Source organism: Electrona antarctica, assembly GCF_951216825.1.
Source record: "Electrona antarctica genome assembly, chromosome: 10".
Classification (NCBI taxonomy): domain Eukaryota; kingdom Metazoa; phylum Chordata; class Actinopteri; order Myctophiformes; family Myctophidae; genus Electrona; species Electrona antarctica.
The window spans coordinates 45,920,590-45,992,678 of NC_136791.1; the positions used below are offsets into that span (position 1 = coordinate 45,920,590).

The 72,089-nt window shown below is 41.8% G+C and overlaps 2 protein-coding genes and 2 long non-coding RNA genes across 4 annotated transcripts; 3 read left to right on the forward strand and 1 right to left on the reverse strand.

Annotated features, from left to right (window-relative positions):
- Positions 1–32,979: 32,979 nt before the first annotated feature.
- Positions 32,980–34,382, forward strand: LOC306931162. Its single transcript, XR_013790981.1, has 4 exons — positions 32,980–33,334; positions 33,595–33,696; positions 34,013–34,245; positions 34,359–34,382. It is a non-coding gene; the product is annotated as an uncharacterized lncRNA (long non-coding RNA).
- A 24-nt stretch (positions 34,383–34,406) lies between these two features.
- Positions 34,407–34,963, forward strand: LOC306930892. The gene is made up of 3 exons (XR_013790925.1): positions 34,407–34,538; positions 34,664–34,757; positions 34,841–34,963. It is a non-coding gene; the product is annotated as an uncharacterized lncRNA (long non-coding RNA).
- Positions 34,964–35,066: 103 nt separating this feature from the next.
- LOC306930856 (uncharacterized protein) lies at positions 35,067–37,979 on the forward strand (the record flags this gene model as incomplete). Its single annotated transcript, XM_079511952.1, has 5 exons — positions 35,067–35,190; positions 35,298–35,415; positions 35,754–35,845; positions 35,940–36,054; positions 37,957–37,979. Exons 1-5 carry the CDS (start codon positions 35,137–35,139, stop codon positions 37,977–37,979), a joined length of 402 nt encoding a protein of 133 aa, XP_079368078.1. The 5' UTR covers positions 35,067–35,136.
- Positions 37,980–40,885: 2,906 nt separating this feature from the next.
- Positions 40,886–43,989, reverse strand: LOC306930914 (uncharacterized protein). Its single transcript, XM_079512012.1, has 5 exons — positions 43,909–43,989; positions 43,554–43,707; positions 43,370–43,438; positions 42,376–42,450; positions 40,886–40,975 (listed from the first exon to the last, which is right to left on the reverse strand). Exons 2-5 carry the CDS (start codon positions 43,693–43,695, stop codon positions 40,899–40,901), a joined length of 363 nt encoding a protein of 120 aa, XP_079368138.1. The 5' UTR covers positions 43,696–43,707; positions 43,909–43,989; the 3' UTR covers positions 40,886–40,898.
- Between the last annotated feature and the right edge of the window lie 28,100 nt (positions 43,990–72,089).

Genomic DNA, 72,089 nt, shown 5'->3' on the forward strand with positions numbered 1-72,089 from the left:
ACCATGGGCTATAGCCCATCGTCTCGGAGTAATTTTCGTCTTTTTTTCAAATCCTCGTTTTTCATCATTTATGACCATGGCGATGGGCTATAGCCCATGGTCTCGAACGGGATACTATAGCATGCCGTTTTGCATCATCTTTGAGGATTTGAAAAAAAGACAAAAAATCACTACGAGACCATGGGCTATAGCCCATCGTCTCGGAGTCATTTTCGTCTTTTTTTTCAAATCCTTGTTTTTCATCATTTATGACCATGGCGATGGGCTATAGCCCTTGGTCTCGAACGGCATGCTATAGTATTCCGTTTTGCATCATTTTTGAGGATTTGAAAAAAAGCCGAAAATCACTCCGAGACCATGGGCTATAGCCCATCGTCTCGGAGTAATTTTCGTCTTTTTTTCAAATCCTCGTTTTTCATCATTTATGACCATGGCGATGGGCTATAGCCCATGGTCTCGAACGGCATACTATAGCATGCCGTTTTCCATACATTTTGAAGATTTGAAAAAAAGACGAAAATCACTCCGAGTCGAGACCATGGGCTATAGCCCATGGTCTCGGAGTCATTTTCGTCTTTTTTTCAAATCCTCGTTTTTCATCATTTATGACCATGGCGATGGGCTATAGCCCATGGTCTCGAACGGCATACTATAGCATGCCGTTTTCCATCATTTTTGAGGATTTGAAAAAAAGACGAAAATCACTCCGAGACCATGGGCTATAGCCCATCGTCTCAGGAGTCATTTTCGTCTTTTTTTCAAATCCTTGTTTTTCATAATTTATGACCATGGCGATGGGCTATAGCCCATGGTCTCGAACGGCATACTATAGCATGCCGTTTTCCATCATTTTTGAGGATTTGAAAAAAAGACGAAAATCACTCCGAGACCACCATGGGCTATAGCCCATCGTCTCGGAGTCATTTTCGTCTTTTTTTTCAAATCTTAGTTTTTCATCATTTATGACCATGGCGATGGGCTATAGCCCATGGTCTCGAACGGGATACTATAGCATGCCGTTTTGCATCATCTTTGAGGATTTGAAAAAAAGACGAAAATCACTCCGAGACCATGGGCTATCGTCTCGGAGTCATTTTCGTCTTTTTTTTCAAATCCTTGTTTTTCATCATTTATGACCATGGCGATGGGCTATAGCCCATGGTCTCGAACGGCATACTATAGCATGCCGTTTTCCATAATTTTTGAGGATTTGAAAAAAAGACGAAAATCACTCCGAGTCGAGACCATGGGCTATAGCCCATGGTCTCGGAGTCATTTTCGTCTTTTTTTCAAATCCTCGTTTTTCATCATTTATGACCATGGCGATGGGCTATAGCCCATGGTCTCGAACGGCATACTATAGCATGCCGTTTTCCATCATTTTTGAGGATTTGAAAAAAAGACGAAAATCACTCCGAGACCATGGGCTATAGCCCATCGCCTCGGAGTCATTTTCGTCTTTTTTTCAAATCCTCGTTTTTCATCATTTATGACCATGGCGATGGGCTATAGCCCATGGTCTCGAACGGCATACTATAGCATGCCGTTTTCCATAATTTTTGAGGATTTGAAAAAAAGACGAAAATCACTCCGAGTCGAGACCATGGGCTATAGCCCATGGTCTCGGAGTCATTTTCGTCTTTTTTTCAAATCCTTGTTTTTCATCATTTATGACCATGGCGATGGGCTATAGCCCATGGTCTCGAACGGCATACTATAGCATGCCGTTTTCCATCATTTTTGAGGATTTGAAAAAAATACGAAAATCACTCCGAGACCATGGGCTATAGCCCATCGTCTCGGAGTCATTTTCGTCTTTTTTTTCAAATCTTAGTTTTTCATCATTTATGACCATGGCGATGGGCTATAGCCCATGGTCTCGAACGGGATACTATAGCATGCCGTTTTGCATCATCTTTGAGGATTTGAAAAAAAGACAAAAAATCACTCCGAGACCATGGGCTATCGTCTCGGAGTCATTTTCGTCTTTTTTTTTCAAATCCTTGTTTTTCATCATTTATGACCATGGCGATGGGCTATAGCCCATGGTCTCGAACGGCATGCTATAGTATTCCGTTTTGCATCATTTTTGAGGATTTGAAAAAAAGACGAAAATCACTCCGAGACCATGGGCTATAGCCCATCGTCTCGGAGTAATTTTCGTCTTTTTTTCAAATCCTCGTTTTTCATCATTTATGACCATGGCGATGGGCTATAGCCCATGGTCTCGAACGGCATACTATAGCATGCCGTTTTGCATCATCTTTGAGGATTTGAAAAAAAGACAAAAAATCACTCCGAGACCATGGGCTATCGTCTCGGAGTCATTTTCGTCTTTTTTTTCAAATCCTTGTTTTTCATCATTTATGACCATGGCGATGGGCTATAGCCCATGGTCTCGAACGGCATGCTATAGTATTCCGTTTTGCATCATTTTTGAGGATTTGAAAAAAAGACGAAAATCACTCCGAGTCGAGACCATGGGCTATAGCCCATGGTCTCGGAGTCATTTTCGTCTTTTTTTCAAATCCTTGTTTTTCATAATTTATGACCATGACGATGGGCTATAGCCCATCGTCTCGGAGTCATTTTCGTCTTTTTTTCAAATCCTTGTTTTTCATCATTTATGACCATGGCGATGGGCTATAGCCCATGGTCTCGAACGGCATACTATAGCATGCCGTTTTCCATCATTTTTGAGGATTTGAAAAAAATACGAAAATCACTCCGAGACCATGGGCTATAGCCCATCGTCTCGGAGTCATTTTCGTCTTTTTTTTCAAATCTTAGTTTTTCATCATTTATGACCATGGCGATGGGCTATAGCCCATGGTCTCGAACGGGATACTATAGCATGCCGTTTTGCATCATCTTTGAGGATTTGAAAAAAAGACAAAAAATCACTCCGAGACCATGGGCTATCGTCTCGGAGTCATTTTCGTCTTTTTTTTTCAAATCCTTGTTTTTCATCATTTATGACCATGGCGATGGGCTATAGCCCATGGTCTCGAACGGCATGCTATAGTATTCCGTTTTGCATCATTTTTGAGGATTTGAAAAAAAGACGAAAATCACTCCGAGACCATGGGCTATAGCCCATCGTCTCGGAGTAATTTTCGTCTTTTTTTCAAATCCTCGTTTTTCATCATTTATGACCATGGCGATGGGCTATAGCCCATGGTCTCGAACGGCATACTATAGCATGCCGTTTTGCATCATCTTTGAGGATTTGAAAAAAAGACAAAAAATCACTCCGAGACCATGGGCTATCGTCTCGGAGTCATTTTCGTCTTTTTTTTCAAATCCTTGTTTTTCATCATTTATGACCATGGCGATGGGCTATAGCCCATGGTCTCGAACGGCATGCTATAGTATTCCGTTTTGCATCATTTTTGAGGATTTGAAAAAAAGACGAAAATCACTCCGAGACCATGGGCTATAGCCCATCGTCTCGGAGTAATTTTCGTCTTTTTTTCAAATCCTCGTTTTTCATCATTTATGACCATGGCGATGGGCTATAGCCCATGGTCTCGAACGGCATACTAAAGCATGCCGTTTTCCATAATTTTTGAGGATTTGAAAAAAAGACGAAAATCACTCCGAGTCGAGACCATGGGCTATAGCCCATGGTCTCGGAGTCATTTTCGTCTTTTTTTCAAATCCTCGTTTTTCATCATTTATGACCATGGCGATGGGCTATAGCCCATGGTCTCGAACGGCATACTATAGCATGCCGTTTTCCATCATTTTTGAGGATTTGAAAAAAAGACGAAAATCACTCCGAGACCATGGGCTATAGCCCATCGTCTCGGAGTCATTTTCGTCTTTTTTTTCAAATCTTAGTTTTTCATCATTTATGACCATGGCGATGGGCTATAGCCCATGGTCTCGAACGGGATACTATAGCATGCCGTTTTGCATCATCTTTGAGGATTTGAAAAAAAGACAAAAAATCACTCCGAGACCATGGGCTATCGTCTCGGAGTCATTTTCGTCTTTTTTTTCAAATCCTTGTTTTTCATCATTTATGACCATGGCGATGGGCTATAGCCCATGGTCTCGAACGGCATGCTATAGTATTCCGTTTTGCATCATTTTTGAGGATTTGAAAAAAAGACGAAAATCACTCCGAGACCATGGGCTATAGCCCATCGTCTCGGAGTAATTTTCGTCTTTTTTTCAAATCCTCGTTTTTCATCATTTATGACCATGGCGATGGGCTATAGCCCATGGTCTCGAACGGCATACTATAGCATGCCGTTTTGCATCATCTTTGAGGATTTGAAAAAAAGACAAAAAATCACTCCGAGACCATGGGCTATCGTCTCGGAGTCATTTTCGTCTTTTTTTTCAAATCCTTGTTTTTCATCATTTATGACCATGGCGATGGGCTATAGCCCATGGTCTCGAACGGCATGCTATAGTATTCCGTTTTGCATCATTTTTGAGGATTTGAAAAAAAGACGAAAATCACTCCGAGACCATGGGCTATAGCCCATCGTCTCGGAGTAATTTTCGTCTTTTTTTCAAATCCTCGTTTTTCATCATTTATGACCATGGCGATGGGCTATAGCCCATGGTCTCGAACGGCATACTAAAGCATGCCGTTTTCCATAATTTTTGAGGATTTGAAAAAAAGACGAAAATCACTCCGAGTCGAGACCATGGGCTATAGCCCATGGTCTCGGAGTCATTTTCGTCTTTTTTTCAAATCCTCGTTTTTCATCATTTATGACCATGGCGATGGGCTATAGCCCATGGTCTCGAACGGCATACTATAGCATGCCGTTTTCCATCATTTTTGAGGATTTGAAAAAAAGACGAAAATCACTCCGAGACCATGGGCTATAGCCCATCGTCTCAGGAGTCATTTTCGTCTTTTTTTCAAATCCTTGTTTTTCATAATTTATGACCATGGCGATGGGCTATAGCCCATGGTCTCGAACGGCATACTAAAGCATGCCGTTTTGCATCATCTTTGAGGATTTGAAAAAAAGACAAAAAATCACTCCGAGACCATGGGCTATAGCCCATCGTCTCGGAGTCATTTTCGTCTTTTTTTTCAAATCCTTGTTTTTCATAATTTATGACCATGGCGATGGGCTATAGCCCATGGTCTCGAACGGCATACTATAGCATGCCGTTTTCCATCATTTTTGAGGATTTGAAAAAAAGACGAAAATCACTCCGAGACCATGGGCTATAGCCCATCGTCTCGGAGTCATTTTCGTCTTTTTTTCAAATCCTTGTTTTTCATAATTTATGACCATGGCGATGGGCTATAGCCCATGGTCTCGAACGGCATACTATAGCATGCCGTTTTGCATCATCTTTGAGGATTTGAAAAAAGACAAAAAATCACTCCGAGACCATGGGCTATAGCCCATCGTCTCGGAGTCATTTTCGTCTTTTTTTCAAATCCTTGTTTTTCATCATTTATGACCATGGCGATGGGCTATAGCCCATGGTCTCGAACGGGATACTATAGCATGCCGTTTTGCATCATCTTTGAGGATTTGAAAAAAAGACGAAAATCACTCCGAGACCATGGGCTATCGTCTCGGAGTCATTTTCGTCTTTTTTTCAAATCCTCGTTTTTCATCATTTATGACCATGGCGATGGGCTATAGCCCATGGTCTCGAACGGCATACTATAGCATGCCGTTTTCCATCATTTTTGAGGATTTGAAAAAAAGACGAAAATCACTCCGAGACCACCATGGGCTATAGCCCATCGTCTCGGAGTCATTTTCGTCTTTTTTTTCAAATCTTAGTTTTTCATCATTTATGACCATGGCGATGGGCTATAGCCCATGGTCTCGAACGGGATACTATAGCATGCCGTTTTGCATCATCTTTGAGGATTTGAAAAAAAGACGAAAATCACTCCGAGACCATGGGCTATCGTCTCGGAGTCATTTTCGTCTTTTTTTTCAAATCCTTGTTTTTCATCATTTATGACCATGGCGATGGGCTATAGCCCATGGTCTCGAACGGCATGCTATAGTATTCCGTTTTGCATCATTTTTGAGGATTTGAAAAAAAGACGAAAATCACTCCGAGACCATGGGCTATAGCCCATCGTCTCGGAGTAATTTTCGTCTTTTTTTCAAATCCTCGTTTTTCATCATTTATGACCATGGCGATGGGCTATAGCCCATGGTCTCGAACGGCATACTATAGCATGCCGTTTTCCATAATTTTTGAGGATTTGAAAAAAAGACGAAAATCACTCCGAGTCGAGACCATGGGCTATAGCCCATGGTCTCGGAGTCATTTTCGTCTTTTTTTCAAATCCTCGTTTTTCATCATTTATGACCATGGCGATGGGCTATAGCCCATGGTCTCGAACGGCATACTATAGCATGCCGTTTTCCATCATTTTTGAGGATTTGAAAAAAAGACGAAAATCACTCCGAGACCATGGGCTATAGCCCATCGTCTCGGAGTCATTTTCGTCTTTTTTTCAAATCCTTGTTTTTCATCATTTATGACCATGGCGATGGGCTATAGCCCATGGTCTCGAACGGCATACTATAGCATGCCGTTTTCCATCATTTTTGAGGATTTGAAAAAAATACGAAAATCACTCCGAGACCATGGGCTATAGCCCATCGTCTCGGAGTCATTTTCGTCTTTTTTTCAAATCCTTGTTTTTCATAATTTATGACCATGGCGATGGGCTATAGCCCATGGTCTCGAACGGCATACTATAGCATGCCGTTTTGCATCATCTTTGAGGATTTGAAAAAAGACAAAAAATCACTCCGAGACCATGGGCTATAGCCCATCGTCTCGGAGTCATTTTCGTCTTTTTTTCAAATCCTTGTTTTTCATCATTTATGACCATGGCGATGGGCTATAGCCCATGGTCTCGAACGGCATACTATAGCATGCCGTTTTCCATCATTTTTGAGGATTTGAAAAAAAGACGAAAATGACTCCGAGACCATGGGCTATAGCCCATGGTCTCGGAGTCATTTTCGTCTTTTTTTTCAAATCCTTGTTTTTCATCATTTATGACCATGGCGATGGTCTCGAACGGCATACTATAGCATGCCGTTTTCCATCATTTTTGAGGATTTGAAAAAAAGACGAAAATGACTCCGAGACCATGGGCTATAGCCCATCGTCTCGGAGTCATTTTCGTCTTTTTTTCAAATCCTCGTTTTTCATCATTTATGACCATGGCGATGGGCTATAGCCCATGGTCTCGAACGGCATACTATCGCATGCCGTTTTCCATCATTTTTGAGGATTTGAAAAAAAGACGAAAATCACTCCGAGACCATGGGCTATAGCCCATCGTCTCGGAGTCATTTTCGTCTTTTTTTCAAATCCTTGTTTTTCATCATTTATGGCCATGGCGATGGGCTATAGCCCATGGTCTCGAACGGCATACTATAGCATGCCGTTTTCCAAAATTGAAAAAAGACAAAAAAAATTGAAAAAAAGACGAAAATCACTCCGAGTCGAGACCATGGGCTATAGCCCATGGTCTCGGAGTCATTTTCGTCTTTTTTTCAAATCCTCGTTTTTCATAATTTATGACCATGGCGATGGGCTATAGCCCATGGTCTCGAACGGCATACTAAAGCATGCCGTTTTGCATCATCTTTGAGGATTTGAAAAAAAGACAAAAAATCACTCCGAGACCATGGGCTATAGCCCATCGTCTCGGAGTCATTTTCGTCTTTTTTTTCAAATCCTTGTTTTTCATAATTTATGACCATGGCGATGGGCTATAGCCCATGGTCTCGAACGGCATACTATAGCATGCCGTTTTGCATCATTTTTGAGGATTTGAAAAAAATACGAAAATCACTCCGAGACCATGGGCTAAAGCCCATCGTCTCGGAGTAATTTTCGTCTTTTTTTCAAATCCTCGTTTTTCATCATTTATGACCATGGCGATGGGCTATAGCCCATGGTCTCGAACGGCATACTATAGCATGCCGTTTTCCATCATTTTTGAGGATTTGAAAAAAAGACGAAAATCACTCCGAGTCGAGACCATGGGCTATAGCCCATCGTCTCGGAGTCATTTTCGTCTTTTTTTCAAATCCTTGTTTTTCATCATTTATGACCATGGCGATGGGCTATAGCCCATGGTCTCGAACGGCATACTATAGCATGCCGTTTTCCATCATTTTTGAGGATTTGAAAAAAAGACGAAAATGACTCCGAGACCATGGGCTATAGCCTATGGTCTCGGAGTCATTTTCGTATTTTTTTTCAAATCCTCGTTTTTCATTATGACCATGGCGATGGGCTATAGCCCATGGTCTCGAACGGCATACTATAGCATGCCGTTTTCCATCATTTTTGAGGATTTGAAAAAAAGACGAAAATTACTCCGAGACCATGGGCTATAGCCCATCGTCTCGGAGTCATTTTCGTCTTTTTTTTCAAATCTTAGTTTTTCATCATTTATGACCATGGCGATGGGCTATAGCCCATGGTCTCGAACGGGATACTATAGCATGCCGTTTTGCATCATCTATGAGGATTTGAAAAAAAGACAAAAAATCACTCCGAGACCATGGGCTATAGCCCATCGTCTCGGAGTCATTTTCGTCTTTTTTTCAAATCCTTGTTTTTCATCATTTATGACCATGGCGATGGGCTATAGCCCATGGTCTCGAACGGCATACTATAGCATGCCGTTTTCCATCATTTTTGAGGATTTGAAAAAAAGACGAAAATCACTCCGAGTCGAGACCATGGGCTATAGCCCATCGTCTCGGAGTCATTTTCGTCTTTTTTTCAAATCCTTGTTTTTCATCATTTATGACCATGGCGATGGGCTATAGCCCATGGTCTCGAACGGCATACTATAGCATGCCGTTTTCCATCATTTTTGAGGATTTGAAAAAAAGACGAAAATTACTCCGAGACCATGGGCTATAGCCCATCGTCTCGGAGTCATTTTCGTCTTTTTTTTCAAATCTTAGTTTTTCATCATTTATGACCATGGCGATGGGCTATATCCCATGGTCTCGAACGGGATACTATAGCATGCCGTTTTGCATCATCTTTGAGGATTTGAAAAAAAGACGAAAATGACTCCGAGACCATGGGCTATAGCCCATGGTCTCGGAGTCATTTTCGTCTTTTTTTTCAAATCCTTGTTTTTCATCATTTATGACCATGGTGATGGGCTATAGCCCATGGTCTCGAACGGCATGCTTTAGTATTCCGTTTTGCATAATTTTTGAGGATTTGAAAAAAATACGAAAATCACTCCGAGACCATGGGCTAAAGCCCATCGTCTCGGAGTAATTTTCGTCTTTTTTTCAAATCCTCGTTTTTCATCATTTATGACCATGGCGATGGGCTATAGCCCATGGTCTCGAACGGCATACTATAGCATGCCGTTTTCCATCATTTTTGAGGATTTGAAAAAAAGACGAAAATCACTCCGAGTCGAGACCATGGGCTATAGCCCATCGTCTCGGAGTCATTTTCGTCTTTTTTTCAAATCCTTGTTTTTCATCATTTATGACCATGGCGATGGGCTATAGCCCATGGTCTCGAACGGCATACTATAGCATGCCGTTTTCCATCATTTTTGAGGATTTGAAAAAAAGACGAAAATGACTCCGAGACCATGGGCTATAGCCTATGGTCTCGGAGTCATTTTCGTCTTTTTTTTCAAATCCTCGTTTTTCATTATGACCATGGCGATGGGCTATAGCCCATGGTCTCGAACGGCATACTATAGCATGCCGTTTTCCATCATTTTTGAGGATTTGAAAAAAAGACGAAAATCACTCCGAGTCGAGACCATGGGCTATAGCCCATCGTCTCGGAGTCATTTTCGTCTTTTTTTCAAATCCTTGTTTTTCATCATTTATGACCATGGCGATGGGCTATAGCCCATGGTCTCGAACGGCATACTATAGCATGCCGTTTTCCATCATTTTTGAGGATTTGAAAAAAAGACGAAAATTACTCCGAGACCATGGGCTATAGCCCATCGTCTCGGAGTCATTTTCGTCTTTTTTTTTCAAATCTTAGTTTTTCATCATTTATGACCATGGCGATGGGCTATAGCCCATGGTCTCGAACGGGATACTATAGCATGCCGTTTTGCATCATCTATGAGGATTTGAAAAAAAGACAAAAAATCACTCCGAGACCATGGGCTATAGCCCATCGTCTCGGAGTCATTTTCGTCTTTTTTTCAAATCCTTGTTTTTCATCATTTATGACCATGGCGATGGGCTATAGCCCATGGTCTCGAACGGCATACTATAGCATGCCGTTTTCCATCATTTTTGAGGATTTGAAAAAAAGACGAAAATCACTCCGAGTCGAGACCATGGGCTATAGCCCATCGTCTCGGAGTCATTTTCGTCTTTTTTTCAAATCCTTGTTTTTCATCATTTATGACCATGGCGATGGGCTATAGCCCATGGTCTCGAACGGCATACTATAGCATGCCGTTTTCCATCATTTTTGAGGATTTGAAAAAAAGACGAAAATTACTCCGAGACCATGGGCTATAGCCCATCGTCTCGGAGTCATTTTCGTCTTTTTTTTCAAATCTTAGTTTTTCATCATTTATGACCATGGCGATGGGCTATAGCCCATGGTCTCGAACGGGATACTATAGCATGCCGTTTTGCATCATCTTTGAGGATTTGAAAAAAAGACAAAAAATTACTCCGAGACCATGGGCTATAGCCCATCGTCTCGGAGTCATTTTCGTCTTTTTTTCAAATCCTTGTTTTTCATCATTTATGACCATGGCGATGGGCTATAGCCCATGGTCTCGAACGGCATACTATAGCATGCCGTTTTCCATCATTTTTGAGGATTTGAAAAAAAGACGAAAATGACTCCGAGACCATGGGCTATAGCCCATCGTCTCGGAGTCATTTTCGTCTTTTTTTCAAATCCTTGTTTTTCATCATTTATGACCATGGCGATGGGCTATAGCCCATGGTCTCGAACGGCATACTATAGCATGCCGTTTTCCATCATTTTTGAGGATTTGAAAAAAAGACGAAAATTACTCCGAGACCATGGGCTATAGCCCATCGTCTCGGAGTCATTTTCGTCTTTTTTTTCAAATCTTAGTTTTTCATCATTTATGACCATGGCGATGGGCTATAGCCCATGGTCTCGAACGGGATACTATAGCATGCCGTTTTCCATCATTTTTGAGGATTTGAAAAAAAGACGAAAATCACTCCGAGTCGAGACCATGGGCTATAGCCCATCGTCTCGGAGTCATTTTCGTCTTTTTTTCAAATCCTTGTTTTTCATCATTTATGACCATGGCGATGGGCTATAGCCCATGGTCTCGAACGGCATACTATAGCATGCCGTTTTCCATCATTTTTGAGGATTTGAAAAAAAGACGAAAATTACTCCGAGACCATGGGCTATAGCCCATCGTCTCGGAGTCATTTTCGTCTTTTTTTTCAAATCTTAGTTTTTCATCATTTATGACCATGGCGATGGGCTATAGCCCATGGTCTCGAACGGGATACTATAGCATGCCGTTTTGCATCATCTTTGAGGATTTGAAAAAAAGACAAAAAATCACTCCGAGACCATGGGCTATAGCCCATCATCTCGGAGTCATTTTCGTCTTTTTTTCAAATCCTTGTTTTTCATCATTTATGACCATGGCGATGGGCTATAGCCCATGGTCTCGAACGGCATACTATAGCATGCCGTTTTCCATCATTTTTGAGGATTTGAAAAAAAGACGAAAATGACTCCGAGACCATGGGCTATAGCCCATGGTCTCGGAGTCATTTTCGTCTTTTTTTTCAAATCCTTGTTTTTCATCATTTATGACCATGGCGATGGGCTATAGCCCATGGTCTCGAACGGCATGCTTTAGTATTCCGTTTTGCATAATTTTTGAGGATTTGAAAAAAATACGAAAATCACTCTGAGACCATGGGCTATAGCCCATCGTCTCGGAGTAATTTTCGTCTTTTTTTCAAATCCTCGTTTTTCATCATTTATGACCATGGCGATGGGCTATAGCCCATGGTCTCGAACGGCATACTATAGCATGCCGTTTTCCATCATTTTTGAGGATTTGAAAAAAAGACGAAAATCACTCCGAGTCGAGACCATGGGCTATAGCCCATCGTCGAGGAGTCATTTTCGACTTTTTTTTTAAATCTTAGTTTTTCATCATTTATGACCATGGCGATGGGCTATAGCCCATGGTCTCGAACGGGATACTATAGCATGCCGTTTTGCATCATCTTTGAGGATTTGAAAAAAAGACAAAAAATCACTACGAGACCATGGGCTATAGCCCATCGTCTCGGAGTCATTTTCGTCTTTTTTTTCAAATCCTTGTTTTTCATCATTTATGACCATGGCGATGGGCTATAGCCCTTGGTCTCGAACGGCATGCTATAGTATTCCGTTTTGCATCATTTTTGAGGATTTGAAAAAAAGCCGAAAATCACTCCGAGACCATGGGCTATAGCCCATCGTCTCGGAGTAATTTTCGTCTTTTTTTCAAATCCTCGTTTTTCATCATTTATGACCATGGCGATGGGCTATAGCCCATGGTCTCGAACGGCATACTATAGCATGCCGTTTTCCATAATTTTTGAAGATTTGAAAAAAAGACGAAAATCACTCCGAGTCGAGACCATGGGCTATAGCCCATGGTCTCGGAGTCATTTTCGTCTTTTTTTCAAATCCTCGTTTTTCATCATTTATGACCATGGCGATGGGCTATAGCCCATGGTCTCGAACGGCATACTATAGCATGCCGTTTTCCATCATTTTTGAGGATTTGAAAAAAAGACGAAAATCACTCCGAGACCATGGGCTATAGCCCATCGTCTCAGGAGTCATTTTCGTCTTTTTTTCAAATCCTTGTTTTTCATAATTTATGACCATGGCGATGGGCTATAGCCCATGGTCTCGAACGGCATACTATAGCATGCCGTTTTCCATCATTTTTGAGGATTTGAAAAAAAGACGAAAATCACTCCGAGACCATGGGCTATAGCCCATCGTCTCGGAGTCATTTTCGTCTTTTTTTTCAAATCTTAGTTTTTCATCATTTATGACCATGGCGATGGGCTATAGCCCATGGTCTCGAACGGGATACTATAGCATGCCGTTTTGCATCATCTTTGAGGATTTGAAAAAAAGACGAAAATCACTCCGAGACCATGGGCTATCGTCTCGGAGTCATTTTCGTCTTTTTTTTCAAATCCTTGTTTTTCATCATTTATGACCATGGCGATGGGCTATAGCCCATGGTCTCGAACGGCATGCTATAGTATTCCGTTTTGCATCATTTTTGAGGATTTGAAAAAAAGACGAAAATCACTCCGAGACCATGGGCTATAGCCCATCGTCTCGGAGTAATTTTCGTCTTTTTTTCAAATCCTCGTTTTTCATCATTTATGACCATGGCGATGGGCTATAGCCCATGGTCTCGAACGGCATACTATAGCATGCCGTTTTCCATAATTTTTGAGGATTTGAAAAAAAGACGAAAATCACTCCGAGTCGAGACCATGGGCTATAGCCCATGGTCTCGGAGTCATTTTCGTCTTTTTTTCAAATCCTCGTTTTTCATCATTTATGACCATGGCGATGGGCTATAGCCCATGGTCTCGAACGGCATACTATAGCATGCCGTTTTCCATCATTTTTGAGGATTTGAAAAAAAGACGAAAATCACTCCGAGACCATGGGCTATAGCCCATCGTCTCGGAGTCATTTTCGTCTTTTTTTCAAATCCTTGTTTTTCATCATTTATGACCATGGCGATGGGCTATAGCCCATGGTCTCGAACGGCATACTATAGCATGCCGTTTTCCATCATTTTTGAGGATTTGAAAAAAATACGAAAATCACTCCGAGACCATGGGCTATAGCCCATCGTCTCGGAGTCATTTTCGTCTTTTTTTTCAAATCTTAGTTTTTCATCATTTATGACCATGGCGATGGGCTATAGCCCATGGTCTCGAACGGGATACTATAGCATGCCGTTTTGCATCATCTTTGAGGATTTGAAAAAAAGACAAAAAATCACTCCGAGACCATGGGCTATCGTCTCGGAGTCATTTTCGTCTTTTTTTTCAAATCCTTGTTTTTCATCATTTATGACCATGGCGATGGGCTATAGCCCATGGTCTCGAACGGCATGCTATAGTATTCCGTTTTGCATCATTTTTGAGGATTTGAAAAAAAGACGAAAATCACTCCGAGACCATGGGCTATAGCCCATCGTCTCGGAGTAATTTTCGTCTTTTTTTCAAATCCTCGTTTTTCATCATTTATGACCATGGCGATGGGTTATAGCCCATGGTCTCGAACGGCATACTATAGCATGCCGTTTTCCATCATTTTTGAGGATTTGAAAAAAAGACGAAAATCACTCCGAGACCATGGGCTATAGCCCATCGTCTCGGAGTCATTTTCGTCTTTTTTTTCAAATCTTAGTTTTTCATCATTTATGACCATGGCGATGGGCTATAGCCCATGGTCTCGAACGGGATACTATAGCATGCCGTTTTGCATCATCTATGAGGATTTGAAAAAAAGACAAAAAATCACTCCGAGACCATGGGCTATAGCCCATCGTCTCGGAGTCATTTTCGTCTTTTTTTCAAATCCTTGTTTTTCATCATTTATGACCATGGCGATGGGCTATAGCCCATGGTCTCGAACGGCATACTATAGCATGCCGTTTTCCATCATTTTTGAGGATTTGAAAAAAAGACGAAAATCACTCCGAGTCGAGACCATGGGCTATAGCCCATCGTCTCGGAGTCATTTTCGTCTTTTTTTCAAATCCTTGTTTTTCATCATTTATGACCATGGCGATGGGCTATAGCCCATGGTCTCGAACGGCATACTATAGCATGCCGTTTTCCATCATTTTTGAGGATTTGAAAAAAAGACGAAAATTACTCCGAGACCATGTGCTATAGCCCATCGCCTCGGAGTCATTTTCGTCTTTTTTTTCAAATCTTAGTTTTTCATCATTTATGACCATGGCGATGGGCTATAGCCCATGGTCTCGAACGGGATACTATAGCATGCCGTTTTGCATCATCTTTGAGGATTTGAAAAAAAGACAAAAAATTACTCCGAGACCATGGGCTATAGCCCATCGTCTCGGAGTCATTTTCGTCTTTTTTTCAAATCCTTGTTTTTCATCATTTATGACCATGGCGATGGGCTATAGCCCATGGTCTCGAACGGCATACTATAGCATGCCGTTTTCCATCATTTTTGAGGATTTGAAAAAAAGACGAAAATGACTCCGAGACCATGGGCTATAGCCCATCGTCTCGGAGTCATTTTCGTCTTTTTTTCAAATCCTTGTTTTTCATCATTTATGACCATGGCGATGGGCTATAGCCCATGGTCTCGAACGGCATACTATAGCATGCCGTTTTCCATCATTTTTGAGGATTTGAAAAAAAGACGAAAATTACTCCGAGACCATGGGCTATAGCCCATCGTCTCGGAGTCATTTTCGTCTTTTTTTTCAAATCTTAGTTTTTCATCATTTATGACCATGGCGATGGGCTATAGCCCATGGTCTCGAACGGGATACTATAGCATGCCGTTTTCCATCATTTTTGAGGATTTGAAAAAAAGACGAAAATCACTCCGAGTCGAGACCATGGGCTATAGCCCATCGTCTCGGAGTCATTTTCGTCTTTTTTTCAAATCCTTGTTTTTCATCATTTATGACCATGGCGATGGGCTATAGCCCATGGTCTCGAACGGCATACTATAGCATGCCGTTTTCCATCATTTTTGAGGATTTGAAAAAAAGACGAAAATTACTCCGAGACCATGGGCTATAGCCCATCGTCTCGGAGTCATTTTCGTCTTTTTTTTCAAATCTTAGTTTTTCATCATTTATGACCATGGCGATGGGCTATAGCCCATGGTCTCGAACGGGATACTATAGCATGCCGTTTTGCATCATCTTTGAGGATTTGAAAAAAAGACAAAAAATCACTCCGAGACCATGGGCTATAGCCCATCATCTCGGAGTCATTTTCGTCTTTTTTTCAAATCCTTGTTTTTCATCATTTATGACCATGGCGATGGGCTATAGCCCATGGTCTCGAACGGCATACTATAGCATGCCGTTTTCCATCATTTTTGAGGATTTGAAAAAAAGACGAAAATGACTCCGAGACCATGGGCTATAGCCCATGGTCTCGGAGTCATTTTCGTCTTTTTTTTCAAATCCTTGTTTTTCATCATTTATGACCATGGCGATGGGCTATAGCCCATGGTCTCGAACGGCATGCTTTAGTATTCCGTTTTGCATAATTTTTGAGGATTTGAAAAAAATACGAAAATCACTCCGAGACCATGGGCTATAGCCCATCGTCTCGGAGTAATTTTCGTCTTTTTTTCAAATCCTCGTTTTTCATCATTTATGACCATGGCGATGGGCTATAGCCCATGGTCTCGAACGGCATACTATAGCATGCCGTTTTCCATCATTTTTGAGGATTTGAAAAAAAGACGAAAATCACTCCGAGTCGAGACCATGGGCTATAGCCCATCGTCGAGGAGTCATTTTCGACTTTTTTTTTAAATCTTAGTTTTTCATCATTTATGACCATGGCGATGGGCTATAGCCCATGGTCTCGAACGGGATACTATAGCATGCCGTTTTGCATCATCTTTGAGGATTTGAAAAAAAGACAAAAAATCACTACGAGACCATGGGCTATAGCCCATCGTCTCGGAGTCATTTTCGTCTTTTTTTTCAAATCCTTGTTTTTCATCATTTATGACCATGGCGATGGGCTATAGCCCTTGGTCTCGAACGGCATGCTATAGTATTCCGTTTTGCATCATTTTTGAGGATTTGAAAAAAAGCCGAAAATCACTCCGAGACCATGGGCTATAGCCCATCGTCTCGGAGTAATTTTCGTCTTTTTTTCAAATCCTCGTTTTTCATCATTTATGACCATGGCGATGGGCTATAGCCCATGGTCTCGAACGGCATACTATAGCATGCCGTTTTCCATAATTTTTGAAGATTTGAAAAAAAGACGAAAATCACTCCGAGTCGAGACCATGGGCTATAGCCCATGGTCTCGGAGTCATTTTCGTCTTTTTTTCAAATCCTCGTTTTTCATCATTTATGACCATGGCGATGGGCTATAGCCCATGGTCTCGAACGGCATACTATAGCATGCCGTTTTCCATCATTTTTGAGGATTTGAAAAAAAGACGAAAATCACTCCGAGACCATGGGCTATAGCCCATCGTCTCAGGAGTCATTTTCGTCTTTTTTTCAAATCCTTGTTTTTCATAATTTATGACCATGGCGATGGGCTATAGCCCATGGTCTCGAACGGCATACTATAGCATGCCGTTTTCCATCATTTTTGAGGATTTGAAAAAAAGACGAAAATCACTCCGAGACCATGGGCTATAGCCCATCGTCTCGGAGTCATTTTCGTCTTTTTTTTCAAATCTTAGTTTTTCATCATTTATGACCATGGCGATGGGCTATAGCCCATGGTCTCGAACGGGATACTATAGCATGCCGTTTTGCATCATCTTTGAGGATTTGAAAAAAAGACGAAAATCACTCCGAGACCATGGGCTATCGTCTCGGAGTCATTTTCGTCTTTTTTTTCAAATCCTTGTTTTTCATCATTTATGACCATGGCGATGGGCTATAGCCCATGGTCTCGAACGGCATGCTATAGTATTCCGTTTTGCATCATTTTTGAGGATTTGAAAAAAAGACGAAAATCACTCCGAGACCATGGGCTATAGCCCATCGTCTCGGAGTAATTTTCGTCTTTTTTTCAAATCCTCGTTTTTCATCATTTATGACCATGGCGATGGGCTATAGCCCATGGTCTCGAACGGCATACTATAGCATGCCGTTTTCCATAATTTTTGAGGATTTGAAAAAAAGACGAAAATCACTCCGAGTCGAGACCATGGGCTATAGCCCATGGTCTCGGAGTCATTTTCGTCTTTTTTTCAAATCCTCGTTTTTCATCATTTATGACCATGGCGATGGGCTATAGCCCATGGTCTCGAACGGCATACTATAGCATGCCGTTTTCCATCATTTTTGAGGATTTGAAAAAAAGACGAAAATCACTCCGAGACCATGGGCTATAGCCCATCGTCTCGGAGTCATTTTCGTCTTTTTTTCAAATCCTTGTTTTTCATCATTTATGACCATGGCGATGGGCTATAGCCCATGGTCTCGAACGGCATACTATAGCATGCCGTTTTCCATCATTTTTGAGGATTTGAAAAAAATACGAAAATCACTCCGAGACCATGGGCTATAGCCCATCGTCTCGGAGTCATTTTCGTCTTTTTTTTCAAATCCTTGTTTTTCAAAATTTATGACCATGGCGATGGGCTATAGCCCATGGTCTCGAACGGCATACTATAGCATGCCGTTTTGCATCATTTTTGAGGATTTGAAAAAAATACGAAAATCACTCCGAGACCATGGGCTAAAGCCCATCGTCTCGGAGTAATTTTCGTCTTTTTTTCAAATCCTCGTTTTTCATCATTTATGACCATGGCGATGGGCTATAGCCCATGGTCTCGAACGGCATACTATAGCATGCCGTTTTCCATCATTTTTGAGGATTTGAAAAAAAGACGAAAATCACTCCGAGTCGAGACCATGGGCTATAGCCCATCGTCTCGGAGTCATTTTCGTCTTTTTTTCAAATCCTTGTTTTTCATCATTTATGACCATGGCGATGGGCTATAGCCCATGGTCTCGAACGGCATACTATAGCATGCCGTTTTCCATCATTTTTGAGGATTTGAAAAAAAGACGAAAATGACTCCGAGACCATGGGCTATAGCCTATGGTCTCGGAGTCATTTTCGTATTTTTTTTCAAATCCTCGTTTTTCATTATGACCATGGCGATGGGCTATAGCCCATGGTCTCGAACGGCATACTATAGCATGCCGTTTTCCATCATTTTTGAGGATTTGAAAAAAAGACGAAAATCACTCCGAGTCGAGACCATGGGCTATAGCCCATCGTCTCGGAGTCATTTTCGTCTTTTTTTCAAATCCTTGTTTTTCATCATTTATGACCATGGCGATGGGCTATAGCCCATGGTCTCGAACGGCATACTATAGCATGCCGTTTTCCATCATTTTTGAGGATTTGAAAAAAAGACGAAAATTACTCCGAGACCATGGGCTATAGCCCATCGTCTCGGAGTCATTTTCGTCTTTTTTTTCAAATCTTAGTTTTTCATCATTTATGACCATGGCGATGGGCTATAGCCCATGGTCTCGAACGGGATACTATAGCATGCCGTTTTGCATCATCTATGAGGATTTGAAAAAAAGACAAAAAATCACTCCGAGACCATGGGCTATAGCCCATCGTCTCGGAGTCATTTTCGTCTTTTTTTCAAATCCTTGTTTTTCATCATTTATGACCATGGCGATGGGCTATAGCCCATGGTCTCGAACGGCATACTATAGCATGCCGTTTTCCATCATTTTTGAGGATTTGAAAAAAAGACGAAAATCACTCCGAGTCGAGACCATGGGCTATAGCCCATCGTCTCGGAGTCATTTTCGTCTTTTTTTCAAATCCTTGTTTTTCATCATTTATGACCATGGCGATGGGCTATAGCCCATGGTCTCGAACGGCATACTATAGCATGCCGTTTTCCATCATTTTTGAGGATTTGAAAAAAAGACGAAAATTACTCCGAGACCATGGGCTATAGCCCATCGTCTCGGAGTCATTTTCGTCTTTTTTTTCAAATCTTAGTTTTTCATCATTTATGACCATGGCGATGGGCTATAGCCCATGGTCTCGAACGGGATACTATAGCATGCCGTTTTGCATCATCTTTGAGGATTTGAAAAAAAGACGAAAATGACTCCGAGACCATGGGCTATAGCCCATGGTCTCGGAGTCATTTTCGTCTTTTTTTTCAAATCCTTGTTTTTCATCATTTATGACCATGGTGATGGGCTATAGCCCATGGTCTCGAACGGCATGCTTTAGTATTCCGTTTTGCATAATTTTTGAGGATTTGAAAAAAATACGAAAATCACTCCGAGACCATGGGCTAAAGCCCATCGTCTCGGAGTAATTTTCGTCTTTTTTTCAAATCCTCGTTTTTCATCATTTATGACCATGGCGATGGGCTATAGCCCATGGTCTCGAACGGCATACTATAGCATGCCGTTTTCCATCATTTTTGAGGATTTGAAAAAAAGACGAAAATCACTCCGAGTCGAGACCATGGGCTATAGCCCATCGTCTCGGAGTCATTTTCGTCTTTTTTTCAAATCCTTGTTTTTCATCATTTATGACCATGGCGATGGGCTATAGCCCATGGTCTCGAACGGCATACTATAGCATGCCGTTTTCCATCATTTTTGAGGATTTGAAAAAAAGACGAAAATGACTCCGAGACCATGGGCTATAGCCTATGGTCTCGGAGTCATTTTCGTCTTTTTTTTCAAATCCTCGTTTTTCATTATGACCATGGCGATGGGCTATAGCCCATGGTCTCGAACGGCATACTATAGCATGCCGTTTTCCATCATTTTTGAGGATTTGAAAAAAAGACGAAAATCACTCCGAGTCGAGACCATGGGCTATAGCCCATCGTCTCGGAGTCATTTTCGTCTTTTTTTCAAATCCTTGTTTTTCATCATTTATGACCATGGCGATGGGCTATAGCCCATGGTCTCGAACGGCATACTATAGCATGCCGTTTTCCATCATTTTTGAGGATTTGAAAAAAAGACGAAAATTACTCCGAGACCATGGGCTATAGCCCATCGTCTCGGAGTCATTTTCGTCTTTTTTTTTCAAATCTTAGTTTTTCATCATTTATGACCATGGCGATGGGCTATAGCCCATGGTCTCGAACGGGATACTATAGCATGCCGTTTTGCATCATCTATGAGGATTTGAAAAAAAGACAAAAAATCACTCCGAGACCATGGGCTATAGCCCATCGTCTCGGAGTCATTTTCGTCTTTTTTTCAAATCCTTGTTTTTCATCATTTATGACCATGGCGATGGGCTATAGCCCATGGTCTCGAACGGCATACTATAGCATGCCGTTTTCCATCATTTTTGAGGATTTGAAAAAAAGACGAAAATCACTCCGAGTCGAGACCATGGGCTATAGCCCATCGTCTCGGAGTCATTTTCGTCTTTTTTTCAAATCCTTGTTTTTCATCATTTATGACCATGGCGATGGGCTATAGCCCATGGTCTCGAACGGCATACTATAGCATGCCGTTTTCCATCATTTTTGAGGATTTGAAAAAAAGACGAAAATTACTCCGAGACCATGGGCTATAGCCCATCGTCTCGGAGTCATTTTCGTCTTTTTTTTCAAATCTTAGTTTTTCATCATTTATGACCATGGCGATGGGCTATAGCCCATGGTCTCGAACGGGATACTATAGCATGCCGTTTTGCATCATCTTTGAGGATTTGAAAAAAAGACAAAAAATTACTCCGAGACCATGGGCTATAGCCCATCGTCTCGGAGTCATTTTCGTCTTTTTTTCAAATCCTTGTTTTTCATCATTTATGACCATGGCGATGGGCTATAGCCCATGGTCTCGAACGGCATACTATAGCATGCCGTTTTCCATCATTTTTGAGGATTTGAAAAAAAGACGAAAATGACTCCGAGACCATGGGCTATAGCCCATCGTCTCGGAGTCATTTTCGTCTTTTTTTCAAATCCTTGTTTTTCATCATTTATGACCATGGCGATGGGCTATAGCCCATGGTCTCGAACGGCATACTATAGCATGCCGTTTTCCATCATTTTTGAGGATTTGAAAAAAAGACGAAAATTACTCCGAGACCATGGGCTATAGCCCATCGTCTCGGAGTCATTTTCGTCTTTTTTTTCAAATCCTTGTTTTTCATCATTTATGACCATGGCGATGGGCTATAGCCCATGGTCTCGAACGGCATGCTTTAGTATTCCGTTTTGCATAATTTTTGAGGATTTGAAAAAAATACGAAAATCACTCCGAGACCATGGGCTAAAGCCCATCGTCTCGGAGTAATTTTCGTCTTTTTTTCAAATCCTCGTTTTTCATCATTTATGACCATGGCGATGGGCTATAGCCCATGGTCTCGAACGGCATACTATAGCATGCCGTTTTCCATCATTTTTGAGGATTTGAAAAAAAGACGAAAATCACTCCGAGTCGAGACCATGGGCTATAGCCCATCGTCTCGGAGTCATTTTCGTCTTTTTTTCAAATCCTTGTTTTTCATCATTTATGACCATGGCGATGGGCTATAGCCCATGGTCTCGAACGGCATACTATAGCATGCCGTTTTCCATCATTTTTGAGGATTTGAAAAAAAGACGAAAATGACTCCGAGACCATGGGCTATAGCCTATGGTCTCGGAGTCATTTTCGTCTTTTTTTTCAAATCCTCGTTTTTCATTATGACCATGGCGATGGGCTATAGCCCATGGTCTCGAACGGCATACTATAGCATGCCGTTTTCCATCATTTTTGAGGATTTGAAAAAAAGACGAAAATCACTCCGAGTCGAGACCATGGGCTATAGCCCATCGTCTCGGAGTCATTTTCGTCTTTTTTTCAAATCCTTGTTTTTCATCATTTATGACCATGGCGATGGGCTATAGCCCATGGTCTCGAACGGCATACTATAGCATGCCGTTTTCCATCATTTTTGAGGATTTGAAAAAAAGACGAAAATTACTCCGAGACCATGGGCTATAGCCCATCGTCTCGGAGTCATTTTCGTCTTTTTTTTTCAAATCTTAGTTTTTCATCATTTATGACCATGGCGATGGGCTATAGCCCATGGTCTCGAACGGGATACTATAGCATGCCGTTTTGCATCATCTATGAGGATTTGAAAAAAAGACAAAAAATCACTCCGAGACCATGGGCTATAGCCCATCGTCTCGGAGTCATTTTCGTCTTTTTTTCAAATCCTTGTTTTTCATCATTTATGACCATGGCGATGGGCTATAGCCCATGGTCTCGAACGGCATACTATAGCATGCCGTTTTCCATCATTTTTGAGGATTTGAAAAAAAGACGAAAATCACTCCGAGTCGAGACCATGGGCTATAGCCCATCGTCTCGGAGTCATTTTCGTCTTTTTTTCAAATCCTTGTTTTTCATCATTTATGACCATGGCGATGGGCTATAGCCCATGGTCTCGAACGGCATACTATAGCATGCCGTTTTCCATCATTTTTGAGGATTTGAAAAAAAGACGAAAATTACTCCGAGACCATGGGCTATAGCCCATCGTCTCGGAGTCATTTTCGTCTTTTTTTTCAAATCTTAGTTTTTCATCATTTATGACCATGGCGATGGGCTATAGCCCATGGTCTCGAACGGGATACTATAGCATGCCGTTTTGCATCATCTTTGAGGATTTGAAAAAAAGACAAAAAATTACTCCGAGACCATGGGCTATAGCCCATCGTCTCGGAGTCATTTTCGTCTTTTTTTCAAATCCTTGTTTTTCATCATTTATGACCATGGCGATGGGCTATAGCCCATGGTCTCGAACGGCATACTATAGCATGCCGTTTTCCATCATTTTTGAGGATTTGAAAAAAAGACGAAAATGACTCCGAGACCATGGGCTATAGCCCATCGTCTCGGAGTCATTTTCGTCTTTTTTTCAAATCCTTGTTTTTCATCATTTATGACCATGGCGATGGGCTATAGCCCATGGTCTCGAACGGCATACTATAGCATGCCGTTTTCCATCATTTTTGAGGATTTGAAAAAAAGACGAAAATTACTCCGAGACCATGGGCTATAGCCCATCGTCTCGGAGTCATTTTCGTCTTTTTTTTCAAATCTTAGTTTTTCATCATTTATGACCATGGCGATGGGCTATAGCCCATGGTCTCGAACGGGATACTATAGCATGCCGTTTTCCATCATTTTTGAGGATTTGAAAAAAAGACGAAAATCACTCCGAGTCGAGACCATGGGCTATAGCCCATCGTCTCGGAGTCATTTTCGTCTTTTTTTCAAATCCTTGTTTTTCATCATTTATGACCATGGCGATGGGCTATAGCCCATGGTCTCGAACGGCATACTATAGCATGCCGTTTTCCATCATTTTTGAGGATTTGAAAAAAAGACGAAAATTACTCCGAGACCATGGGCTATAGCCCATCGTCTCGGAGTCATTTTCGTCTTTTTTTTCAAATCTTAGTTTTTCATCATTTATGACCATGGCGATGGGCTATAGCCCATGGTCTCGAACGGGATACTATAGCATGCCGTTTTGCATCATCTTTGAGGATTTGAAAAAAAGACAAAAAATCACTCCGAGACCATGGGCTATAGCCCATCATCTCGGAGTCATTTTCGTCTTTTTTTCAAATCCTTGTTTTTCATCATTTATGACCATGGCGATGGGCTATAGCCCATGGTCTCGAACGGCATACTATAGCATGCCGTTTTCCATCATTTTTGAGGATTTGAAAAAAAGACGAAAATGACTCCGAGACCATGGGCTATAGCCCATGGTCTCGGAGTCATTTTCGTCTTTTTTTTCAAATCCTTGTTTTTCATCATTTATGACCATGGCGATGGGCTATAGCCCATGGTCTCGAACGGCATGCTTTAGTATTCCGTTTTGCATAATTTTTGAGGATTTGAAAAAAATACGAAAATCACTCCGAGACCATGGGCTATAGCCCATCGTCTCGGAGTAATTTTCGTCTTTTTTTCAAATCCTCGTTTTTCATCATTTATGACCATGGCGATGGGCTATAGCCCATGGTCTCGAACGGCATACTATAGCATGCCGTTTTCCATCATTTTTGAGGATTTGAAAAAAAGACGAAAATCACTCCGAGTCGAGACCATGGGCTATAGCCCATCGTCGAGGAGTCATTTTCGACTTTTTTTTTAAATCTTAGTTTTTCATCATTTATGACCATGGCGATGGGCTATAGCCCATGGTCTCGAACGGGATACTATAGCATGCCGTTTTGCATCATCTTTGAGGATTTGAAAAAAAGACAAAAAATCACTACGAGACCATGGGCTATAGCCCATCGTCTCGGAGTCATTTTCGTCTTTTTTTTCAAATCCTTGTTTTTCATCATTTATGACCATGGCGATGGGCTATAGCCCTTGGTCTCGAACGGCATGCTATAGTATTCCGTTTTGCATCATTTTTGAGGATTTGAAAAAAAGCCGAAAATCACTCCGAGACCATGGGCTATAGCCCATCGTCTCGGAGTAATTTTCGTCTTTTTTTCAAATCCTCGTTTTTCATCATTTATGACCATGGCGATGGGCTATAGCCCATGGTCTCGAACGGCATACTATAGCATGCCGTTTTCCATAATTTTTGAAGATTTGAAAAAAAGACGAAAATCACTCCGAGTCGAGACCATGGGCTATAGCCCATGGTCTCGGAGTCATTTTCGTCTTTTTTTCAAATCCTCGTTTTTCATCATTTATGACCATGGCGATGGGCTATAGCCCATGGTCTCGAACGGCATACTATAGCATGCCGTTTTCCATCATTTTTGAGGATTTGAAAAAAAGACGAAAATCACTCCGAGACCATGGGCTATAGCCCATCGTCTCGGAGTCATTTTCGTCTTTTTTTCAAATCCTTGTTTTTCATCATTTATGACCATGGCGATGGGCTATAGCCCATGGTCTCGAACGGCATACTATAGCATGCCGTTTTCCATCATTTTTGAGGATTTGAAAAAAATACGAAAATCACTCCGAGACCATGGGCTATAGCCCATCGTCTCGGAGTCATTTTCGTCTTTTTTTTCAAATCTTAGTTTTTCATCATTTATGACCATGGCGATGGGCTATAGCCCATGGTCTCGAACGGGATACTATAGCATGCCGTTTTGCATCATCTTTGAGGATTTGAAAAAAAGACAAAAAATCACTCCGAGACCATGGGCTATCGTCTCGGAGTCATTTTCGTCTTTTTTTTCAAATCCTTGTTTTTCATCATTTATGACCATGGCGATGGGCTATAGCCCATGGTCTCGAACGGCATGCTATAGTATTCCGTTTTGCATCATTTTTGAGGATTTGAAAAAAAGACGAAAATCACTCCGAGACCATGGGCTATAGCCCATCGTCTCGGAGTAATTTTCGTCTTTTTTTCAAATCCTCGTTTTTCATCATTTATGACCATGGCGATGGGTTATAGCCCATGGTCTCGAACGGCATACTATAGCATGCCGTTTTGCATCATCTTTGAGGATTTGAAAAAAAGACAAAAAATCACTCCGAGACCATGGGCTATCGTCTCGGAGTCATTTTCGTCTTTTTTTTCAAATCCTTGTTTTTCATCATTTATGACCATGGCGATGGGCTATAGCCCATGGTCTCGAACGGCATGCTATAGTATTCCGTTTTGCATCATTTTTGAGGATTTGAAAAAAAGACGAAAATCACTCCGAGACCATGGGCTATAGCCCATCGTCTCGGAGTAATTTTCGTCTTTTTTTCAAATCCTCGTTTTTCATCATTTATGACCATGGCGATGGGCTATAGCCCATGGTCTCGAACGGCATACTAAAGCATGCCGTTTTCCATAATTTTTGAGGATTTGAAAAAAAGACGAAAATCACTCCGAGTCGAGACCATGGGCTATAGCCCATGGTCTCGGAGTCATTTTCGTCTTTTTTTCAAATCCTCGTTTTTCATCATTTATGACCATGGCGATGGGCTATAGCCCATGGTCTCGAACGGCATACTATAGCATGCCGTTTTCCATCATTTTTGAGGATTTGAAAAAAAGACGAAAATCACTCCGAGACCATGGGCTATAGCCCATCGTCTCAGGAGTCATTTTCGTCTTTTTTTCAAATCCTTGTTTTTCATAATTTATGACCATGGCGATGGGCTATAGCCCATGGTCTCGAACGGCATACTAAAGCATGCCGTTTTGCATCATCTTTGAGGATTTGAAAAAAAGACAAAAAATCACTCCGAGACCATGGGCTATAGCCCATCGTCTCGGAGTCATTTTCGTCTTTTTTTCAAATCCTTGTTTTTCATAATTTATGACCATGGCGATGGGCTATAGCCCATGGTCTCGAACGGCATACTATAGCATGCCGTTTTCCATCATTTTTGAGGATTTGAAAAAAAGACGAAAATCACTCCGAGACCATGGGCTATAGCCCATCGTCTCGGAGTCATTTTCGTCTTTTTTTCAAATCCTTGTTTTTCATAATTTATGACCATGGCGATGGGCTATAGCCCATGGTCTCGAACGGCATACTATAGCATGCCGTTTTGCATCATCTTTGAGGATTTGAAAAAAGACAAAAAATCACTCCGAGACCATGGGCTATAGCCCATCGTCTCGGAGTCATTTTCGTCTTTTTTTCAAATCCTTGTTTTTCATCATTTATGACCATGGCGATGGGCTATAGCCCATGGTCTCGAACGGCATACTATAGCATGCCGTTTTCCATCATTTTTGAGGATTTGAAAAAAAGACGAAAATGACTCCGAGACCATGGGCTATAGCCCATGGTCTCGGAGTCATTTTCGTCTTTTTTTTCAAATCCTTGTTTTTCATCATTTATGACCATGGCGATGGTCTCGAACGGCATACTATAGCATGCCGTTTTCCATCATTTTTGAGGATTTGAAAAAAAGACGAAAATGACTCCGAGACCATGGGCTATAGCCCATCGTCTCGGAGTCATTTTCGTCTTTTTTTCAAATCCTCGTTTTTCATCATTTATGACCATGGCGATGGGCTATAGCCCATGGTCTCGAACGGCATACTATCGCATGCCGTTTTCCATCATTTTTGAGGATTTGAAAAAAAGACGAAAATCACTCCGAGACCATGGGCTATAGCCCATCGTCTCGGAGTCATTTTCGTCTTTTTTTCAAATCCTTGTTTTTCATCATTTATGGCCATGGCGATGGGCTATAGCCCATGGTCTCGAACGGCATACTATAGCATGCCGTTTTCCAAAATTGAAAAAAGACAAAAAAAATTGAAAAAAAGACGAAAATCACTCCGAGTCGAGACCATGGGCTATAGCCCATGGTCTCGGAGTCATTTTCGTCTTTTTTTCAAATCCTCGTTTTTCATAATTTATGACCATGGCGATGGGCTATAGCCCATGGTCTCGAACGGCATACTAAAGCATGCCGTTTTGCATCATCTTTGAGGATTTGAAAAAAAGACAAAAAATCACTCCGAGACCATGGGCTATAGCCCATCGTCTCGGAGTCATTTTCGTCTTTTTTTTCAAATCCTTGTTTTTCATAATTTATGACCATGGCGATGGGCTATAGCCCATGGTCTCGAACGGCATACTATAGCATGCCGTTTTCCATCATTTTTGAGGATTTGAAAAAAAGACGAAAATCACTCCGAGACCATGGGCTATAGCCCATCGTCTCGGAGTCATTTTCGTCTTTTTTTCAAATCCTTGTTTTTCATAACTATAGCCCATCGTCTCGTAGTCATTTTCGTCTTTTTTTCAAATCCTTGTTTTTCATCATTTATGGCCATGGCGATGGGCTATAGCCCATGGTCTCGAACGGCATGCTATAGTATTCCGTTTTGCATCATTTTTGAGGATTTGAAAAAAAGACGAAAATCACTCCGAGACCATGGGCTATAGCCCATGGTCTCGGAGTCATTTTCGTCTTTTTTTCAAATCCTTGTTTTTCATAATTTATGACCATGGCGATGGGCTATAGCCCATGGTCTCGAACGGCATACTATAGCATGCCGTTTTGCATCATCTTTGAGGATTTGAAAAAAGACAAAAAATCACTCCGAGACCATGGGCTATAGCCCATCGTCTCGGAGTCATTTTCGTCTTTTTTTCAAATCCTTGTTTTTCATCATTTATGACCATGGCGATGGGCTATAGCCCATGGTCTCGAACGGCATACTATAGCTGCAACACTGTATCACATGTAAAAGTCAAACCTCGACTTTTTGACAGACCCCGGGAAAAGTCACCGTTTGACTTTTTAAAAGTCAAATACTGACTTTTCTCAAGGGGGCGCTGTATTTTCTTTGTCTTGTCAATATTAAACCGAACGGGGATAAAAACGGTTAAAACACGTGGATTTAATGCAACATAACGCACGTCACTCGCCACCCTAACAATCCTGGGAATATTATGATAATATTGAATATTTTTCAATTAGTATTGTTTGAGACCGAGAGTTTTGATTAACATTTCCGACTACATGACGTCATGTCAGATTACTTCTGTCTGCCTGCCTGTCTGTCTATCTGTCTATCTATCTAACCGTGTGCTTGTCTACTATTCCGGCACTTTAATGAGTCATTTATGAAGGTTTCCAACGGAAATATATTATTATTATTTTTATTATTATTATTGCGTGACTCCATTTTGGATTGCGTCATGACGTCACTGAACGTCCGTCCACTTCCATGCAACGTCTACAGGCACTCTATTATGCTCCAGCGTCCTGCATCCGGATCTGAACGTAAACAAACCGTTTCCGTATCCGCTCTCTAAATAGACTCAGATTTGTTTGTTTTATGGCTGTTAATAATTAATTAATTTACTATATATAATGTACGTTTAATTTGTTATGTCAAATCTGATCGGAGTTGGTCAATCACTTTTGTTATTGTATATTTTACCTCTCGAGAAGTAGTCCTATTGACGTCACTACCTGTCTGTCTACCTACAGTACGATAACACTAGTGACGTGATTCAGGTAAGAGCTATGATTCTTTTCTAGCATACATCTATAGATAAATACATGTTTAATCTGCCCCACAACATGACACAACCGCCATGGCGTTATTTACATGTCGGGATGTGTAGGTTAGAATGTTGGCAGGTCTGTAAACGTTTTAATACTGCTTTTCTTTGTCTTTAGCATTTAGCTTTAGCATTTAGCTCAACTTTAGCTAACAACCATGGGAACTGGAGTAAGCTAAGCTGTGGGGGTCCCTAAAGCAATGGATCCCAAAGTGGGGTCTGGGGACCCCCAGGGGTCCTTGATGGAGTTGTCTGTCTGTCTGTCTGTCTGTCTGTCTGTCTCTGCTGTGTGTGTGTGTGTGTGTGTGTGTGTGTGTGTGTGTGTGTGTGTGTGTGTGTGTGTGTGTGTGTGTGTGTGTGTGTGTGTGTGTGTGTGTGTGTGTGTCTCTGTCTGTCTGTCTCTGCTGTGTCTGTCTGTCTGTCTGTCTGTCTGTCTGTCTGTCTGTCTCTCTGCTGTGTGTGTGTGTGTGTGTGTGTGTGTGTGTGTGTGTGTGTGTGTGTGTGTCTGTCTGTCTGTCTGTCTGTCTCTGCTGTGTCTGTCTGTCTGTCTGTCTGTCTGTCTGTCTGTCTGTCTCTGCTGTGTCTGTATGTCTGTCTGTCTGTCTGTCTGCTGTGTGTGTGTCTGTCTGTCTCTGTCTGTCTGTCTCTCTCTGGTGTGTGTCTGTGTGTCTGTCTGTCTGTCTGTCTGTCTCTGCTGTGTCTGTCTGTCTGTCTGTCTGTCTGTCTGTCTGTCTGTCTGTCTGTCTGTCTGTCTGTCTGTCTCTCTCTGCTGTGTGTGTGTGTCTGTCTGTCTGTCTGTCTAATGCATGTCAAACTGGGGGTCCTTGAAATTAAAATGGCGTTGAGAATCACTGCTAGAGCTGTACAAATACAAATCTTCTCTTATGGGGGTCCCTGGCATATCTGTTCAAATGGGGGTCCACAGGATAATTAGTCCTTGACATGAAAAAGTTTTATTTGTATATTTTTCATTTTCTGAAAAAGCAAAGATCCTCATAGTTAAGGGGTCCTTGCAAATAAAGCATTTGAGAATTGTGTTATTTTTATTTGAAAATAGCTGATCTAAAATGCAATGCATAGCAATGCGATTTGTTGTGGGCTTGTAGGTCTACTTTTGGGCAGTAATGTACAATGTAGAGTGTTGCATTCTCTGTTTTGTTTTCTCTTGCAGATCATTCCTATACCAACCTCATTCCTGCCAACCTCCCAAACCTACCACAATCTCTTTCAAACAAACCAAAGGCACTTTTAAGAGCCACGTGTATTGTCTGTCTCTCCCTCTCCTGTCACGCTGTATCTGTCTGTCTCTCTCGCCCTTTCTATTTGTGTGTCTGTCTATACCTTTGTTTGTCATCTACATCTGTTGTCTGTGTTTTGTACTTTTTACTCATCACCAGTGACTCCGAAGATCCGTTCGCGGACCTGGATGAGTTTGTTGATCAGCTAGAACAGAAGGACCAACAGAATGTATTAAACACTCTTGATGACTTGTTTCCACTGGAGTCACAAGGGGAGGCACCACCAGCATCTAAGAAGTCAAAGAGAAAGACACCTCAGCCGGTGGTGAAGTGGGCAAACAGAGATTGCGATGGAAACATCATCCCTGTGAGGCCCAGTTCAAGCAGGACACCGTCAAATCAGGGTCAGTATTGTTGTTGCATTAAATATATTTGAGAGATCTTGCTTATTTTGCCACTCAAATCAAGGAGTACAAAACAAGTAGTCACTAGTGTTGGGTAATTGAAAGAGATAAATTAAGACTTATACTAGTACATACAGTACTAAAGCAGTATACAAAACAAGATAATCAAAGTTGTCGTCATTGTGAGCTGGGACGGCACTGTTTCAGGCAGTAAAGCAACTGCTGAGCTGAAGTTTACCGGTTCAAACCCCAGCTCCCCCTTGGGTTAAGGCCTAATCATAGTTGAGTTTTCGGTGATGAGGTGACCACTGCTATCACCCAAAACTACAACATGACGTGACGTCACTGCACGGCGGTGAAGAGAAACCACCTCTCTCCCCAGCCCTTCTCTCTGTGTTTACTCACCACCGCTCCGGGCAATGTCATTGGTCTAGAAGTTGTTATGTTGGGCTGGCTATAGTGTATTTGATAATAGTTGCTCAGCTCGCACACACACACAGAAACACACTCGTCATGGCCAGGACCGTTGTGGTTTTGTGAGTGTGTGTGTGTGTGGGGGGGGAATGGGTGGCTGCGTATAAACAGTGACACTTGGTGGTGAAAAAACGCTATTTCCGTGCTCAGAGTGGCTGCACCACTCATAAATAGAATAGGAACAGAAAAGGACCAGAAAGGCATATAGCCAGTAGAGAGAAAACAATGGACGAATTTGAGGAAGTGTTGGCCATGGAGGGTAGGAGATATGAGCATGGTGATGGACTAACTTTCATCAAAACAATGGTGCCGGTTCGATTCCCCGGACGGGCAGGAAAAATCTGGGTCAGGAAGTGATTGGTCATCACTCACCCAACACCGCTGAAGTGCCCTTGAGCAAGTCACTCTGACTGAACCCCCAACTGCTCCAGTGGAGCTGCTTAGTGGCCAACGGTATAAGACTGATGTTGTTGTACTGGTCAGCTCCCAGGTTTTAATGTGTGTCTGTGTGTGTTTCTATGTGTGCAGGGCGTTGCTGAAAATGAGCATGCTCAGCTATACCCTGGGTAAATAAAGGAGGGAAAGAAAATGAATGGCGCTTCATTAATTTCATAGGCAATTGAACTGTTGTCCACTGAAATGTATACTAGTCATCTCAGGCTGGATAATAAGGTTGCCTGCCACTACTAGCCTTTAAACAAATAGGACATTGATTTTAGTCTTATGAATGTGAATGAGTGTTTCTTTTGTTATTTCTTCTGTTAGCAGCTGGTCCAAGTAGGAAGGATGTATCCCGTCAAAAGACTGTTCCTCCCTCTGTTCCTGACACTAACTATGAGGTCGCAGTTTCTCCAGATAATGTTGGTGTGTATTTCATTATCACATTTATATTTTATTGTAAGTTTGTAACAATCTGTCATCGAGTTCAAATGTTAATTACATGTTTGTATTTCAAATTATTCTCAACTACACTCTTCCCAGCCATTCCATGCATTATACTTTGTATATCATGTAAAACAGAAAGTGATTTTTGATTTTCAATATGCCGTAATATTTTAACAGAGAGTTTCATACAAGAGCTCCAGCTCTCACTGGGGGATGTTCAGGAAGCACCAACCGCATCAGCGCCTCTCCAGGCTTCTTCCGACTGGAGTACACGGAAGCGTCTCTTTGCAGAGAGATGGAGAGCAGAGAGACCCAGGCTAGTCAACAGTGCAGCAGCAAAAGAAAATGTAGCCCCACACATCTGCCAACAGTGTGCCATGAATCCAGCTGCTGTTCGCTGTCATGACTGCCAACCACGCCCCTACCTCTGTGCTGAATGTGACGTCATCACACACTCCAGATATGTGCTCCACAACAGAGATGCCATGACTGCCGGTTTCTACCAGCCGTTGTCTCCAACCACTTGCATTGTGGATAAGGCTACCTGCCATTGTGGTAAGTTCTTGTTTGTGAGTACACCGTAACATATTTAACTGACACGTTAAGCTTGTTAGTTTGATCACTTAAACAATACTTTGTTGTTTTCATTTTAAATGCATTTGCATGCCCCATGTCAATCAGCTTCCTGAGAATATATTGGAATACTTTTTCAGCAATCTATTTGACATTTCTCAAGAACAGATTCTGTCTCTTGTGGTCGTTCAAGCGATCATGATGTATTTCCTATTGAATTTATGATGTATGATTTTTTTCAGAGCGCTTTGTACCTGTGCAGATACCTGATTTAATTTGTAGTTGTCCAAAAGAGGCATTGAGGCTGAAGCCAGGGAAAGGGGTTTCTCTCATCACAATAAATGGTAAGGAACTGAAAGTCTTTAATAAAATCCTTCTTAAAACTCAAGTTTGTCTTCAGTACGTATATAAAATATATGCCACACCCACACTGTACCACCCTAACCCTGTGTGTGTGTGTGTGTGTGTGTGTGTGTGTGTGTGTGTGTGTGTGTGTGTGTGTGTGTGTGTGTGTGTGTGTGTGTGTGTGTGTGTGTGTGTGTGTGTGTGTGTGTGTGTGTGTGTGTGTGTGTGTGTGTGTGTGTGTGTGTGTGTGTGTGTGTGTGTGTGTGTGTGTGTGTGTGTGTGTGTGTGTGTGTGTGTGTGTGTGTTGCTCCCTAGGACGATATGATCTCCACATGCCCGACCTGAGTTGTGATGCATGCAACGCCACTTGGACTGCTGGAATAGATGCGTTAATTAACCGGAACTACTGGCCTGCTACGCTTCAGTTCGCCACCGTTTATGAGACGGATGTTTTCCATTCATTCGAACAGATGAAGATGGCATCACCAGGGTTGTCCTGCCAGGCCTTTTTAAGAATGCTTGATCAGCGCACTGTCCACTTTGGTCGTGTGAGTATTGAACTTCTGTAGCCTACAGAACATCTGTTTGTCATCTGGGTTGAATTGGCTGCTAATATAATGGTTGCACATTATTAGCTGTCGATTTCTTTATTTTTAAATAGACTGGGACGATCCTAAGAGATGCCTTTCAGAAATCCTTTTTTTGAGTGGGAAGCGGTGCAGTTTGAGCTGGAAAACCTCTGCAAGGAAGAGCCTTTCAAGTGTCCAGCATGCACACCGGACATGGTTGCATTATCAGTGGACGGAAATCGCAAACATTACCGTTTCAAGAATGCAGCCAGGTACTTCTAAATTAGTATATTGTAACACCATTTATCTAAATAAAAAAACAAGTCTAATATGCACCAAGTGTCCTCATACTGTAAGATATAGTAAGCTGTTCGTGTGCCGTTTTTGTTTTCTTCAGATCTGAGGAACCGGCTATCTTTGAAGGCAACTTCATAGCCAAGGATGAAGACGTGCACAGATTTGTGGAATACATACACCAGAAGACAAAGCATGTAAGCATGATTGGATTGCATACAATAATTATATGTGCACGAGTACATACGAAGGTTTTCATCTTTCATATTCCATAATGTAGAACTCCGGAAAAGGTGTTTGTGGAGGGGAGTGGACAGCAGCCAGAGAGACCTCCAGAAAATCTACCAGCTGTATAGATGAAGAGGGACTGGAACTCGCGGTGTGTCGGCATGGAGTGTTACTCTGTGCCCTAAATATGTACAGGGGAGAAATATATGCCTACCCCATGTACCTGCAGCAAAAGATGGCCAGCAGCCAAATCATTTTTTTTTGTTTTGTATGGATGTGACATGCAGATATTGGCCCTACCTCAAAAACGTTTCAGATCAATGTCCAGAGCTGAAGCATCTTTTGAACATGAAGCCATTTCTTTCTGTGTTTCATGCCAAAGCCCATGATTTCAAATGTGAGGTAAGGAAACATTGCCATTGGATTGAATGACTATCAGAACACTAGTACGTGAATGTCGCGGCTTGTCGCCATCATCTGAGCATTGTATTTGTTGTATATTTACCCAGGTGAAATGGAGTGGGCAATACCAGGATGGCGCGGGTCAGACACTAGGGGAGGAGGTAGAGCAATGCAATGCCTTCCTCTCTAGGATTGCAGTGACCACAAAACACATGTCAAAAGCAGGTGAGGTGACCACATACAGCACTACCTGTAAAGAAAAAACATTACTTAAGTGTACTTAGGATGTTAACATTTATTGTCTCCACCAGCCGAAGGCATGGGGAGAGTATGTTTGTCTGTGTCCATCCGTGTGTGTGTGTCCATCCATCCGTGTACAGCGAATCTCCGGCACTGTTGGCTCAGCCGATGCCAAACTGTGCACACACACTCCCTGGATGCCAACGACACACCTCTGCCCCAATTATTACACAATGGCCTGGTATAGCGTCATGAGGCCGATTTTTTGCAAAACTAATTTCTTTATATTTTTTGATAATGTTGATATCAATTTCTTTTGGCAGGACGCAACGACATGTTAACCCTCATGGCTATGAACTGGAATCGGAAAAAGTGTGACAATTTAGCCACCGCACTGGCTCGCCGGTATCAGAAGGTAATGACATCAATAACGTTCTTTTAGATGTTGAATATCCCGACATGTTAGAGACAACATTTGTTTTATTGGCTATGATTCTTTGTCATTGTAGACCAGCAAGGCTCTTCAAAGCCACTTACAGAACCTTGAGTCGATGAAGGTCGAATTTGCAGTGGCAGAGAGCCAGTTGGAAGAGTGGGTCCAGGATGTAAAGGAGTGGGCTGAAGGTATAAGGCTGTTCTCATTAAATGCTTTTGCCAGGTGACATCAGTAGAGAATGTAATGTTAACTTCCACTCACATTGTGCCTTGTACTCATCCTCTACTGCAATCTTGCCATGAACACATTAGGCAACAAAGTCTTATGCGCACACATATGGTATGAGACGGGTACATAGGCAGGGCTCAATGTATTCAGAAAAATGCACATAAAGTGCACAAAGACCTGCACACCGTCTGCACTTGCAATACAAACTTTATTTAGGCAACGTTTCTTTGACCGAAACGTTGCCACGGACACATTTGTCTGTATGGACATATTATGACCCCTGGATGGTCTGGACCTGACCGCTCAACTCAATAACAGACTGCTAACAAATCCACCCGCTTTGAATGTGATCAACCCGATAATCACCAGTGGCAGTAGTCTGGGGTTCCTAATTAGGAAACACAGAAGTGACTGCGCTTCTCCGTACTTGTAGTTATGTTTAGGTTAGTGTATGAGGTGGGTTGTTCTCAGTAGGCTCCCAGCATGTGCAGTAGGTCGATACGATCGTCTTGATAAGTAACCTACTGGTGATTATCGGTTGATTTTCAGTCGAATCTGCTAGACAAATCCAACACTCAGCACCTGGCTCTTATCAATCTGCATTGCTTTAAAAACAATATCCAAACACATTGTCATCTACAGCTGAAAAGTACAAAATAAATTCTAGGAATCTGTGTCATGTTTGTGTCTCTTGCTACCAAAATATATAGTCGGAATTCCGACACTGACAAAGGCCTGCGCGCAGAAACGCGTCTGCCTGGTTTGACTGCTGCTGTGGATTCTAACTTTATTAAACAAGACTACTACTATTACTGAGAGTCTGGATTTCATTATCTTTCTATACGTATTCCCTGAATCTGCACCATGCCTGAACACTCACAGACTCAACTTGGGTTGACCGAGCCTTTCCCTTACAGTTAATCATACATGTTTGCAGGAATATAATTCAGCTATATTTGAATTAAGATAAATATTGTGTATGTGTGTGTATATATTACAGTAACCAGTGAATAAATTAATGTGGTAATACATAGTGTGCTATTAATGTGGTAACATGTAGTAAGAGTGTGCTCTAAATGTAGTAATAGTGTTGTAATAGTGTGCTATAAATGTGGTAATAGTGTTGTAATAGTGTGCTATAAATGTGGTAATAGTGTGCTATAAATGTAGTAATAGTGTGCTATTACATAATACACATAGTAATACAAAATAACACTTGTGTGAAGTGAGGGGCGCTCTTATTATCTCATTCTGGCCAATCACAATTTGTGAACTCACTTTTGTCTTCAATGTTTGTGTTACACAAGGTTGGTGTACAGAAACACTGAAAGCTATACCCTCAACAATGGAAACAATGACCTGTTAGGAGCACAGCCAATCCAGAGCCAGTTCACTGATACCACTTTTCTGACAGATAGTTTGGTTAGCATCAGCTCACAACTAACAGGCCTACTGACCTTTTTTCATGAAAGAATTCATAGCATTGACACTACTATATCCTATCCTATACTGTATTGCCATACAGTATAGGCTTTATTAGGGTTCGGCTTGGGTCATTTATGGGTTGATTATGGGGATAATGGGGTCTAAAGTGTTCCAAATTATAAAGGATGACTATGTATGGTACATGTAAATATATTGAACATGTTTGGCTATTAAATACCCCCTCAAACATTTGACTGATTTCATCATATAGCTTGGCTCTGAAATGGTCTGAGAGAGTATATGTTTTATGAGACTGGGTTTGGAAGGCAATCAAGATTATATTTTGTCGTGGCACAACAGTGAAGACATCTTTGGAAAAGTCTTGACTGGTAGAGAAACGTATTTGAGGGTGAGTATCGTGTGTGGTTCCTGTTCAGTGCTCATCACAGACGCCCTTTGAACCTGACACTGATTGAAGGCTTGTAAGTCAGCATCAAAATGTGCTAGAGACAATGAGGCACTGAATATTCATTGTGAACAGATTAACCAGGTATGTTCATATAAATACCTATAGTAGGAGTATAAATAGAATATCTCCTGTCGTGGAAAGATCACTAGCTACTATAGCAGCTACTATAGCTACTATAGCACCAAGATCCTTTGGTGCTATAGTAGACGGATTCTTCTTTTGTTTTTCACTTCTGTAATTATGAGTGTTCTTCAGTACTGTAGTACCACCTGGTATGGATGTTTGTCTGTAGCCTTAAAGTCACAACTGCTGCAACAACTAAACATTTGTTCAAAGATTGTTGGACAACCACTGCATAGGCTCTACATCCACGTATGATAACAGCATCCTAAGGTTAGCAAGGAATACTAGCCATGTTTGCATGGAGAGTATAGGTTGCTGCCTTCAGGAAGGAGATATGGTGTTGAATGGAGAGTATAGTCTGCTGCCTTCAGGAAGGAGATATGGTGTTGAATGGAGAGTATAGTCTGCTGCCTTCAGGAAGGAGATATGGTGTTGTATGGAGAGTATAGGCTGCTGCCTTCAGGAAGGAGATATGGTGTTGTATGGAGAGTATAGGCTGCTGCCTTCAGGAAGGAGATATGGTGTTGTATGGAGAGTATAGGTTGCTGCCTTCAGGAAGGAGATATGGTGTTGTATGGAGAGTATAGGTTGCTGCCTTCAGGAAGGAGATATGGTGTTGTATGGAGAGTATAGGCTGCTGCCTTCAGGAAGGAGATATGGTGTTGTATGGAGAGTATAGGCTGCTGCCTTCAGGAAGGAGATATGGTGTTGTATGGAGAGTATAGGCTGCTGCCTTCAGGAAGGAGATATGGTGTTGTATGGAGAGTATAGGCTGCTGCCTTCAGGAAGGAGATATGGTGTTGTATGGAGAGTATAGGCTGCTGCCTTCAGGAAGGAGATATGGTGTTGTATGGAGAGTATAGGTTGCTGCCTTCAGGAAGGAGATATGGTGTTGTATGGAGAGTATACGCTGCTGCCTTCAGGAAGGAGATATGGTGTTGTATGGAGAGTATAGGTTGCTGCCTTCAGGAAGGAGATATGGTGTACCAGCATACAATAAGGTCAGACTGAAGAGGTATTTTGTCCAGCAGTCGACCCTGAGGCTTAATCAGGATTTTGGCCAGGACTATATTGAGCTGTGGACATTGCTCTCTGCCCTTATGTTTCTATATACGTAATTGTATTTCCTAGTTTTGTCCTGTGTTATGTCAAATGTGTGTATATGTGTTGCATACAAGGCCGCTGGGTCGCAAAACAAATTTCAGTGCAAACTGACAATAAAGTATTATCATATCATCATATCAATATGGTATATCAAAAAGCAATAAAAAGTATAAGTTTGTTGTTTGTAATTACATAGTTGTATCTTGAGAAAATGTATGCCATAAGGAAGCAGCTGCTCTGTTTGAGACTGACATGGCTGTGTTCAATGGCAGATTGGACAAATCAGCTCTTAAAACTATGAATGAAGTGACGTGTGGCTTACATGCGCAAGGTGTCTTCACAATAACTACAATCATCAATGGATTAATATATACGTCAACCGTTTTAAGCTGCTAGATGAAGGCTAGAATAGATTATCTCTGCAGCAGGCTCATATGGATTTATAATATCATTAGCCTATGATGTAATCAGGAGCTTGTAATAGGCCTATATAGTGGTAATAGTGTGGTAATAGGGGACCAACAAAGGTCTAAGGGACACGAATGCGCCTTGATGTACATTTTGTTCTATGATGGGGTTGTGTAAGGTCACAATGGGTCACAGTTTCTACTCATTGTGAGCTTGTACATATATAGGGATGACTGCTGGAGACGGCATATGACAACACTAGACATCAATATATGGTATATTAATATTGAAGGCTGAATCATTAAGTAAAGGTTTGTAATGTATTCAATCACTTATTTCCATTCCATTTCACAATTAACATATTTTGTGTATGTACACCCCATGCATGCATCACCTTAATCAAATTTGATGTCCTCTTCTTGGATAACTAAAACAAAATCCAAATTAATGACTCATTAACACGTACTCTGTAGTGTACAACCAGGTAGCCAATGTATAAATGGTCATTTACACATTGGCTACCAGGTTGTAGAAACAGGATAGTTGCCTGCTTATGTTAACTGCTGTTTCACTGCTGACAGTTGCTGTTGATTGACTGTAGTGTAGCCTACTGTACATAATCATCTTTCCAACTGTTCATACAATAAGTAGCCTGACACGGCACACATATCTGCATCATATACAGTTAGCAGTCTGTACATATACTTATATAGTAGACTACAATACATTCATTTACTGACTATATGTTGCTTCATTATATATTATATATCTGAACTGGTTATTCCTCTTTTATTGTTAATGTTGCCTACTGCACTTCTGCCTAAGCACCCACTTTTAAAATCCTTAATCTAGGTGTGCACAAGCTTTTTTGTTTTGTTTTACACACTACTGTATTACAGTAACACATGCATGTTGGGGGTTGTTGGCAAGTTATGCAGCATCCAACTAGAAGGGAATCACTCTGAGAGAACTTGAGAGATATAGCCTATTCTGTTACATGTCACAAAAGAAACATAATTTAGAACCTAATGTAGGTAGTGAAAATATGCATGGGTACTACAATAACCACCTGTGGTTCTTATTTGTTACTCTCAACCAAACATGCATGCAATATACAGTATATCAAACTTTGCATACAATTAATTGAATACCTGGAAGAAACACTACATTCACAGTGAAAAAGGCTTTTAATGAACATTCAACATAAGGTGCAAAAAGTAGCAGCAAATCTAAATAGTAGGTAGTAGGAGGTAGTAGAGTGGCTGAAGGGTACATTCAGGGTTCTGCTGGTTTCCAGGTGTCCCCTTCCAGTTCCCGTCCTGAAGGGTAGGGTTTCAAAAAGGCGTTCCCGCCTATAATGGGTTAAATGAAGAGAAGAAAAGTTAAGCCATGATGCAATGTTATGTACATATCTGCATTATTTTACATAACATAACAATATGAGTTTGTCCCTAGCTTTTGTCAAAACAACAACCGGTCTGTACTGGTTTCACTCACATAGGCCTACTGTAGCTCTATTAGCTTAAATCACATTAACAGTTGCTACCAATTCCAATAGAGGGTATGCGCATGCTTAAAGTGAATGGCCCATCGAGTGGCAAATCGAGTGGCAAAGCAACATGCAAAGTGAGTTTAACATTGTGTAATGTTGTTTAATGCAATTTTCTGTTTGTATGTATGGGTTGTCAAGGCCAGAAAATAGTTTTTTGCCACTCAGTAGGCATTCCTGCATAACTTCCAGAACATCTGACATAGAAGCTCACAACGTGTCACAGAAACGACCATGGTGAGCTTGCAGATCTGCTATAGTTGGCCATTCTCTGTGTGCGACACCTTTGTTCGATGTAACATAAATTAGGCAGAGGATTATTATCTATTGAATTTCAAGAGCGAGAGATCACAGTAGTGGTGGCCAGTCCTCTTGGTGCCGACATGTGCGCATACTGATTCTTATCTGTGTGAAGTTGTCCATGTATTGTTTCTTACTTCAACTGGGAAACTGATAAACTGAACACAGACTGCCATATCATGTTCTTTTTTATAAGTAAGATCAATGTGAAGTTTAAGAAAGGTTCTGGATCAAGATACAGCTGTATTTAAATGAGTACACTTAATTCAGATAAGAGGCAAACATTCAGTGAAAGCAGCCGATCTACAAGCTCACAATGCGCCATGACTAAGGATTCCCTCTTAACGGTTTGATTCCTTAACGCTTAACTGTAACAATTCCTATTTGTGTTTTCCAAGTGGACAGTTACAGGTCTCCAATTCTGAGTTTGTATAAATGGAACAAAATGGTTGAGTCCTTCAAATTAGAAACTTTTAGAACAACCAGTAATGTAATTGTATAGCAGATGTGAAGTCCACATACGGTAAGCAGCTCTGACAGTGTGATGAAAACTTAAAAGGGCACACACGTGCGTGCATGCATGCACGCACGCACGCACACACGCAACGCCACACACACACACACACACACACACACACACACACACACACACACACACACACACACACACACACACACACACACACACACACACACACACACACACACACACACACACACACACACACACACACACACACACACACACACACACACACACACACACACACACACACACACACACACACACACACACTATTTTTGCCCCAAAATAGTAATACAAGCGTTATAATAATCCTGGCTTCTACTACAGAGACCATATATTAATAGTGCAGAGTTAAGACCATGCAAAGCAAAATTTACCCTCTCCTTTCCTCTGGTCGCCCTTTTTTGGCCTCCCTCTCTTCCGGGGAACCGGAGGAGCTGACTCTTCCACCACTGGTATGGGACATTGGGAGTTAACAGAGGAGAAGAGAGAGGGAGGTGAGAAAGGAAGCAGGAGGAGACAGTCTCATTTCACTGAATATACAGTTACTAGAGCGGTGACCGTGTGGCCTATACAGCAGTGCCTGTTGGGCACTGGCCTACTTGGAACGATGCAAGTTGGAAATGCATGCCCCAACCAGATATTATGCGTTGGAGCCTCTACAGCGGTGCCCGTTCTGGCCTACTTGGAATTAGGCTTTTGTGCTGGTTCTAGACAACCGGAAATGCAGATTACCTGTTCCACCCATCTGTCTTTTTTATGCCCATATATGGAGATTTCGGTATGTGTCTCTCTGTGTCCCTTTATTGGTGTGATGTCAGAACAGGCCAGCTTATGGAGTTCTGTGTATGGCATGCCCAAATATGGAGTGGTGTGATGTCAGAACAGGCCAGCTCCATATATGGACCCTGGGCAGGGGCCCTGTCCAGAGCCCGGGCAGAGGCCTTTTTGGGGCGGTACTGGACAACCGCAGGTCCGACCGACTCGACACCGGGCACTGCACTCCCTGCGCACGCGAGCCACACCACTGTGTGGCACGTGTGTGTCGAATTTGAAGTTGGTGGGGCGAACGGTTCTCGAGTTACGTGGATTACACACAGACAGACAGACAGACAGACAGACAGACAGACAGACAGACAGACAGACAGACAGACAGACAGACAGACAGACAGACAGACAGACAGACAGACAGACAGACAGACAGGCAGACAGACAGACAGACAGAGACTTGGTGCATTTATAGATAGATAGATGACATGCCCAGAAATGTAGTAATATAAGCGTTATAATAATCCTGGCTTCTGAACCGGGGCAACTACAGAGACCATATATTAATAGTGCAGTGTTAAGACCATGCAAAGCAAAATTTACCCTCTCCTTTCCTCTCCTTTTTTGGCCTCCCTCTCTTCCGGGGAACCGGAGGAGCTGACTCTTCCACCTCTGGTATGGGACATTGGGAGTTAACAGAGGAGAAGAGAGAGGGAGGTGAGAAAGGAAGCAGGAGGAGACAGTCTCATTTCACTGAATATACAGTTATGACATGCCCAGAAATTACCCTCTCCTTTCTTCTGGTCGCTCTCGTTTGGGCCCTGTCTTGGCCTCCCTCTCTTCCGGGGAAACATGGGGGCGGGGACTGGAGCAGACAGTTCCTCAGGAACCACTTCCCTGCTGACGGAGGGAACAGGAGGAGACTCCATGGGGACGGGGTCCTCTGTAACCACTGGAGACTCCATGATGACGGAGGGAGCAGGAGGAGACAGTCTCATTTCACTGAATATACAGTTATGACATGCCCAGAAAATGATATTAGCCCCAAAAAAACAAAAATTACCCTCTCCTTTCTTCTGGTCGCTCTCGTTTGGGCCCTGTCTTGGCCTCCCTCTCTTCCGGGGAACCATGGGGGCGGGGACAGGAGCAGACAGTTCCTCTGGAACCACATGGAGATGAATTACTATCTCTGGTTGGCTCTCTGTGTCCTTTGAGGTGGACGGCTGCTCCTCTGTGGTGGGACCCACTGGTTGATCTGTAGTTGTGATTGGTCAATATAACATGTTTACTTTCATTTGTAATGCGTACAAAAACATGCACTTAAAAAATATTAAAAAATGTTTATTTCTTACGTTTCAGGAGATACTCATATCCCCTCTTTAATTTCTTCAGCACCTGCTCCAACAGGGGAGAGGTTTCCAGGTCATGGATGATGCGGGCCTCCCACTGCTGTTCTTTTTTTTGGCCATAGAGCAGAATTGGCTTACAGCCTAAAGAATTGAGTTTGGTCACCTGAAATGAACAAAAGCATTTGGCACACATCCACACATTAGCTAAACCCATTGCATTACACACATTGTTCTGTAGAAAGCCTTTTCAATTGATAACCGCAACCGGTGTCATTTAGATTATGATCTTAGAAGCAACGTTGCTGTAGCTCAATGGTCAATTCACCGCACCACCGTTGTTTTGGACAAGTCTCAACAGTCCACTCATTCACGTAATGTCTGTCTCATAGTCTGTCTGCTTGTACAATGTCTTTCTATCAGATGTGAGAAACTCCAGATCAATATCAAACATAACAATACAAAACATGTTTTTTCGGGGCAACTCTGACTGTCCTGTGAGCAACTCATGAGGCTTAAAACTGGATCTTTGAACTGCTCATACTAGAAAATGATGAATATGTATTCGCTACCTGCTACCACACCTTACTTAACACTCAACTTCAGTGTATTGTCACATCACAGGTTTTACATAAACATTTTAAATTAAGACCAAATAGATGAATTCAAATTAATATTACAAGCACTTGTTTTGTAGAATTGAAGGCATTACATTTAGGTTGACTCGGTTCCACAGATAAATATTGTGAAAACAGTCCATCTACAAGCTCACAATGCCTCGCACTGTGAGGCATTGTGAGCTTGTACATGGGCTATTGTCTCTTTCTGATGTAATTGGCAATATGGCATATCATTTTGGCACATTATAAATGTGGTTTGTTTACTGTTGAATGAAAAAACACTGTTGCTCATTAAGCTATAATGCTCAGGGGGGTGCGTAGCGTTAGTCCGACGTCCCAATAATCTGACGTTACTAACCCTACTCCTAACCATAACCGCACGCGGAAGCAAAGGGTGGGTCTTAATGTTGCGTTCACACAGGCAGATGAAACGATGCAGTCCACCATTCTTTGTCAATGGAAGCCAGCGACTTGAAGCTACGAAGCAGCTATGACGCATGAAGCTGCCGCAAATTATGCTGTGATGCGTTTTTGCTTTGTTTCATCTCCCCGTCTGAACAACTCCTCCAGAATATCAATCATTTCCGGGCTTCAGGTGAAGATGAACTCTGTCAACCTCAACTCTGCTGAACAGGAGGAAAACAAAGACTTCCCTGGGCCCCCTTAGTGCCAACCTACATCTCTCTGTAAAAAACCTTGGTGTAACCCTCGATAGCAACCTTAAACTCGACAAACAGATCAGCTCCGTAGTTAAAGCCAGCTTCTATAGCTTTTTTAAAGCCCTAAATGGGCTGGCCCCCCTGTACCTGTCAGAACTCAATGACCCATATGTTCCGCTCAGACCCCTCAGGTCAGCTGACAAGCTACTCCTGACCGACCCCAAAACCAAATACAAGATGAGAGGTGACCGGGCCTTTGCAGCGGCCGGCCTAGACTCTGGAACAGCCCACCTTAAAGAGCACCAGAGAATTCACACTGGAGAGAAACCCTATTGGTGTTATCAGTGTGGACAACACTTCTCTCAAATCTATGTCTACTAAATGTCTAAATTGTACACACCATAACCGGCCACGTATGTTGGACTATGGCAGGTCCCTCTCATCTGGGGACACGCCAAAATTATTTGGGGATCCCCCTGGTGGTCCTGAACCCCACACTGGGAACCACTGGTGTATGACAAGGTCTCTTGTGCAAGCCAAAACCTATACAATAGCAGTAAAATAAATAAAACATATGGAAATATACGGTTTCAACAGTACACTCAATACTTACGGTAACTATTGCTGCTTTAAACTCGCGTGCAACATTGTGGTTTTTCTTAATGCTTGAAGCCCACTCACTGCTCTGGAATTTGTTTAATTTGTTCCTCCTCTGAAACTTGGCTTTGGTGACCAGGTCAGTTCCACACTTCCCACATTTTTGGGAGTTGGCCTGGGTTTCTTCCTGGCAGATGGGACAGACTTTATGTCTTGTCATACTTTAAAATGACCAGAGAGACAGAAACAAAAACAAAACAAAGACAGACAGCAACAGTGAGCAGAGAGCGAGAGAGAGAAAGAAAGACAATGAACGTGGCTCTACATTGTACATTACTGCCCAAAAGTAGACCTACAAGCCCACAACAAATCGCATTGCTATGCATTGCATTTTAGATCAGCTATTTTCAAATAAAAATAACACAGAAAATAACACAATTCTCAAATGCTTTATTTGCAAGGACCCCTTAACTATGAGGATCTTTGCTTTTTTAGAAAATGAAAAATATACAAATAAAACTTTTTCATGTCAAGGACTAATTATCCTGTGGACCCCCATTTGAAAAAAGATATGCCAGGGACCCCCATAAGAGAAGATTTGTATTTGTACAGCTCTAGCAATGATTCTCAACGCCATTTTAATTTCAAGAACCCCCAGTTTGACATGCATTAGTCAGACAGACAGACAGACAGACAGACAGACAGACAGACAGACAGACACAGACACAGAGACAGACACAGACAGACAGACAGACAGACAGACACAGAAGAGAGAGACAGACAGACACAGCAGAGACAGACAGACAGACAGACAGACAGACAGACAGACAGACAGACAGACAGACAGACAGACAGACAGACACACACAGACACAGAGACAGACAGAGACAGACAGACAGAGACAGACAGACAGACAGACACAGCAGAGACAGACAGACAGACAGACACAGACAGAGACAGACAGACAGACACACAGACAGCAGAGAGAGACACAGACAGACAGACACAGACACAGAGACAGAGACAGACAGACAGACACAGCAGAGAGAGACAGACACAGCAGAGAGAGACAGACAGACAGACAGACAGACAGACAGACAGACAGACAGACTAGCAGTGATTCTCAACGCCATTTTAATTTCAAGGACCCCCAGTTTGACATGCATTAGTCAGACAGACAGACAGACAGACAGACAGACAGACAGACAGAGACAGACAGACACACACAGACACAGAGACAGACAGACAGAGACAGACAGACAGACAGACAGACACAGCAGAGACAGACAGACAGACAGACAGAGACAGACAGAGACAGACAGACAGACAGACAGACACACACAGCAGAGACAGACAGACAGACAGACAGCAGAGAGAGACACAGACAGACAGACACAGCAGAGACAGACAGACAGACAGACAGACAGAACTCCATCAAGGACCCCTGGGGGTTCCCATGGTTGTTAGCTAAAGTTGAGCTAAATGCTAAAGCTAAATGCTAAAGACAAAGAAAAGCAGTATTAAAACGTTTACAGACCTGCCAACATTCTAACCTACACATCCCGACATGTAAATAACGCCATGGCGGTTGTGTGATGTTGTGGGGCAGATTAAACATGTATTTATCTATAAATGTAGAATCATAGCTCTTACCTGAATCACGTCACTAGTGTTATCGTACTGTAGGTAGACAGACAGGTAGTGACGTCAATAGGACTACTTCTCGAGAGGTAAAATATACAATAACAAAAGTGATTGACCAACTCCGATCAGATTTGACATAACAAATTAAACGTACATTATATATAGTAAATTAATTAATTATTAACAGCCATAAAACAAACAAATCTGAGTCTATTTAGAGAGCGGATACGGAAACGGTTTGTTTACGTTCAGATCCGGATGCAGGACGCTGGAGCATAATAGAGTGCCTGTAGACGTTGCATGGAAGTGGACGGACGTTCAGTGACGTCATGACGCAATCCAAAATGGAGTCACGCAATAATAATAATAAAAATAATAATAATATATTTCCGTTGGAAACCTTCATAAATGACTCATTAAAGTGCCGGAATAGTAGACAAGCACACGGTTAGATAGATAGACAGATAGACAGACAGGCAGGCAGACAGAAGTAATCTGACATGACGTCATGTAGTCGGAAATGTTAATCAAAACTCTCGGTCTCAAACAATACTAATTGAAAAATATTCAATATTATCATAATATTCCCAGGATTGTTAGGGTGGCGAGTGACGTGCGTTATGTTGCATTAAATCCATGTGTTTTAACCGTTTTTATCCCCGTTCGGTTTAATATTGACAAGACAAAGAAAATACAGCGCCCCCTTGAGAAAAGTCAGTATTTGACTTTTAAAAAGTCAAACGGTGACTTTTCCCGGGGTCTGTCAGAAAGTCGAGGTTTGACTTTTAATTGTGATACTGGGCTGCCGAGACCATGGGCTATAGCCCATGGTCTCGGAGTGATTTTCGTCTTTTTTTCAAATCCTCAAAAATGATGGAAAACGGCATGCTATAGTATTCCGTTTTGCATCATTTTTGAGGATTTGAAAAAAAGACGAAAATTCCGAGACCATGGGCTATAGCCCATCGTCTGAGTCATTTTCGTCTTTTTTTCAAATCCTCGTTTTTCATCATTTATGACCATGGCGATGGGCTATAGCCCATGGTCTCGAACGGCATACTATCGCATGCCGTTTTCCATCATTTTTGAGGATTTGAAAAAAAGACGAAAATCACTCCGAGACCATGGGCTATAGCCCATCGTCTCGTAGTCATTTTCGTCTTTTTTTCAAATCCTTGTTTTTCATCATTTATGGCCATGGCGATGGGCTATAGCCCATGGTCTCGAACGGCATGCTATAGTATTCCGTTTTGCATCATTTTTGAGGATTTGAAAAAAAGACGAAAATCACTCCGAGACCATGGGCTATAGCCCATCGTCTCGGAGTCATTTTCGTCTTTTTTTCAAATCCTTGTTTTTCATAATTTATGACCATGGCGATGGGCTATAGCCCATGGTCTCGAACGGCATACTATAGCATGCCGTTTTGCATCATCTTTGAGGATTTGAAAAAAAGACAAAAAATCACTCCGAGACCATGGGCTATAGCCCATCGTCTCGGAGTAATTTTCGTCTTTTTTTCAAATCCTTGTTTTTCATCATTTATGGCCATGGCGATGGGCTATAGCCCATGGTCTCGAACGGCATACTATAGCATGCCGTTTTGCATCATTTTTGAGGATTTGAAAAAAAGACGAAAATCACTCCGAGACCATGGGCTATAGCCCATCGCCTCAGTCATTTTCGTCTTTTTTTTCAAATCCTTGTTTTTCATCATTTATCACCATGGCGATGGGCTATAGCCCATGGTCTCGAACGGCATACTATAGCATGCCGTTTTCCATCATTTTTGAGGATTTGAAAAAAAGACGAAAATCACTCCGAGACCATGGGCTATAGCCCATCGTCTCGGAGTCATTTTCGTCTTTTTTTCAAATCCTTGTTTTTCATCATTTATGACCATGGCGATGGGCTATAGCCCATGGTCTCGAACGGCATACTATAGCATGCCGTTTTCCATCATTTTTGAGGATTTGAAAAAAAGACGAAAATCACTCCGAGACGATGGGCTATAGCCCATGGTCTCGGAGTCATTTTCGTCTTTTTTTTCAAATCCTTGTTATTCATCATTTATGACCATGGCGATGGGCTATAGCCCATGGTCTCGAACGGCATACTATAGCATGCCGTTTTCCATCATTTTTGAGGATTTGAAAAAAAGGCGAAAATCACTCCGAGACCATGGGCTATAGCCCATCGTCTCGGAGTCATTTTCGTCTTTTTTTCAAATCCTTGTTTTTCATAATTTATGACCATGGCGATGGGCTATAGCCCATGGTCTCGAACGGCATACTATAGCATGCCGTTTTGCATCATTTTTGAGGATTTGAAAAAAAGACGAAAATCACTCCGAGACCATGGGCTATAGCCCATCGTCTCGGAGTCATTTTCGTCTTTTTTTCAAATCCTTGTTTTTCATCATTTATGACCATGGCGATGGGCTATAGCCCATGGTCTCGAACGGCATACTATAGCATGCCGTTTTGCATCATTTTTGAGGATTTGAAAAAAAGACGAAAATTCCGAGACCATGGGCTATAGCCCATCGTCTCGGAGTCATTTTCGTCTTTTTTTCAAATCCTTGTTTTTCATCATTTATGACCATGGCGATGGGCTATAGCCCATGGTCTCGAACAGCATGCTATAGTATTCCGTTTTGCATCATTTTTGAGGATTTGAAAAAAAGACGAAAATCACTCCGAGACCATCGTCTCGGAGTAATTTTCGTCTTTTTTTCAAATCCTTGTTTTTCATCATTTATGGCCATGGCGATGGGCTATAGCCCATGGTCTCGAACGGCATGCTATAGTATTCCGTTTTGCATCATTTTTGAGGATTTGAAAAAAAGACGAAAATCACTCCGAGACCATGGGCTATAGCCCATCGTCTCGGAGTCATTTTCGTCTTTTTTTCAAATCCTTGTTTTTCATAATTTATGACCATGGCGATGGGCTATAGCCCATGGTCTCGAACGGCATACTATAGCATGCCGTTTTGCATCATCTTTGAGGATTTGAAAAAAAGACAAAAAATCACTCCGAGACCATGGGCTATAGCCCATCGTCTCGGAGTAATTTTCGTCTTTTTTTCAAATCCTTGTTTTTCATCATTTATGACCATGGCGATGGGCTATAGCCCATGGTCTCGAACGGCATGCTAAAGTATTCCGTTTTGCATCATTTTTGAGGATTTGAAAAAAAGACGAAAATCACTCCGAGACCATGGGCTATAGCCCATCGTCTCGGAGTCATTTTCGTCTTTTTTTCAAATCCTTGTTTTTCATCATTTATGACCATGGCGATGGGCTATAGCCCATGGTCTCGAACAGCATGCTATAGTATTCCGTTTTGCATCATTTTTGAGGATTTGAAAAAAAGACGAAAATCACTCCGAGACCATCGTCTCGGAGTAATTTTCGTCTTTTTTTCAAATCCTCGTTTTTCATCATTTATAACCATGGCGATGGGCTATAGCCCATGGTCTCGAACGGCATACTATAGCATGCCGTTTTCCATAATTTTTTTGGATTTGAAAAAAAGACGAAAATGACTCCGAGACCATGGGCTATAGCCCATCGTCTGAGTCATTTTCGTCTTTTTTTCAAATCCTCGTTTTTCATCATTTATGACCATGGCGATGGGCTATAGCCCATGGTCTCGAACGGCATGCTATAGCATGCCGTTTTCCATAATTTGAGGATTTGAAAAAAAGACGAAAATCACTCCGAGTCGAGACCATGGGCTATAGCCCATGGTCTCGGAGTCATTTTCGTCTTTTTTTCAAATCCTCGTTTTTCATCATTTATGACCATGGCGATGGGCTATAGCCCATGGTCTCGAACGGCATACTATAGCATGCCGTTTTCCATCATTTTTGAGGATTTGAAAAAAAGACGAAAATGACTCCGAGACCATGGGCTATAGCCCATCGTCTCGGAGTCATTTTCGTCTTTTTTTCAAATCCTCGTTTTTCATCATTTATGACCATGGCGATGGGCTATAGCCCATGGTCTCGAACGGCATACTATAGCATGCCGTTTTCCATCATTTTTGAGGATTTGAAAAAAAGACGAAAATGACTCCGAGACCATGGGCTATAGCCCATCGTCTCGGAGTCATTTTCGTCTTTTTTTCAAATCCTTGTTTTTCATCATTTATGACCATGGCGATGGGCTATAGCCCATGGTCTCGAACGGCATGCTATAGTATTCCGTTTTGCATCATTTTTGAGGATTTGAAAAAAAGACGAAAATCACTCCGAGACCATGGGCTATAGCCCATCGTCTCGGAGTCATTTTCGTCTTTTTTTCAAATCCTTGTTTTTCATCATTTATGACCATGGCGATGGGCTATAGCCCATGGTCTCGAACGGCATACTATAGCATGCCGTTTTCCATCATTTTTGAGGATTTGAAAAAAAGACGAAAATCACTCCGAGACCATGGGCTATAGCCCATCGTCTCGGAGTCATTTTCGTCTTTTTTTCAAATCCTTGTTTTTCATCATTTATGACCATGGCGATGGGCTATAGCCCATGGTCTCGAACGGCATGCTATAGTATTCCGTTTTGCATCATTTTTGAGGATTTGAAAAAAAGACGAAAATCACTCCGAGACCATGGGCTATAGCCCATCGTCTCGTAGTCATTTTCGTCTTTTTTTCAAATCCTTGTTTTTCATCATTTATGGCCATGGCGATGGGCTATAGCCCATGGTCTCGAACGGCATGCTATAGTATTCCGTTTTGCATCATTTTTGAGGATTTGAAAAAAAGACGAAAATCACTCCGAGACCATGGGCTATAGCCCATCGTCTCGGAGTCATTTTCGTCTTTTTTTCAAATCCTTGTTTTTCATAATTTATGACCATGGCGATGGGCTATAGCCCATGGTCTCGAACGGCATACTATAGCATGCCGTTTTGCATCATCTTTGAGGATTTGAAAGAAAGACAAAAAATCACTCCGAGACCATGGGCTATAGCCCATCGTCTCGGAGTCATTTTCGTCTTTTTTTCAAATCCTCGTTTTTCATCATTTATGACCATGGCGATGGGCTATAGCCCATGGTCTCGAACGGCATACTATAGCATGCCGTTTTCCATCATTTTTGAGGATTCGAAAAAAAGACGAAAATCACTCCGAGACGATGGGCTATAGCCCATCGTCTCGGAGTAATTTTCGTCTTTTTTTCAAATCCTCGTTTTTCATCATTTATGACCATGGCGATGGGCTATAGCCCATGGTCTCGAACGGCATACTATAGCATGCCGTTTTCCATAATTTTTGAGGATTTGAAAAAAAGACGAAAATCACTCCGAGTCGAGACCATGGGCTATAGCCCATGGTCTCGGAGTCTTTTTCGTCTTTTTTTCAAATCCTCGTTTTTCATCATTTATGACCATGGCGATGGGCTATAGCCCATGGTCTCGAACGGCATACTATAGCATGCCGTTTTCCATCATTTTTGAGGATTTGAAAAAAAGACGAAAATGACTCCGAGACCATGGGCTATAGCCCATCGTCTCGGAGTCATTTTCGTCTTTTTTTTCAAATCCTTGTTTTTCATCATTTATGACCATGGCGATGGGCTATAGCCCATGGTCTCGAACGGCATACTATAGCATGCCGTTTTCCATCATTTTTGAGGATTTGAAAAAAAGACGAAAATGACTCCGAGACCATGGACTATAGCCCATCGTCTGAGTAATTTTCGTCTTTTTTTCAAATCCTCGTTTTTCATCATTTATGACCATGGCGATGGGCTATAGCCCATGGTCTCGAACGGCATACTATCGCATGCCGTTCTCCATCATTTTTGAGGATTTGAAAAAAAGACGAAAATCACTCCGAGACCATGGGCTATAGCCCATCGTCTCGTAGTCATTTTCGTCTTTTTTTCAAATCCTTGTTTTTCATCATTTATGGCCATGGCGATGGGCTATAGCCCATGGTCTCGAACGGCATGCTATAGTATTCCGTTTTGCATCATTTTTGAGGATTTGAAAAAAAGACGAAAATCACTCCGAGACCATGGGCTATAGCCCATCGTCTGAGTCATTTTCGTCTTTTTTTCAAATCCTCGTTTTTCATCATTTATGACCATGGCGATGGGCTATAGCCCATGGTCTCGAACGGCATACTATAGCATGCCGTTTTCCATCATTTTTGAGGATTTAAAAAAAAGACGAAAATGACTCCGAGACCATGGGCTATAGCCCATCGTCTCGGAGTCATTTTCGTCTTTTTTTCAAATCCTCGTTTTTCATAATTTATGACCATGGCGATGGGCTATAGCCCATGGTCTCGAACGACATGCTATAGTATTCCGTTTTGCATCATTTTTGAGGATTTGAAAAAAAGACGAAAATCACTCCGAGACGATGGGCTATAGCCCATGGTCTCGGAGTCATTTTCGTCTTTTTTTTCAAATCCTTGTTTTTCATCATTTATGACCATGGCGATGGGCTATAGCCCATGGTCTCGAACGGCATACTATAGCATGCCGTTTTCCATCATTTTTGAGGATTTGAAAAAAAGACGAAAATGACTCCGAGACCATGGGCTATAGCCCATCGTCTGAGTCATTTTCGTCTTTTTTTCAAATCCTCGTTTTTCATCATTTATGACCATGGCGATGGGCTATAGCCCATGGTCTCGAACGGCATACTATCGCATGCCGTTTTCCATCATTTTTGAGGATTTGAAAAAAAGACGAAAATCACTCCGAGACCATGGGCTATAGCCCATCGTCTCGTAGTCATTTTCGTCTTTTTTTCAAATCCTTGTTTTTCATCATTTATGGCCATGGCGATGGGCTATAGCCCATGGTCTCGAACGGCATGCTATTGTATTCCGTTTTCCATCATTTTTGAGGATTTGAAAAAAAGACGAAAATAACTCCGAGACCATGGGCTATAGCCCATCGTCTCGGAGTCATTTTCGTCTTTTTTTCAAATCCTCGTTTTTCATCATTTATGACCATGGCGATGGGCTATAGCCCATGGTCTCGAACGGCATACTATAGCATGCCGTTTTCCATCATTTTTGAGGATTCGAAAAAAAGACGAAAATCACTCCGAGACGATGGGCTATAGCCCATGGTCTCGGAGTCATTTTCGACTTTTTTTTCAAATCCTTGTTTTTCATCATTTATGACCATGGCGATGGGCTATAGCCCATGGTCTCGAACGGCATACTATAGCATGCCGTTTTCCATCATTTTTGAGGATTTGAAAAAAAGACGAAAATGACTCCGAGACCATGGGCTATAGCCCATCGTCTGAGTCATTTTCGTCTTTTTTTCAAATCCTCGTTTTTCATCATTTATGACCATGGCGATGGGCTATAGCCCATGGTCTCGAACGGCATACTATAGTATTCCGTTTTGCATCATTTTTGAGGATTTGAAAAAAAGACGAAAATAACTCCGAGACGAAATGACTCCATGGTCTCAGAGTCATTTTCGTCTTTTTTTTCAAATCCTTGTTTTTCATCATTTATGACCATGGCGATGGGCTATAGCCCATGGTCTCGAACGGCATACTATAGCATGCCGTTTTCCATCATTTTTGAGGATTTGAAAAAAAGACGAAAATGACTCCGAGACCATGGGTCTGAGTCATTTTCGTCTTTTTTTCAAATCCTCGTTTTTCATCATTTATGACCATGGCGATGGGCTATAGCCCATGGTCTCGAACGGCATACTATCGCATGCCGTTTTCCATCATTTTTGAGGATTTGAAAAAAAGACGAAAATAACTCCGAGACCATGGGCAAGCCCATCGTCTCGTAGTCATTTTCGTCTTTTTTTTTTCAAATCCTTGTTTTTCATCATTTATGGCCATGGCGATGGGCTATAGCCCATGGTCTCGAACGGCATGCTATAGTATTCCGTTTTGCATCATTTTTGAGGATTTGAAAAAAAGACGAAAATCACTCCGAGACCATGGGCTATAGCCCATCGTCTCGGAGTAATTTTCGTCTTTTTTTCAAATCCTCGTTTTTCATCATTTATAACCATGGCGATGGGCTATAGCCCATGGTCTCGAACGGCATACTATAGCATGCCGTTTTCCATCATTTTTGAGGATTTGAAAAAAAGACGAAAATCACTCCGAGTCGAGACCATGGGCTATAGCCCATCGTCTCGGAGTCATTTTCGTCTTTTTTTCAAATCCTCGTTTTTCATCATTTATGACCATGGCGATGGGCTATAGCTATAGCCCATCGCCATGGTCATAAATGATGAAAAATGGTCTCGAACGGCATACTATAGCATGCCGTTTTCCATCATTTTTGAGGATTTGAAAAAAAGACGAAAATCACTCCGAGACCATGGGCTATAGCCCATCGTCTCGGAGTCATTTTCGTCTTTTTTTCAAATCCTTGTTTTTCATAATTTATGACCATGGCGATGGGCTATAGCCCATGGTCTCGAACGGCATACTATAGCATGCCGTTTTGCATCATTTTTGAGGAGTTGAAAAAAAGACGAAAATCACTCCGAGACCATGGGCTATAGCCCATCGTCTCGGAGTCATTTTCGTCTTTTTTTCAAATCCTCGTTTTTCATCATTTATAACCATGGCGATGGGCTATAGCCCATGGTCTCGAACGGCATACTATAGCATGCCGTTTTCCATCATTTTTGAGGATTCGAAAAAAAGACGAAAATCACTCCGAGACGATGGGCTATAGCCCATCGTCTCGGAGTAATTTTCGTCTTTTTTTCAAATCCTCGTTTTTCATCATTTATGACCATGGCGATGGGCTATAGCCCATGGTCTCGAACGGCATACTATAGCATGCCGTTTTCCATAATTTTTGAGGATTTGAAAAAAAGACGAAAATCACTCCGAGTCGAGACCATGGGCTATAGCCCATGGTCTCGGAGTCTTTTTCGTCTTTTTTTCAAATCCTCGTTTTTCATCATTTATGACCATGGCGATGGGCTATAGCCCATGGTCTCGAACGGCATACTATAGCATGCCGTTTTCCATCATTTTTGAGGATTTGAAAAAAAGACGAAAATGACTCCGAGACCATGGGCTATAGCCCATCGTCTCGGAGTCATTTTCGTCTTTTTTTTCAAATCCTTGTTTTTCATCATTTATGACCATGGCGATGGGCTATAGCCCATGGTCTCGAACGGCATACTATAGCATGCCGTTTTCCATCATTTTTGAGGATTTGAAAAAAAGACGAAAATGACTCCGAGACCATGGACTATAGCCCATCGTCTGAGTAATTTTCGTCTTTTTTTCAAATCCTCGTTTTTCATCATTTATGACCATGGCGATGGGCTATAGCCCATGGTCTCGAACGGCATACTATCGCATGCCGTTCTCCATCATTTTTGAGGATTTGAAAAAAAGACGAAAATCACTCCGAGACCATGGGCTATAGCCCATCGTCTCGTAGTCATTTTCGTCTTTTTTTCAAATCCTTGTTTTTCATCATTTATGGCCATGGCGATGGGCTATAGCCCATGGTCTCGAACGGCATGCTATAGTATTCCGTTTTGCATCATTTTTGAGGATTTGAAAAAAAGACGAAAATCACTCCGAGACCATGGGCTATAGCCCATCGTCTGAGTCATTTTCGTCTTTTTTTCAAATCCTCGTTTTTCATCATTTATGACCATGGCGATGGGCTATAGCCCATGGTCTCGAACGGCATACTATAGCATGCCGTTTTCCATCATTTTTGAGGATTTAAAAAAAAGACGAAAATGACTCCGAGACCATGGGCTATAGCCCATCGTCTCGGAGTCATTTTCGTCTTTTTTTCAAATCCTCGTTTTTCATAATTTATGACCATGGCGATGGGCTATAGCCCATGGTCTCGAACGACATGCTATAGTATTCCGTTTTGCATCATTTTTGAGGATTTGAAAAAAAGACGAAAATCACTCCGAGACGATGGGCTATAGCCCATGGTCTCGGAGTCATTTTCGTCTTTTTTTTCAAATCCTTGTTTTTCATCATTTATGACCATGGCGATGGGCTATAGCCCATGGTCTCGAACGGCATACTATAGCATGCCGTTTTCCATCATTTTTGAGGATTTGAAAAAAAGACGAAAATGACTCCGAGACCATGGGCTATAGCCCATCGTCTGAGTCATTTTCGTCTTTTTTTCAAATCCTCGTTTTTCATCATTTATGACCATGGCGATGGGCTATAGCCCATGGTCTCGAACGGCATACTATCGCATGCCGTTTTCCATCATTTTTGAGGATTTGAAAAAAAGACGAAAATCACTCCGAGACCATGGGCTATAGCCCATCGTCTCGTAGTCATTTTCGTCTTTTTTTCAAATCCTTGTTTTTCATCATTTATGGCCATGGCGATGGGCTATAGCCCATGGTCTCGAACGGCATGCTATTGTATTCCGTTTTCCATCATTTTTGAGGATTTGAAAAAAAGACGAAAATAACTCCGAGACCATGGGCTATAGCCCATCGTCTCGGAGTCATTTTCGTCTTTTTTTCAAATCCTCGTTTTTCATCATTTATGACCATGGCGATGGGCTATAGCCCATGGTCTCGAACGGCATACTATAGCATGCCGTTTTCCATCATTTTTGAGGATTCGAAAAAAAGACGAAAATCACTCCGAGACGATGGGCTATAGCCCATGGTCTCGGAGTCATTTTCGACTTTTTTTTCAAATCCTTGTTTTTCATCATTTATGACCATGGCGATGGGCTATAGCCCATGGTCTCGAACGGCATACTATAGCATGCCGTTTTCCATCATTTTTGAGGATTTGAAAAAAAGACGAAAATGACTCCGAGACCATGGGCTATAGCCCATCGTCTGAGTCATTTTCGTCTTTTTTTCAAATCCTCGTTTTTCATCATTTATGACCATGGCGATGGGCTATAGCCCATGGTCTCGAACGGCATACTATAGTATTCCGTTTTGCATCATTTTTGAGGATTTGAAAAAAAGACGAAAATAACTCCGAGACGAAATGACTCCATGGTCTCAGAGTCATTTTCGTCTTTTTTTTCAAATCCTTGTTTTTCATCATTTATGACCATGGCGATGGGCTATAGCCCATGGTCTCGAACGGCATACTATAGCATGCCGTTTTCCATCATTTTTGAGGATTTGAAAAAAAGACGAAAATGACTCCGAGACCATGGGCTATAGCCCATCGTCTGAGTCATTTTCGTCTTTTTTTCAAATCCTCGTTTTTCATCATTTATGACCATGGCGATGGGCTATAGCCCATGGTCTCGAACGGCATACTATCGCATGCCGTTTTCCATCATTTTTGAGGATTTGAAAAAAAGACGAAAATAACTCCGAGACCATGGGCAAGCCCATCGTCTCGTAGTCATTTTCGTCTTTTTTTTTTCAAATCCTTGTTTTTCATCATTTATGGCCATGGCGATGGGCTATAGCCCATGGTCTCGAACGGCATGCTATAGTATTCCGTTTTGCATCATTTTTGAGGATTTGAAAAAAAGACGAAAATCACTCCGAGACCATGGGCTATAGCCCATCGTCTCGGAGTAATTTTCGTCTTTTTTTCAAATCCTCGTTTTTCATCATTTATAACCATGGCGATGGGCTATAGCCCATGGTCTCGAACGGCATACTATAGCATGCCGTTTTCCATCATTTTTGAGGATTTGAAAAAAAGACGAAAATCACTCCGAGTCGAGACCATGGGCTATAGCCCATCGTCTCGGAGTCATTTTCGTCTTTTTTTCAAATCCTCGTTTTTCATCATTTATGACCATGGCGATGGGCTATAGCCCATCGCCATGGTCATAAATGATGAAAAATGGTCTCGAACGGCATACTATAGCATGCCGTTTTCCATCATTTTTGAGGATTTGAAAAAAAGACGAAAATCACTCCGAGACCATGGGCTATAGCCCATCGTCTCGGAGTCATTTTCGTCTTTTTTTCAAATCCTTGTTTTTCATAATTTATGACCATGGCGATGGGCTATAGCCCATGGTCTCGAACGGCATACTATAGCATGCCGTTTTGCATCATTTTTGAGGAGTTGAAAAAAAGACGAAAATCACTCCGAGACCATGGGCTATAGCCCATCGTCTCGGAGTCATTTTCGTCTTTTTTTCAAATCCTCGTTTTTCATCATTTATAACCATGGCGATGGGCTATAGCCCATGGTCTCGAACGGCATACTATAGCATGCCGTTTTGCATCATTTTTGAGGATTTGAAAAAAATCCTCAAAAAATGACTCGTCTCGGAGTCATTTTCGTCTTTTTTTTAAATCCTCGTTTTTCATCATTTATGACCATGGCGATGGGCTATAGCCCATGGTCTCGAACGGCATACTATAGCATGCCGTTTTGCATCATTTTTGAGGATTTGAAAAAAAGATGAAAATCACTCCGAGACCATGGGCTATAGCCCATCGTCTCGGAGTCATTTTCGTCTTTTTTTCAAATCCTCGTTTTTCATCATTTATGACCATGGCGATGGGCTATAGCCCATGGTCTCGAACGGCATACTATAGCATGCCGTTTTCCATCATTTTTGAGGATTTGAAAAAAAGACGAAAATCACTCCGAGACCATGGGCTATAGCCCATCGTCTCGGAGTATTTTTCGTCTTTTTTTTAAATCCTCGTTTTTCATCATTTATAACCATGGCGATGGGCTATAGCCCATGGTCTCGAACGGCATACTATAGCATGCCGTTTTCCATCATTTTTGAGGATTTGAAAAAAAGACGAAAATCACTCCGAGTCGAGACCATGGGCTATAGCCCATCGTCTCGGAGTCATTTTCGTCTTTTTTTCAAATCCTCGTTTTTCATCATTTATGACCATGGCGATGGGCTATAGCCCATGGTCTCGAACGGCATACTATAGCATGCCGTTTTCCATTATTTTTGAGGATTTGAAAAAAAGACGAAAATCACCCCGAGACCATGGGCTATAGCCCATGGTCTCGGAGTCATTTTCGTCTTTTTTTTCAAATCCTTGTTTTTCATCATTTATGACCATGGCGATGGGCTATAGCCCATGGTCTCGAACGGCATACTATAGCATGCCGTTTTCCATCATTTTTGAGGATTTGAAAAAAAGACGAAAATGACTCAGAGTCGAGACCATGGGCTATAGCCCATCGTCTCGGAGTCATTTTCGTCTTTTTTTTCAAATCCTTGTTTTTCATCATTTATCACCATGGCGATGGGCTATAGCCCATGGTCTCGAACGGCATACTATAGCATGCCGTTTTCCATCATTTTTGAGGATTTGAAAAAAAGACGAAAATCACTCCGAGACCATGGACTATAGCCCATCGTCTCGGAGTCATTTTCGTCTTTTTTTCAAATCCTCGTTTTTCATCATTTATGACCATGGCGATGGGCTATAGCCCATGGTCTCGAACGGCATACTATAGCATGCCGTTTTGCATCATTTTTGAGGATTTGAAAAAAAGACGAAAATCACTCCGAGACGAGACCATGGGCTATAGCCCATCGTCTCGGAGTCATTTTCGTCTTTTTTTCAAATCCTTGTTTTTCATCATTTATGGCCATGGCGATGGGCTATAGCCCATGGTCTCGAACGGCATGCTATAGTATTCCGTTTTGCATCATTTTTGAGGATTTGAAAAAAAGACGAAAATCACTCCGAGACCATGGGCTATAGCCCATCGTCTCGGAGTCATTTTCGTCTTTTTTTCAAATCCTTGTTTTTCATCATTTATGACCATGGCGATGGGCTATAGCCCATGGTCTCGAACGGCATACTATAGCATGCCGTTTTCCATCATTTTTGAGGATTTGAAAAAAAGACGAAAATCACTCCGAGACCATGGGCTATATATAGCCCATCGTCTCGGAGTAATTTTCGTCTTTTTTTCAAATCCTCGTTTTTCATCATTTATAACCATGGCGATGGGCTATAGCCCATGGTCTCGAACGGCATACTATAGCATCCCGTTTTCCATCATTTTTGAGGATTTGAAAAAAAGACGAAAATCACTCCGAGTCGAGACCATGGGCTATAGCCCATCGTCTCGGAGTCATTTTCGTCTTTTTTTCAAATCCTCGTTTTTCATCATTTATGACCATGGCGATGGGCTATAGCCCATCGCCATGGTCATAAATGATGAAAAATGGTCTCGAACGGCATACTATAGCATGCCGTTTTCCATCATTTTTGAGGATTTGAAAAAAAGACGAAAATCACTCCGAGACCATGGGCTATAGCCCATCGTCTCGGAGTCATTTTCGTCTTTTTTTCAAATCCTTGTTTTTCATAATTTATGACCATGGCGATGGGCTATAGCCCATGGTCTCGAACGGCATACTATAGCATGCCGTTTTGCATCATTTTTGAGGATTTGAAAAAAAGACGAAAATCACTCCGAGACCATGGGCTATAGCCCATCGTCTCGGAGTCATTTTCGTCTTTTTTCAAATCCTCGTTTTTCATCATTTATGACCATGGCGATGGGCTATAGCCCATGGTCTCGAACGGCATACTATAGCATGCCGTTTTGCATCATTTTTGAGGATTTGAAAAAAAGACGAAAATCACTCCGAGACCATGGGCTATAGCCCATCGTCTCGGAGTCATTTTCGTCTTTTTTTCAAATCCTTGTTTTTCATAATTTATGACCATGGCGATGGGCTATAGCCCATAGTCTCGAACGGTATACTATAGCATGCCGTTTTCCATCATTTTTGAGGATTTGAAAAAAAGACGAAAATCACTCCGAGTCGAGACCATGGGCTATAGCCCATCGTCTTGGAGTCATTTTCGTCTTTTTTTCAAATCCTTGTTTTTCATCATTTATGACCATGGCGATGGGCTATAGCCCATGGTCTCGAACGGCATACTATAGCATGCCGTTTTGCATCATTTTTGAGGATTTGAAAAAAAGACGAAAATCACTCCGAGACCATGGGCTATAGCCCATCGTCTCGGAGTCATTTTCGTCTTTTTTTCAAATCCTTGTTTTTCATAATTTATGACCATGGCGATGGGCTATAGCCCATGGTCTCGAACGGTATACTATAGCATGCCGTTATCCATCCTTTTTGAGGATTTGAAAAAAAGACGAAAATCACTCCGAGACCATGGGCTATAGCCCATCGTCTCGGAGTCATTTTCGTCTTTTTTTAAAATCCTTGTTTTTCATCATTTATAACCATGGTCTCGAACGGCATACTATAGCATGCCGTTTTCCATCATTTTTGAGGATTTGAAAAAAAGACGAAAATCACTCCGAGTCGAGACCATGGGCTATAGCCCATCGTCTCGGAGTCATTTTCGTCTTTTTTTCAAATCCTCGTTTTTCATCATTTATGACCATGGCGATGGGCTATAGCCCATGGTCTCGAACGGCATACTATAGCATGCCGTTTTGCATCATTTTTGAGGATTTGAAAAAAAGACGAAAATCACTCCGAGACCATGGGCTATAGCCCATCGTCTCGGAGTCATTTTCGTCTTTTTTTCAAATCCTTGTTTTTCATAATTTATGACCATGGCGATGGGCTATAGCCCATGGTCTCGAACGGTATACTATAGCATGCCGTTTTCCATCATTTTTGAGGATTTGAAAAAAAGACGAAAATCACTCCGAGTCGAGACCATGGGCTATAGCCCATCGTCTTGGAGTCATTTTCGTCTTTTTTTCAAATCCTTGTTTTTCATCATTTATGACCATGGCGATGGGCTATAGCCCATGGTCTCGAACGGCATACTATAGCATGCCGTTTTGCATCATTTTTGAGGATTTGAAAAAAAGACGAAAATCACTCCGAGACCATGGGCTATAGCCCATTGTCTCGGAGTAATTTTCGTCGTTTTTTCAAATCCTCGTTTTTCATCATTTATAACCATGGCGATGGGCTATAGCCCATGGTCTCGAACGGCATACTATAGCATGCCGTTTTCCATCATTTTTGAGGATTTGAAAAAAAGACGAAAATCACTCCGAGTCGAGACCATGGGCTATAGCCCATCGTCTTGGAGTCATTTTCGTCTTTTTTTCAAATCCTTGTTTTTCATCATTTATGACCATGGCGATGGGCTATAGCCCATGGTCTCGAACGGCATACTATAGCATGCCGTTTTGCATCATTTTTGAGGATTTGAAAAAAAGACGAAAATCACTCCGAGACCATGGGCTATAGCCCATTGTCTCGGAGTAATTTTCGTCTTTTTTTCAAATCCTCGTTTTTCATCATTTATAACCATGGCGATGGGCTATAGCCCATGGTCTCGAACGGCATACTATAGCATGCCGATTTGCATCATTTTTGAGGATTTGAAAAAAAGACGAAAATCACTCCGAGACCATGGGCTATAGCCCATCGTCTCGGAGTCATTTTCGTCTTTTTTTCAAATCCTTGTTTTTCATAATTTATGACCATGGCGATGGGCTATAGCCCATGGTCTCGAACGGTATACTATAGCATGCCGTTTTCCATCATTTTTGAGGATTTGAAAAAAAGACGAAAATAACTCCGAGTCGAGACCATGGGCTATAGCCCATCGTCTTGGAGTCATTTTCGTCTTTTTTTCAAATCCTTGTTTTTCATCATTTATGACCATGGCGATGGGCTATAGCCCATGGTCTCGAACGGCATACTATAGCATGCCGTTTTGCATCATTTTTGAGGATTTGAAAAAAAGACGAAAATCACTCCGAGACCATGGGCTATAGCCCATCGTCTCGGAGTCATTTTCGTTTTTTTTTCAAATCCTTGTTTTTCATCATTTATAACCATGGCGATGGGCTATAGCCCATGGTCTCGAACGGTATACTATAGCATGCCGTTATCCATCCTTTTTGAGGATTTGAAAAAAAGACGAAAATCACTCCGAGACCATGGGCTATAGCCCATCGTCTCGGAGTCATTTTCGTCTTTTTTTCAAATCCTCGTTTTTCATCATTTATAACCATGGCGATGGGCTATAGCCCATGGTCTCGAACGGTATACTATAGCATGCCGTTTTGCATCATTTTTGAGGATTTGAAAAAAAGACGAAAATCACTCCGAGACCATGGGCTATAGCCCATCGTCTCGGAGTCATTTTCGTCTTTTTTTCAAATCCTTGTTTTTCATAATTTATGACCATGGCGATGGGCTATAGCCCATGGTCTCGAACGGTATACTATAGCATGCCGTTATCCATCCTTTTTGAGGATTTGAAAAAAAGACGAAAATCACTCCGAGACCATGGGCTATAGCCCATCGTCTCGGAGTCATTTTCGTCTTTTTTTAAAATCCTTGTTTTTCATCATTTATAACCATGGTCTCGAACGGCATACTATAGCATGCCGTTTTCCATCATTTTTGAGGATTTGAAAAAAAGACGAAAATCACTCCGAGTCGAGACCATGGGCTATAGCCCATCGTCTCGGAGTCATTTTCGTCTTTTTTTCAAATCCTCGTTTTTCATCATTTATGACCATGGCGATGGGCTATAGCCCATGGTCTCGAACGGCATACTATAGCATGCCGTTTTGCATCATTTTTGAGGATTTGAAAAAAAGACGAAAATCACTCCGAGACCATGGGCTATAGCCCATCGTCTCGGAGTCATTTTCGTCTTTTTTTCAAATCCTTGTTTTTCATAATTTATGACCATGGCGATGGGCTATAGCCCATGGTCTCGAACGGTATACTATAGCATGCCGTTTTCCATCATTTTTGAGGATTTGAAAAAAAGACGAAAATCACTCCGAGTCGAGACCATGGGCTATAGCCCATCGTCTTGGAGTCATTTTCGTCTTTTTTTCAAATCCTTGTTTTTCATCATTTATGACCATGGCGATGGGCTATAGCCCATGGTCTCGAACGGCATACTATAGCATGCCGTTTTGCATCATTTTTGAGGATTTGAAAAAAAGACGAAAATCACTCCGAGACCATGGGCTATAGCCCATTGTCTCGGAGTAATTTTCGTCGTTTTTTCAAATCCTCGTTTTTCATCATTTATAACCATGGCGATGGGCTATAGCCCATGGTCTCGAACGGCATACTATAGCATGCCGTTTTGCATCATTTTTGAGGATTTGAAAAAAAGACGAAAATCACTCCGAGACCATGGGCTATAGCCCATCGTCTCGGAGTCATTTTCGTCTTTTTTTCAAATCCTTGTTTTTCATAATTTATGACCATGGCGATGGGCTATAGCCCATGGTCTCGAACGGTATACTATAGCATGCCGTTTTCCATCATTTTTGAGGATTTGAAAAAAAGACGAAAATCACTCCGAGTCGAGACCATGGGCTATAGCCCATCGTCTTGGAGTCATTTTCGTCTTTTTTTCAAATCCTTGTTTTTCATCATTTATGACCATGGCGATGGGCTATAGCCCATGGTCTCGAACGGCATACTATAGCATGCCGTTTTGCATCATTTTTGAGGATTTGAAAAAAAGACGAAAATCACTCCGAGACCATGGGCTATAGCCCATTGTCTCGGAGTAATTTTCGTCTTTTTTTCAAATCCTCGTTTTTCATCATTTATAACCATGGCGATGGGCTATAGCCCATGGTCTCGAACGGCATACTATAGCATGCCGTTTTCCATCATTTTTGAGGATTTGAAAAAAAGACGAAAATCACTCCGAGTCGAGACCATGGGCTATAGCCCATCGTCTTGGAGTCATTTTCGTCTTTTTTTCAAATCCTTGTTTTTCATCATTTATGACCATGGCGATGGGCTATAGCCCATGGTCTCGAACGGCATACTATAGCATGCCGTTTTGCATCATTTTTGAGGATTTGAAAAAAATACGAAAATCACTCCGAGACCATGGGCTATAGCCCATCGTCTCGGAGTCATTTTCGTTTTTTTTTCAAATCCTTGTTTTTCATCATTTATAACCATGGCGATGGGCTATAGCCCATGGTCTCGAACGGTATACTATAGCATGCCGTTATCCATCCTTTTTGAGGATTTGAAAAAAAGACGAAAATCACTCCGAGACCATGGGCTATAGCCCATCGTCTCGGAGTCATTTTCGTCTTTTTTTCAAATCCTCGTTTTTCATCATTTATAACCATGGCGATGGGCTATAGCCCATGGTCTCGAACGGCATACTATAGCATGCCGTTTTGCATCATTTTTGAGGATTTGAAAAAAAGACGAAAATCACTCCGAGACCATGGGCTATAGCCCATCGTCTCGGAGTCATTTTCGTCTTTTTTTCAAATCCTCGTTTTTCATCATTTATGACCATGGCGATGGGCTATAGCCCATGGTCTCGAACGGCATACTATAGCATGCCGTTTTGCATCATTTTTGAGGATTTGAAAAAAAGACGAAAATCACTCCGAGACCATGGGCTATAGCCCATCGTCTCGGAGTCATTTTCGTATTTTTTTCAAATCCTTGTTTTTCATAATTTATGACCATGGCGATGGGCTATAGCCCATAGTCTCGAACAATATACTATAGCATGCCGTTTTCCATCATTTTTGAGGATTTGAAAAAAAGACGAAAATCACTCCGAGTCGAGACCATGGGCTATAGCCCATCGTCTTGGAGTCATTTTCGTCTTTTTTTCAAATCCTTGTTTTTCATCATTTATGACCATGGCGATGGGCTATAGCCCATGGTCTCGAACGGCATACTATAGCATGCCGTTTTGCATCATTTTTGAGGATTTGAAAAAAAGACGAAAATCACTCCGAGACCATGGGCTATAGCCCATCGTCTCGGAGTCATTTTCGTCTTTTTTTCAAATCCTTGTTTTTCATAATTTATGACCATGGCGATGGGCTATAGCCCATGGTCTCGAACGGTATACTATAGCATGCCGTTATCCATCCTTTTTGAGGATTTGAAAAAAAGACGAAAATCACTCCGAGACCATGGGCTATAGCCCATCGTCTCGGAGTCATTTTCGTTTTTTTTTCAAATCCTTGTTTTTCATCATTTATAACCATGGCGATGGGCTATAGCCCATGGTCTCGAACGGTATACTATAGCATGCCGTTATCCATCCTTTTTGAGGATTTGAAAAAAAGACGAAAATTACTCCGAGACCATGGGCTATAGCCCATCGTCTCGGAGTCATTTTCGTCTTTTTTTCAAATCCTCGTTTTTCATCATTTATAACCATGGCGATGGGCTATAGCCCATGGTCTCGAACGGCATACTATAGCATGCCGTTTTGCATCATTTTTGAGGATTTGAAAAAAAGACGAAAATCACTCCGAGACCATGGGCTATAGCCCATCGTCTCGGAGTCATTTTCGTCTTTTTTTCAAATCCTCGTTTTTCATCATTTATGACCATGGCGATGGGCTATAGCCCATGGTCTCGAACGGCATACTATAGCATGCCGTTTTGCATCATTTTTGAGGATTTGAAAAAAATACGAAAATCACTCCGAGACCATGGGCTATAGCCCATCGTCTCGGAGTCATTTTCGTATTTTTTTCAAATCCTTGTTTTTCATAATTTATGACCATGGCGATGGGCTATAGCCCATAGTCTCGAACAATATACTATAGCATGCCGTTTTCCATCATTTTTGAGGATTTGAAAAAAAGACGAAAATCACTCCGAGTCGAGACCATGGGCTATAGCCCATCGTCTTGGAGTCATTTTCGTCTTTTTTTCAAATCCTTGTTTTTCATCATTTATGACCATGGCGATGGGCTATAGCCCATGGTCTCGAACGGCATACTATAGCATGCCGTTTTGCATCATTTTTGAGGATTTGAAAAAAAGACGAAAATCACTCCGAGACCATGGGCTATAGCCCATCGTCTCGGAGTCATTTTCGTCTTTTTTTCAAATCCTTGTTTTTCATAATTTATGACCATGGCGATGGGCTATAGCCCATGGTCTCGAACGGTATACTATAGCATGCCGTTATCCATCCTTTTTGAGGATTTGAAAAAAAGACGAAAATCACTCCGAGACCATGGGCTATAGCCCATCGTCTCGGAGTCATTTTCGTCTTTTTTTCAAATCCTTGTTTTTTATCATTTATAACCATGGTCTCGAACGGCATACTATAGCATTCCGTTTTCCATCATTTTTGAGGATTTGAAAAAAAGACGAAAATCACTCCGAGTCGAGACCATGGGCTATAGCCCATCGTCTCGGAGTCATTTTCGTCTTTTTTTCAAATCCTCGTTTTTCATCATTTATGACCATGGCGATGGGCTATAGCCCATGGTCTCGAACGGCATACTATAGCATGCCGTTTTGCATCATTTTTGAGGATGTGAAAAAAAGACGAAAATCACTCCGAGACCATGGGCTATAGCCCATCGTCTCGGAGTCATTTTCGTCTTTTTTTCAAATCCTTGTTTTTCATAATTTATGACCATGGCGATGGGCTATAGCCCATGGTCTCGAACGGTATACTATAGCATGCCGTTTTCCATCATTTTTGAGGATTTGAAAAAAAGACGAAAATCACTCCGAGTCGAGACCATGGGCTATAGCCCATCGTCTTGGAGTCATTTTCGTCTTTTTTTCAAATCCTTGTTTTTCATCATTTATGACCATGGCGATGGGCTATAGCCCATGGTCTCGAACGGCATACTATAGCATGCCGTTTTGCATCATTTTTGAGGATTTGAAAAAAAAGACGAAAATCACTCTGAGACCATGGGCTATAGCCCATCGTCTCGGAGTCATTTTCGTCTTTTTTTCAAATCCTTGTTTTTCATAATTTATGACCATGGCGATGGGCTATAGCCCATGGTCTCGAACGGTATACTATAGCATGCCGTTTTCCATCATTTTTGAGGATTTGAAAAAAAGACGAAAATCACTCCGAGACCATGGGCTATAGCCCATCGTCTCGGAGTCATTTTCGTCTTTTTTTCAAATCCTTGTTTTTCATCATTTATGACCATGGCGATGGGCTATAGCCCATAGTCTCGAACAATATACTATAGCATGCCGTTTTCCATCATTTTTGAGGATTTGAAAAAAAGACGAAAATCACTCCGAGTCGAGACCATGGGCTATAGCCCATCGTCTTGGAGTCATTTTCGTCTTTTTTTCAAATCCTTGTTTTTCATCATTTATGACCATGGCGATGGGCTATAGCCCATGGTCTCGAACGGCATACTATAGCATGCCGTTTTGCATCATTTTTGAGGATTTGAAAAAAAGACGAAAATCACTCCGAGACCATGGGCTATAGCCCATCGTCTCGGAGTCATTTTCGTCTTTTTTTCAAATCCTTGTTTTTCATAATTTATGACCATGGCGATGGGCTATAGCCCATGGTCTCGAACGGTATACTATAGCATGCCGTTATCCATCCTTTTTGAGGATTTGAAAAAAAGACGAAAATCACTCCGAGACCATGGGCTATAGCCCATCGTCTCGGAGTCATTTTCGTCTTTTTTTCAAATCCTTGTTTTTTATCATTTATAACCATGGTCTCGAACGGCATACTATAGCATTCCGTTTTCCATCATTTTTGAGGATTTGAAAAAAAGACGAAAATCACTCCGAGTCGAGACCATGGGCTATAGCCCATCGTCTCGGAGTCATTTTCGTCTTTTTTTCAAATCCTCGTTTTTCATCATTTATGACCATGGCGATGGGCTATAGCCCATGGTCTCGAACGGCATACTATAGCATGCCGTTTTGCATCATTTTTGAGGATGTGAAAAAAAGACGAAAATCACTCCGAGACCATGGGCTATAGCCCATCGTCTCGGAGTCATTTTCGTCTTTTTTTCAAATCCTTGTTTTTCATAATTTATGACCATGGCGATGGGCTATAGCCCATGGTCTCGAACGGTATACTATAGCATGCCGTTTTCCATCATTTTTGAGGATTTGAAAAAAAGACGAAAATCACTCCGAGTCGAGACCATGGGCTATAGCCCATCGTCTTGGAGTCATTTTCGTCTTTTTTTCAAATCCTTGTTTTTCATCATTTATGACCATGGCGATGGGCTATAGCCCATGGTCTCGAACGGCATACTATAGCATGCCGTTTTGCATCATTTTTGAGGATTTGAAAAAAAGACGAAAATCACTCCGAGTCGAGACCATGGGCTATAGCCCATCGTCTTGGAGTCATTTTCGTCTTTTTTTCAAATCCTTGTTTTTCATCATTTATGACCATGGCGATGGGCTATAGCCCATGGTCTCGAACGGCATACTATAGCATGCCGTTTTGCATCATTTTTGAGGATTTGAAAAAAAGACGAAAATCACTCCGAGACCATGGGCTATAGCCCATCGTCTCGGAGTCATTTTCGTCTTTTTTTCAAATCCTCGTTTTTCATCATTTATGACCATGGCGATGGGCTATAGCCCATGGTCTCGAACGGCCTACTATAGCATGCCGTTTTCCATCATTTTTGAGGATTTGAAAAAAAGACGAAAATCACTCCGAGACCATGGGCTATAGCCCATCGTCTCGGATTCATTTTCGTCTTTTTTTCAAATCCTTGTTTTTCATAATTTATGACCATGGCGATGGGCTATAGCCCATGGTCTCGAACGGTATACTATAGCATGCCGTTATCCATCCTTTTTGAGGATTTGAAAAAAAGACGAAAATCACTCCGAGACCATGGGCTATAGCCCATCGTCTCGGAGTCATTTTCGTCTTTTTTTCAAATCCTTGTTTTTCATAATTTATGACCATGGCGATGGGCTATAGCCCATGGTCTCGAACGGCATACTATAGCATGCCGTTTTGCATCATTTTTGAGGATTTGAAAAAAAGACGAAAATCACTCCGAGACCATGGGCTATAGCCCATCGTCTCGGAGTAATTTTCGTCTTTTTTTCAAATCCTCGTTTTTCATCATTTATAACCATGGTCTCGAACGGCATACTATAGCATGCCGTTTTCCATCATTTTTGAGGATTTGAAAAAAAGACGAAAATCACTCCGAGTCGAGACCATGGGCTATAGCCCATCGTCTCGGAGTCATTTTCGTCTTTTTTTCAAATCCTCGTTTTTCATCATTTATGACCATGGCGATGGGCTATAGCCCATGGTCTCGAACGGCATACTATAGCATGCCGTTTTGCATCATTTTTGAGGATTTGAAAAAAAAGACGAAAATCACTCCGAGACCATGGGCTATAGCCCATCGTCTCGGAGTCATTTTCGTCTTTTTTTCAAATCCTTGTTTTTCATCATTTATGACCATGGCGATGGGCTATAGCCCATGGTCTCGAACGGCATGCTATAGTATTCCGTTTTGCATCATTTTTGAGGATTTGAAAAAAAGACGAAAATCACTCCGAGTCGAGACCATGGGCTATAGCCCATCGTCTCGGAGTCATTTTCGTCTTTTTTTCAAATCCTCGTTTTTCATCATTTATGACCATGGCGATGGGCTATAGCCCATGGTCTCGAACGGCATACTATAGCATGCCGTTTTCCATCATTTTTGAGGATTTGAAAAAAAGACGAAAATCACTCCGAGACCATGGGCTATAGCCCATCGTCTCGGAGTCATTTTCGTCTTTTTTTCAAATCCTTG

What these genes read in the sequence shown, in the direction of transcription:
- LOC306930914 (XM_079512012.1), bottom strand. Translation starts at nt 43,695, where the DNA reads ATGGAGTCTCCTCCTGTTCCCTCCGTCAGCAGGGAAGTGGTTCCTGAG. An exon ending in AAAGGAGAGGAAAGGAGAGG is followed by an intron (nt 42,451 to 43,369) that starts GTAAATTTTGCT and finishes GTCCCATACCAG; the next exon opens with TGGTGGAAGAGTCAGCTCCT. An exon ending in CGACCAGAGGAAAGGAGAGG is followed by an intron (nt 40,976 to 42,375) that starts GTAAATTTTGCT and finishes AACCCATTATAG; the next exon opens with GCGGGAACGCCTTTTTGAAA.